The sequence below is a fragment of the Fringilla coelebs genome, assembly GCF_963513975.1.
Source record: "Fringilla coelebs genome assembly, chromosome: 17".
NCBI classification, from domain to species: domain Eukaryota; kingdom Metazoa; phylum Chordata; class Aves; order Passeriformes; family Fringillidae; genus Fringilla; species Fringilla coelebs.
The window spans coordinates 3,502,194-3,552,895 of NC_140043.1; the positions used below are offsets into that span (position 1 = coordinate 3,502,194).

Below are 50,702 nucleotides of genomic sequence, written 5' to 3' on the forward strand. Positions count from 1 at the left end.
TCCCCTCCCTCAGCATCCCTACCCGGGAAAGCCTTCTTGCAAAGGGGAGTGAAAAAGTGAGCAAAGCAGAGCCCTGCACAGGCAAAGCAGGGGTTCAAACTCATTAAAACACGGCTGTGAGCTACTCCCCACGGGGACTGGAGTGGTCTCGACGGGCACTAGGAGGATGGGTTTTAGTGCTTGGTGCCCTTAGGCAGGAGAGGTGAGAGACACCTTTAAAGGGGCCCGTTTAAAGGCACCCCAAGGCAGGCAGGACCCGGAGGCCGGGGGCCGGTGCCGGGCAGGCGTGGGAGGGGGGTCCCGCCCCGCTCCGCCCCCGGGGGGTGGCGGGGCGGAGCAGGCGGGACGGGCGGGACCCCCCTCCCGCGATGCCGCCGGGCCGTGTCCCCCCGGCCCGTGCAGCCGCGGCTCGGGGAGAACAAAAGGCAGGAGCGGGAGGAGGCGCGAGGAGGAGGGCAGGCGGCCACAGTGGGGGGATAAAAGGCTCAGCGAGGACCCCCCCCTCCTCCTCTGCCCCATGTCCGAGCCCGCTCCGCCGCCCGGCATGGCCCGCCCGCCGCTGCCCGCCGCCGCCGCCTTGCTGGCCGCCGCTCTGCTGCACTGCGCGCCCGCCGCGCCCGCCCGCCGACACAAGCCGGTGAGTCGGGACCGCCCGGTGCCTCCCTCCGTGTCCCCCGCCGCTCTCCGATGCTGTCCCGAGGGCGGTATCTCCCCGGCAGATCCTCCGATGAACGGGATGAGCCGTCTTCCCCCCGCCGCTCCATCCATCCCCGAGCCGCGCTCGGGATGCCGGCACGGGCAGCGCTGCCGGGAGTCACCGGCCGCGGGACGGTGCCCCTGCCCCGGCCGTGCCTCCCGCTCCGCGGGCTCCTCCTGGCTTTTGGGGGAGTTTTCGCAGCCGTGTTCCCGAGGGAAACGGGGACCGGGACAAGGAGAGCTTAGGAGAGGACGCGGCATCCCCCGTGCTTCGCAGGAAGGCAGAGCCCCCGCTGCTGCTCGAACGTCCCCTGCGAGCTGCGCTGGCAGCTCCGAGAAGTTACGGGGAGACGAGGCTGAAGGGGTGAATCAAAGGCAGGCAGGAGAGGAGCAGCAAGGCTCTTTCTTCCTGCAGATGCCTGCCCGATCCCAGCACCTGGGACGGAGCTGCGAGCAGCAGGGACTGCGGCTGCCGGAGGGGAGCAGCGGCGTGCGAGGGATTCGGGGCACGGCAGAGGACAGAGAGCTCCTTGTGCTGGGAATGCGTGCGTGTGTGATCGCGTTGTCATAGACATGCGCTTCGCTGCTGTGCCGTGAAATAATAACAGAGCAAATGCCCGGTAGCAGCCCAAGGGGATTAGTTCAGGTTCTGTCGATGGTTTTATTATCAGCTCTGTCATCTGAGCACTTTCTAACTTGGCTGCTAAATCTGCTGTGGGCTGGGACTTGGCACGGAGCAGCCTTGGCCCCCAAAGTGCTCGCATTCCTCCGAACGAAATGTCACCGCGCTCGGCCCCGCTCTGCCTCTGGGGAAGGTGAGGCCGAGCGCTCGCTGGTGGCACCCTGCACTCCAGGAATGACGCTGCTCTGCGCTTCAGGCCGGTCCGAGAGCAGCAGGGGGAGGGCTGGGAGGGCAGAGCTCCACCCGCATAGAGCTGGAGGCTGCTGGTTCCCGTGGGACACGGGCTGGGCTGGCAGGTGCCTGGTGCTCTGCCCTCTGCAAGCTGGGAAGATGCTGCTCCTGGAGGAACCTGCACAGCCCCTGGTCCTGGTCTGGCTGCCAGCAAGGGCCTGTGTGGGATCCTGGAGAAGGGAGAGCCAGCCTGGGTTTCACCCTCTGAGCTCGAGGCGCCCATGTCACCGTTCATGTCCTTGTGCCAGCACCCCCAGCTGCTGACTGCCTGCAGAGGTTGCAGGGGCTCAGCTGACTTGGCCAGTGCCCCTTGAGGTGGTTTGTGCACCAAACTGCTGAAGAGCACAGAGTTAGTGCAGGGGTCCAGGACTGCTCAGACTCCTGGTCCATCAAATCCACTGCCACCCTCCAGAAGGTCCCCCCAGGTGGCATTCTGCCAACAGAGAGGAGATGTCTCCCTCATCCTAGGCTCATGCTCTGCTCTGTGAGTGCTAATCCTTCCCTCCTGGCTGGAGTAGCTCCAGGTGATACTCCTGCAGGTCTGTTTTGTTCAGGAATGCCTTGTGCTCATGTGTTGGACCAGCCACGTGGGGCTCGTGCTCTCAGACTGCTGTGTTGGACTCAGCCTTTGCAGAGGTGGTGGCTGCACTGGTTGGGTTGGAGACAGATCCTTTCAAACAGCAGTTCTGTCACCCCAAGCAGCTGCTCTTTTGGCTTCCTCATCTGCTGTCAAGGCTTCTGAAGGTTGTTCTGCTGCCTCTGAGGTGCAGCCAGTTTTACACAGTGCTCCCACTGCCCTCCTGGGGAGCACACGGGTGCAGGACAGCGGAGGTGGCACTGCCAGGCTGACAGAGGCCTCGGCCACTCTCTGTCCCCTCTCACTGAGAGCTGTGCCATGCCATCACGTGCTGCCTGCTCTGACTGCTCCAGCCTGCTGCACAAAGGGATGTTTCCCTCATGTCTGACAGCAGCTAATTTCCTGTCTGGGCACCTTTTGCTGTCAGGTGATGAATGAGAAAGGAGCCAAGGGGCTGAGCCGGGAAAAGAGATTCACACTCCAGTGAGACAGAGCACAGGAGTTCCTCGGGCTGTGCCAGTACCGGGGTGGGCAAGGACAGCCCGGGTGCAGGAGTGTGCTGCACCCAGCTGTTTGTGGCTGTTTGTGCTCCAATAGTGAGTCACAACGGCAGCAGCTGAGAGGGGAGGGAATCCAGGGCTAAGATTCACTTTAAAGCCAGGCTATAGGGCAAGCTGCAGAAGGACTTGTGTTTTTTGAGCAAACCCTGTAGAGCTCCTTCACTTTTATATTAATGCCTAAAGAAAGAAAGAGAAAACTGAGAGCAGAATAAAGGCTGGGTCTGGTGTCCACTGTAAAACTTGAGAACAAAAGATCTGCAGTCCTCGGGCTGTGCACGCGCAGACACCGAATTCCTGCCCTGCCTTCGGCTCCCCTGGGAAATCAAAGCCCTGCATTTGCTGGGAAGGTCTCTCTCGGTGGGGAAGCGGTGGGCACCCTCCCAGCTACCAACAAAACCCCTCAGGGGTGCTGCAGCTGTCCCCTGAGCACAGCAGGTTCCCCTCTGGAAGCAGGGCACTGCTTTCCCCACAGCCCCTGCCTGCCTCGCTCCGGGCTCAGGCGGCTCCCGCAGGAAGGGTTTGATTTGCACTCCTTGGTTTGGCTATTTAAAAACTGCAGTCAGGGCTGGGGTAATTTTAGGCATGTTTATCTTCTGCTCTGGGAGAGACTCGACACATGTAAGTAGTTATTCTCCAGCGGGTTTGTTGTGTTTGTGCTTCACAGGCAGCACACACACACACCCTGCAGTGTGGCAGGGCTTGGGGTGCAGCTGGCAGAGCACATTGGGGAGGGAGAGGAGAGGGAGAGGAGAGGAGCAGCCTGGGGAGGATCCCCCTCTCCAGGTTATGTTGCACTTGCTTCCCTCACACTTATCCTGCCCTGGCACCATAACTTGTGGGGCTCTGCAGAAGAAGGGATGCACTGTGTAGGAGTTGCTTGAAAAGGATTTTTAGTGGAAAGTTGTCCTGCAGAGATGCTGGACACCTTTTCCCCTACTTTGCTTTCCCCCTGCTTTCCCCCTGCTTTCCCCCTGCTTTCCCCCTGCTTTCCCCCTGCTTTCCCCCTGCTTTCCCCCTACTTTCCCCCTACTTTCCCCCTACTTTCCCCCTACTTTCCCCCACTTTAAGTAGCTCTCTCCTACTAATCTCAAATATGTGGACAGGTAAATAAAGGGTTTGTGGGTGTTCTTGCTCTGGGGATGGCTCAGCCAAAATCAAATGGGAGCGCAGCTGAGTCTGCCCATAGCTGCCCAGCAAAACGAAAAGCAGAGCCCTTCAGGGGTTCACTAAGGCAAATGACATGTTTTTAGATGTTCACTGAGATGCTGGTGCAGATAGAGGAGTCCCAGCAAGGACAGGCAGGTGACCAGACTTCCTCCTCTTGGCAGATTTGGGCAGGAGAGAGGCACTGGTAGCTCGTGGCTCCCCTCAGCTTGGATGTAAGTGCACAATGAACAAAACATCTCAACCTCCTTCCTCCCCTGGCAGGAGTGTGCCACATCCTAGAGCAGTTTCTTCATTTCAAGGGGAATTCTAGGTCATCAGATTAAGGGCTCTTGAAACCTTTTGCTATGTCAGCATCCTGGGGCTTGTTTGCTCTGTAAGTACTCCTGTTTCTGGCAAGCTGTTGCTTGGGTGACACCAGCAGCTTGGTTGTGGTGTTGTTGATGGAATAGTCTCACAAACTGTCACATAATTAAAATGTCTGATTATAAAAATAGTCCTGCAGTGTTTATTCCTTTGATTTCTCTTGTTACACCAAAGCCTGCTTCTTCTCATTCTGTCTGTGGCCATAAACATTTGCAGTCCATAATGTTTCGTGTTCCACGTTGCTTAGGAAAAATAAACATTTTCCTTTTTGCATTGCCAACAACAACTACCACCAAGTAATCCGGAAACAAACTGTCAGGCCCTGGGAGGTAGTGCTGGATGGTGCCAGGGTGTGGGAAGTGGGGGGAGAGGAAAATCCAACAGTGTGTGCACAGCCAGGCACTGCAGCAGCTCCTGTTTGGCCCCAGCCTTTGTGCTCTCCCAGTCTGCAGAGGGACCAGGCTGCAGCCAGCATGGAGGAGCCCTGGAGTGAAGCATTTTGTGTGAGCAAAGACTTTGTAGAGGGGTTGGGAGACCTTGTCCTGGGGAGGCAGGATCAATAAATCTGGTGGGTTTGCCTGGGCCTTGTTTCCACTAACAGTGCCTTGACCAGGAGCAGGTTTAGCTCAGGGTTAGACCAGACCACAATCACATTTCTGCCATGAAATTCCACCTGCAGCATCAGCCCCTTCCCAGCCCAGGCTGCTCCTGGAACACAACCTGACTAGAACGAAGCTGGTTCCAGTTTTGCCATTAACCATTAGCTGTAGCTGCACTTTCAAATCCAACCCCTGCAAATCCATGCTGGGCTGAGAGGCAGGCTGCACAAAAAGCTGTCTCTGCATCAGGAGAACAATGCTGATCTCAGGCAGGAGCATTGCTGTTCAGGGGGTGCAGAGCCCTTGGGAGGCATGGCCACTCCACAGTGAGCAAAAATGGGGTGAGAGAACTGCAAGAGAAAGCATCTCTGCTGTCCTTCCCTGCTGGAATAAGGGCAGGACTGTTCTGAGGTGCAGGCTTGTAGGGAGGAGGGGGATAATGCTGCCAGCCAGAGGCAGCAAACACCAGGGCCTTGGAAATGCTCTGAGTAACAAAAGGAGGAAGCAGAAACAGAAGCAATGGAAAAGCAGGAGCAGAAGGAACAGGGAAATGGAGACAAAGTCCATGAGCTCATTCCCCAAGTGAAGGGGAAGCAGCCCCAGTGAGAGGGGAAGCACCCAAGACTGAAGGATTCAGGCTGTAACTTGTCCAGTCACTCCTGTCTGACAGGGAGAGGGGTCTCCTTTCATGTCCACACCACAGGAGCAGCCAGGAGCCCAGGTGCTTAGGTACACAAAGAGGACACAAGCCTAAGTTCAGGCAGGCAGAGGAGGATGGAGCCAGGCACAGGAGAGCCGTGGGTTTGTCAGCACCAGGCACCAGCCCCACCCCTGTGCTCATTTAGGCTGGTGCTCCACTGCCCCTGTGCTGCTGCTGCTGCTCCCGGGGGCTCTGCAGGGTGAGTGCTGCCCAACACGAGGAGGTGAAAGATGCTCCTGGCTCCTGGGGGTGGCTGGAACACTTCCTGGGAAGCTTGGCTGGTGTTCATCTGGCTCCAGCAGACCCAGAGGTGATGGCTGCTGTATCACAGCTCTTGAAGGCTGATAAAGCTGTGAGGAACTGAGTGGGCAGCCTGTACCTCCTCTGTGGTTTCTGCTGTCCTGTGGGATCTGTCCTTTCCCTCCTGCTCCCCCTCAGCCTTTCAGTCACAAGGCTGCAGGGAGAGGCACTTTCTTTGTGAGGAGCTGTGACCAGCCTGCAGCAGAGGCCTCTTTGGCACAGCTTTGCTCCTCTGCTGTCCTTACTGCCTGCAACCTTTGGTTTCAGGCCTGGAATCCTCTCTGTGCTTGTGCTGTGTTCACATTTACTGACCAGCCTCTATTGCAAGGCCCTGGCCTCTTCCTTGACTGCAAGGCAGCTGTTCCCCTGCCCAGCTGTGCCTTATGCAGGCAGGGACACTGCAAGTGGCTGCACACACTCAGCCAGAGGCTCAGATCTGTTTTCCACTCTGCTGGGACAAACCCTGGGATTTTTCTTTGGTTTTGTGTTCAGGAATCCCCTCCCCTCTGCTGGTGGGATGGCACCAGTGGGGATGCCCTGCTGGGTACCCAACAGACAGTGCCCTCCTCCCCTTGCCCTCCCGGCTCTGCAGCAGCCTGGGCAGCAGCAGGGTCCTGAGGGAACCCTGAGCAATCAGCCAGGGTGTGGTAGCACAGCTCAGGGAACAAAGCAGATCTCCCCACCAGAGGGAGGGCTCAGCACTGGCTGGGAAGGATGCAACCTTAAGCAAGCGGGCACGGTATCTAATCCCTGGGAAGTGCCTGCAGCAAGGTGTGTCCAGCCAAGGAGGCCAAGATCTCCAGCCTGGGTGTCCCCTGAGCATTGTTTGGCAAGTGGTTTGTGCCTGTCACATTTCCCCTTGCCTGCAGTGGCCTTTTCCAGCCCTTTCCTGCCATGGTGCTAATGTCGGTGCAGTGACGACAGGGACAGAGTCACTGTTTGTCCAGGGGCACACAGGGCACCAGGGCAGGTCCTGCCTCCTGCCCCACCCAGAGCCACCCACAGGAGCACGCTGTGCCCCTTCCAGCACTGGGTCTGCAAAGGGCAGGAGGAACAGGGAGGGTCCTGGTGTTACAAAGTGGGGTTTGGAAAGCTGGGATTCATAACAGAGCTTTGAGCTGACCAAAGGGGGAGAGAAAAGCTGCCTCTGCTCTGCCTCTGAACATGGGATTCCTTGGGGCAAGAAGGAAACAGGCAGCTTCTCTCTGCTCCTGGTCAGAGGAGAGAGATAACCTCCAGTTCATGGCAGTGGCCCCAGCCTGTAAGGAAGCTGGCCTTCCCAGGAGGGGAATGTGCAGAGCATCCCCAGGGGTAAAACATCTGGGTCAGCCACAGCCCACCCACCCACCTGAGCACTTCTTGAGGGTTTCCCTGTGCTCCCAGGCCCTGCCCTTCCTGGCCTTGGAAAGCCAGATGCATTCATCAGCCCAGGTCCTCAGCTGCCAGGACCTGGCAGTGGGTGCACCAGGAGCAAGGGGCTGAGCAGCCCTGCAGGCTGTGACACAGAGCCATTGTGTGCTTCAGTGTCATCGGGGCTGACAGCAAGATGTTGGCCAGAACATGAACTTCATCAGCTTCTGCTGCCAGCTGTCCTTTGCAGCAGTAGCTGCCAGCCCAGGCAGGGTGCCAGGTGGCTCTCAGAGAGCTCCTCTTAGAAGACAGGTACCTCCAGCCTGGCAGGGCTCCAGTCTCAGCAGGAGCAGCCTGGTGCAGGCTCCTCGGACAGCCCAGCCCGTGCTCCTCCTCCCCTCAGCCCTGAATGGATGCTCAGTGCATGGCTGGTGGCCTGGGCAGCTGTTCAGGATGTGAAAAGGGTTTCTCTCTTTGCTGGGGCAGTTCCTGTGGGGGGTGAGAGTGCACTGGGACACCAGGGTTGTATCAATGGCTCTGAGGCACAGGCTGGCTGGTGCCCAGCCACCAAGGATGTCTGTCTGTCTGTCTGGGGAGGACCAGCCAGCACTGGAGCGGTGACAGACACACCAAAAGCCTAAAGTGATGTGTAGACACCCAAAGTGCAGCTTGTGTGCCCTGCCTGGCTCCCCTGTCCATCTGTGCCTGGCTCAGGAGCACGGGGCTGGAGCTCAGTGGCGGAATTAATGCCAAGGCCTTCACACTTCATTCCAGCCCGCGTGAATGGGCCCATTGTGGGAGCAGAGGGTGGCAGCATGTGGATTACAGGCATCATGGCAGTGCTGGCACCGTGCCATCCTGACCCCCGTGTCGCTGGCAGGGCAGCCTGGAAGAAGGCAGCTCTTTGCAGGGGAAGAAAGAGCTGCCTAAAGCTCAGGTCCTCCCTCTGGAGCCCTGGGGGACAGAGCCTGCCTGTCCAGCTAGAGTTGCACCACTGCTGCATCTCAGCTCCTCCCTGCTCAAACATCTTGCATTTGCTGCATAAAATCAGGTGAAAAAACCTGGTTTTGGCCCTCTGCAGCACAGTGATGTGGACCAAGCACCTCTCACCCCACATGCCTCACAGCAGCTTGGAGGTGACACCTGGGCAGTGTTTCATGGTGGCAACATGGGAAACTGGTGAACTCAGCTAATTAGCATTAATTAATGTTGTGAAGAGAAACCTTGCTTTTCCAACTAAGTGTGGGAGAGGCCAGGAGATGTTATCCCGAGCAGAATCAGAGGTACAGTGAGGCGAGGGGACATGGGGCAGTCCTTCCCTCAGGCAGTGATGGAGGCTGCAGGGACAGTCTCTGCTGTCACCCTACATCCTTGTGTCCTGCTCTGCTCTGTCCACTGGCCATGCTGAGACCAGCCCACGGTGCCAGGGCAGCAAGAGGACACCACGGAAGTGACAACAAGGAGCACAGCTGTGTGCTGGAGACTAAAGACTTCCTCTCATTAATGTCACCTCTACCCCGGGCCAGGAGGGAATAAAGGATGTAGGGCAAAGGGGGAGAATTTATTCCCTAGTGATTTGTTTTATACTTGAAGGGTCTGGTTCTCATCCACAGCCTGCAAAAGTATTTCCTGCCGGCCAGCTGCCAAGGAAATGTGGACCAAAAATAGCTGAGCGCTTAGTGGGTGCCATGGCATGACACAGTGCCCCCCAGGTGTGAGCCAGCCTCAGAGCAGGGAGCACGGCATGTTTGTGGGGAGCAGGCTGTGCCCTACCAGCGGCAAACAGCCCCGGCAGGGGTGGAACCCTCTGCTCGGGACTGCTGCGGGCGGCTGCCCACCCCTCTGCAACAGGCAGCATCTTCACGGACGCTGAAGTCGCGCTTTTGCTTTTGCCTTTCAGGACGTGTCTCGAAAGCATCACACCTGGAAGGAGCAGGCTCCCTGGCTGGCTGCCCTGGTGAACGCCGTGGGCACGGGCGTGCCTGCCAAGGGCTTCCCCGCGGCGGCGGCGGGGCCCGGGGCCGGCTGGAACCCGCGCCGCTGCGGCGTGCCCGACCCGCCCGCGCTGCCCGGCCGCAACCGCCAGAAGCGCTTCGTGCTCTCCGGCGGCCGCTGGGACAAGACCAACCTCACCTACAAGTAAGGGAGACCGCGATGGAGCTCGGGCTGGTGGGGCAGCCAGGCTGGTTCACTTCTCCCTGCCCAAACGCTCTGTCTGGAGCTGTGGTGTGACCGTGAGAGGTGCAGGGGCCAGGGGAGCCGCACGCTGAACCCAGCACCTCCTCATCCCCTCCTGAGCACACCCCAAACAGCTGCCCTCATGTTGGGCACAGCCTGTGCCTCAGCCACGGACAGTGCCACACCTGCACCCCTGGGCACATGGGGTCACTGTCCTCACTCTGTCACTGCCCTCTCACTGTCACTGCCCTCACTCTGTCCCTGCCCTCACAGGTCACTGTCCTCACCCTGTCCCTGTCCTCACCCTGTCCCTGCCCTCACACGTGCTGAGCTGAGCCCCCACCACCAGCGCTCTCCTGCTGTGCCTCTGCCCCCGTAGCCACCCCGCGGGGGGCTCACCTCACAGTTTATTTTACAGAGATCTTTTTGTTCAGCTGTTTTTGATGGTCCCATAAACACCACTTCAGCGTAAAGTTTTGCCCAAATCACCCCACACCTTCTCAGCTGTGAATCTGCCCACCAGAGCGGAGGGAGGGCTGGGCTGCCTCTGCAGCTGCCCTCGGGGCTGTGAGTGGAGCAGTGAGCACAGTCATATGGACCTCGACAGCATGTAAATCATCTTGTGCTTAATCCCATACAGGACACAGCTCCTCACACCATCAGGAGGCTGCAGATAACAGAAGGGCTTATTAATTTTTTTTTCTTTTTGGTCAGTAGTGTTAAAGAAAGAAACACAGCAGAGTTTTACATACAGCAACACTGTTAATGGAAGGGAAAGAGACTTCTCTCTGTGGCAGACCTTTCAGTCTGCTCTTGTTATTGGAGGAAGTGGGAGCAACTCCTCAGTGAACCCAAGTTTCCAGGGGCAAAAAATGCAGTCATTAAGGAGAAGAAATCACATCACACCAGTCTCAGGAATCTTTGTGGTGGTGGCCTTACAGGGAATACACCTGGGAGGTGCTGTGGCACTTCAGAGCAACACAGACTCTGCAAAACTCTCCAGGGAACTCACCTCCGACACACCAGCCAGAGGGTTCCAAGATTGGTGGGATTTATCTGCTGCACATGTTGCTTGGTAGAGGGTGCTGGAGCAGTGCATGTACGGGCTGGAGACGTTCTGGTGCTGGGAATGGTGGCCCTGGGGATGCTGGTTGTAGAGCTGGTGTCTTTGTGACAGCCCTGTCCATGGGACAGCAGCTGATGCTCTCCTCATCCAGTGTCTGTTGCCTTCCAGAATTATCAGGTTCCCATGGCAACTTGTAAAAGCCAAGGTGAGAAGGACCATAGAGGAAGCTTTGAAAGTCTGGAGTGATGTGACCCCGCTGACCTTCACCGAGGTGCAGGAGGGACGGGCTGACATCGTCATCGACTTCACAAGGTGGGCATGGCGGGCAGCACGCCCTGCCCCTGCCAGAGGAGCAGGGCTGGAACCAGAGCAGGGACCTGCCAGCACACAGCTCAGGACCTTACATGGAGGCTCATATTTCTGCTTTCAGACACTGGGATGGTTTTAGTTTTGTCAGTCCTGGGCTGCTCGGTGTGAGTGCAGCTGTTCCACACAGCACCATTACTGGTCATTCATTAATTTTCCTGGTACATTTACGTTTCCCTGCCCACAGGCTGTTTTCTTAAGCGTTTGTTTTGATTTTCCATCTTCAGGTCCTCCATCCTGTCCCTTGACTGAAGGATGTAACTGTCTGCCCAAAGACAAATATAGTTTCTTGGTTAAAGGAATCTTGGCTCCTGGCCTGAAATTCCCTTTTGGCAAAATACTCACTGGGGCAAAGACTTCCCTGAGTGTTTGTACAGAGCTAATGAGGGCAGTGGAGACTGTCCAAGCAGTGATGTGATTTCCATGCTGTGTATTTGTCTCCCTCAGCTCTCTCAAGTGGCCACATCTCTCATGGGTTTCCTTCATTACTCATCAGTGGCTTGGCCTGAGTGAGGACCTGAGAGTTTGGCTGGGTTTGCTGCCAGCTGCCCCTCCACAGCTCCCCACCACCCAGAAATATCAACTCAATCTTGGCTTAGGCAGCCACCTCCTTAATTCTTGAGGCTCCACAGTCAGCTCTGGGCTGGAAGCTGGAGGGGGAGGGAGAGAAACATCCCTGAGAAAACATACAAACTCTCCAGAGCTTGGTGTGACTGAGATCTGCTTCCTCGGTGCTTGGTGTGATCAAGCTGCTTCCTCAGGGCTCTGAAGCAGAATTTGGCTTGTGGCAATTGGAATAGCTCTGAGCAGTTGATCTAGACCAGTGGGATGAACTCAGGATGGGAATGAGAGCTGCTGTCCCCTCTCAGCGCCTCCCACCTTTGGCTACGTGACGCTGGGGCTCCAGGGCCCGTTGTCTGAGGTGCAATGTGTCTTCCCTCAGGTACTGGCACGGAGACAACCTGCCTTTTGATGGGCCTGGAGGGATCCTGGCACACGCCTTCTTCCCCAAGACACACCGGGAAGGAGACGTGCACTTTGACTACGACGAGACCTGGACCATTGGGAACAACCTGGGTATGGCACTGCTCCAAGGGGAGCTCTGGCTGCTCCAGGGTGCTTGTCAGGGAACTTGGAAATGATTCCCTGTGCTGTGAACGGGGTCCCTGTAAAACTGAGAGGGAATAACTATTTTGTGGTGGTGAGCATTGTCATCTCTCACCAGAAGCCAGCTGTTAGCACTCAGGTCCAGGACCCCAGCTTCCCCATGGACTCCTCCTGTGTGGGGCAGCAAGAGATGGCTCTTCTGCCCAGCCATGTGCTCTGCCACTGGGGAATTGCACCCACCATTGGCAGGAGTCATTAGAAATGAAATGAGGAAAGGATGACGGAAAACTGAGGCTGGAGCTCCCTGTGACACTGTTGTCTTCCAAAGAACAGCCTCAGTCCCAGGCCCTGCAGGCATTGTTCACCATCTGCCCTCAAACAAGTCCATAAAGGGAAACCATCCAGGCTCCAGCTCTGTCCCCATGGCCTGGGAATGCTCTGACCATAAACAACATCACATCCAGTCAAGACTCTTTTTAAAATTTTTGCTAATAATAGATCCAAGCTGGTAGCTCTCTGCTTGGGCACTCAGGGTCTGGTGTCACAGTATCTCATGAGATACTGCAGTACTGCCTGGGACCATCTGGAGCAGTGCCCGGAGCATCAGTTTCTGGAAGACTCACCAAAATTAACCCAGGTCAGCTCCTCCTCCTCCTTCCCAGCTTGTCTACATGGACAAGGAAATAATCACAAAGCCCAAGTTAACCCCAGGCCTCTCTGGGGATTCCCAGAAATGTTGGCCATGTCAGTGGGCACCCCCAAAGCCTGTGGGGTGCCACTCCCATGTCAGTGCCAGCTGCATGCCAGTTTGACTGCGTGCGGCACAGCACTGCTGTGTCTCCAGCCCTGCTCATGCTGGCCCAAAACAAGAATCATAAGCACAGGACCTCTTTGCAGAGGGGTTTCTGCTGCTGGGGCAGGGGTGGGCTCTGTTGGTTTTCACCCTCTGTTGTTGAAGAATGTCCTGTATTTTCCCATAAAACAGTGTTGGGGTCAAAACAGGAACCAAAAGTGGACAGCAGTTCCCATCAGAATCCAGCTCTATTCCATGGCATTCCCTCCTTCTCTCCCCCTCCCATAGCATCCATAGATAACTGTTGTAAAAGCTCTTTGGAGCTAATTGCCATTTAATATGCTGAAAAGAGCTTTAGGATATAAACATGGATAGATCCTTCACTCAGCTCTCAGTGAGACAGGGAAATCCTTGGCCTCATTTCACTGATGGGAGAGCACGAGTGTGCCCTGGGGGCACTCCAGGGCTGTGGAGGAAGCAGGCCCCACGTGGAGGAACATCCATGAGGGACACAGGGATGCTGTACAGCACAGCTCCTACAGCTGTGCTGCTGTGCACCTCCCCTGCAGAATCTGACAGCACAGCTCATCTGCCAACACTGGAAAGCAGCAAGTGAGGAGCCTGCCAAGCTAAACAGAAGTGTCTGAAAGTTTGTAATAAATCACTGGCATGGAAATCCCACTCTCTCAGCTGACCTAGATGTGTTGATTTAATCAGGTCAGTGCTGTGCAGATTCATGGCTTCCAGGTAAAGCTGGCCAGTGGAGGAAGGCATGGCTCACCTTCCCCTCCACCCTTCCCAGGGGTTCCTCCCCACTGTATTCTCCCTGCTCCTGGTGCTGAGAAGTGACCAGGGAAATCTCCACTGCAGCCAGCAGGGAAATCCTACTTGGAGCACCAAGGCTGGCTGACCCACATCCCTGCTGTTCTCATCACTTGGGCTGCAGCTCCAAGGATTTCTGGCTGAAGTCAAGTGAATGAGTATGCTGGGACTTAGTGAATTTACCAGCTTTTAAAAAGACCCTTTGGAAGCTAAACAAAACCTGCCAAACAATACAAGTTTGTGTACCGAAATCCCCTTTTCCCCCTCTCCTTTTGTAGATGCTCCAAGGTCATGTATTCCTAAAACATGGTCTCCCATAAATCTGTTTAAGTCTGGTGAAGAAGTCTCAGGCCTTGACATTAGATAATCTTCTATGGATTTATTTCTAAATGACACCTTCCTGACACAGTCCCCAGAGAAGCAATAAATGAGCTCCCTCTGCTGTCTGTGACAAAGGCCTTTGGCAAGTGTTATTCCCAGAGTTCTCTCACTGACACCCGTATCTTCCACAGTGGGTGTGATCTAACCGGGGACTTGCTGAACTTCAGCTCTAGCCAACAACTCTCTGCTCTAGATTTCTTTCTCTGTGCAAATTTCCCCTTTCCAAAAGTGCATGGAAAATCCTTTCCTTCCTGGTAGCTGAGGAGGTGGCAAGAGCCTCTAACGGAATTGCAGGTTACCAACGTGTCCAGTGTATGACATACCCAATTAATGCCCAAGTGTATGAATTGACTCATGGTGCTTCTGAATCAGTGAACTCCTTCATTATACCCTTAAAAAAAAAAAAACCAAAAAAACCCACAAACATGTTTTAATCTACACAGAAGATATCTGGGAACAACACAGATGGATGTAGATTTCTCTTTCCTCTTTTTGGACTCCTACAACACATGTCAGTGTCTGGTAACTGGTAGGAACAGGCCCAGGAGGCCAAAGCATGTGAGTAGACACAAGAGTATTCCATCTTTTCATTTTGTAGGCACTGACCTCCTGCAAGTGGCTGCCCATGAGTTTGGCCACGTGCTGGGCCTGCAGCACACGGCCGTCTCCAAGTCCCTGATGTCCCCTTTCTACATCTTCCGCTACCCCCTGAGCCTGAGTGAGGATGACAAGCAAGGTATCCAGTACCTGTACGGGAAACCCTCACTGGATCCCGACCCAACCCCAACCCAGCCAGCAGAGCTGCCCCAGCCAGACCTCGAAACAAACGAGATCACCAACGTGGAGGTGAGTGCAGGGCTGCTCTGTGCCCTTCCCTGACACCCTGGCTGGGGCTGCCCTGAGTGCTGTCTGCCTCTCCCACCAGCACTGCTGAGCCCAGCCCAGCCCAGCCCCCACGGCTGCACTGGGATGTGCAGGGAGGGGATCTCCGGGCAGCATGTGCCCAACCCAAACGGGACAGCTGCCTGGACAGAGTGCCTTCCCCTGGGTGAACCCAGCCAGGCTGAGGGGGCTGTGGTGGCAGCCCTGACCCGCTGTGCCTCGGCAGGCCCTGCAGCCCGACGCCTGCCTCACGGCCTTCGAGGCTGCGGCCACCATCCGCGGGGAGCTGTTCTTCTTCAGCTCGCGCTATGTGTGGCGGCTCCGCGCGGGGAAGCTGCAGGACGGGTACCCAGCCCTGGCCTCTCGCCACTGGCAGGGCATCCCCAGCTCCGTCGATGCCACCTTCGAGGACCCTCTGGGCAACATCTGGTTTTTCCAAGGTAAGAGCTGGACTGTAATCGGGTGGTTCAGAGATCTCAGTTACTTAGGGGTGGTTAGGACCCAGAAGGTTCCTGAGACAATAAATCTGGAAATCCTCCGGAGTTCAGTAATCCTTGTTATTTGTTTCCTTAACTATTTAAACTTTTTATCAGGTATTGAGGACCGAGAACAAGAGTTCACTTTTGTTTTAAACATGGCCACAATACCCTATTCTCCTTCTCTGGGACCCAAACATTTGTAATTTGCCTCTGCCCTGGCAGAGGAGAAGGAAGGAAACATTTGCTCTATCTCTCCAGCTGTCATGGAAAGCACTGTGCCAGAAGTGGACCCCAGCAGTGCCCTGGTTGTGCCTGTGTCCCCAGGGCCCTGCTCAGGGTGGGGACAGCATTTTCCCTGCTCCTCAGACACCTGGATGTGGAACTTCCCTGGCACCCCATGGCTTTATGAACCTACAGGGAGCCTGGGTGCAGAGCCAGGCAACATCCAGCAACCAGGAAGATTAGGAATGAAAACACCTCCTGACCAGCAACAAACCCTGTTTCAGCTCCATGTTTTCTTTAATGCTCTTCCCAAGTGGAGGTTTAATAGCAGGGATGCAGAATGACCTGGGAACTCATTGTGGGTGTGCACACTTCATCTGCACTCCATGAGACCGAGTACCAAAATCACACCAGTGGCTCTGCAGGCAGAGCTCCTGCATGAACACATTCCTGAGCACCTGACCTGCACACAAGGGCTTTCAGTGCTAAAATTGGCAGGCTCCTACGGTGAGTTAAAATGAGATAAGGGGAAAGTATTACATGCCGTGGGCTAATTACAGAGATTCCCATTTTAATCTAATCTGGAACTCTGCTTCCAGTCTCTATATCAACTTGGCAAATTCTTCCTGGTTTCTGCAGCTCGCTCCTTTCCATCCACATGCCCCCTTTGTGCCTGTGCATGCCCACATGATTTCCAGGTGCTGGGATTGCAGGGCAGAGGCTGGTCCCTCCAGCCAAGTCCTTAATAACTCCCACAAATAAAGAAAAATGCAGCTGAAATGGACCTTTCTGTCCCCCACCAACACCCACCATGCTGGACAGAGGTGGGATGCCAATGCATTGACAGCATTTTGGACACACAACAGTGGCAGCACCCATTACACTTGGTGGTGTTTTTGCTTCTCAGGCACAGCTTCCCTTGGGAGCTCTGCCAAGGCACCAGCTCCAGTTGCACAGTTCACTGCCAAATTATCAGAGTTTTCGACCCTTTGTTTCCCTTTTCTGTCTCCTCAATAGATTCCCAATACTGGATTTATGATGGTGAGAGACGGGTATCTGGTCCCACCCCAATCGTGGAGCTGGGCCTCCCTGCATCCCCAGTGCAGGCAGCTCTGGTGTGGGGGGCTGAGAAGAACAAGATCTACATCTTCAGTGGAGGCAACTACTGGCGCTTCAACCCGCAGAGGCGCCAGGTGGACAACATCTACCCGCGGGCCATGGCCGACTGGCGCGGCGTCCCCGCCGAGATCGACGCCGCCTTCCAGGATGAGCTGGGTCAGTGCTGCAGCAGCACTGCTCTGGCTGACAGCACTGCAGTTACACACAGGGTAGCAGTGGACATTGGCCAGCCACAACACATCCCATACAGCGTAGAGGGGCAGTTCTCTTCAATGGGGAGAGAATTGAGAAGTTGTTTCATTGCTGTTAATTGTAGCAACTGATATGTAAGGGTATGATAGAGAGAAGTCAAATACCTGAGCAAGGAATGGTCGCAGAGTCCTGCTCACCTCTCACTGCTCCTAGCAAAGGAAGTGATGAGAAGACAACAGAAACACTGCCCACCCAGGGAGCTGAACAAAGGACTTTTGGTATTGACCAGTCCTCCCCAGTGTGCCCCATGCTGAAAACAGTAGGGCAGTGCCAGAGAAACACTGGGGGACAGCCGTGGTGGTTGGGATGCCAGGTGTGGTGAGTGCCTCTTTCCTCTCTAAGGATGAAGTGAAACAACTCCCCACTGCTTCCAGAACCTAAATTCCAGGGCAGCTTGCCCACAGAACAGATGCTCTGAGCAGGTCTTCACAAGTTGCCTGTCCCTGTCCTAGAAATCCCTTGCCCTTTCAGGGCTGGGTCACTACAAGCATACAGCATATTTAAACCCACCAGGAAATTAAAATAAAATCCATCCTGTGTACTGTCCAAAAAGTAAAAAGTAAAACTAGAGTTTTTATCTAAACTAAGACAGTGTTAAAGAAAAGTGAATGCCTGGGTTCAAGTAAAATCTCCTGCCTCTTCCAGTTCTTTTTCAGTACTGCATGTGTTGCAGTGTCAGCAGAACAAAATGCTCGCAGAGAGCTCTGAGCCACACGAATGCTGCCTCTTCTAAACCTTCCTCTCTCACCCACAGGTTTTGCCTATTTCCTGAGAGGCCGAGACTATTGGAAGTTTGACCCGGTCCAGGTGAAAGTGCTGGAGGGCTACCCACGCCAGATCAGCCAGGACTTCTTCAGCTGCACGCCCTCCTCCAACTCCTTCAGATGAGGGGGATGCCTGTGTCCTCCACGCTCCCCTGTCATCTCCCTTTACCTCCAGCAGCCACACAGAGGGTTCCCTCTGCCATTCCTGGCTTCCTTCCAGGCTCAGCATCTGACACAACAGGTGTCTGTCACAAGTGACACAGTTTGCTCCTCTCCAGTTCCAGCAGCCCCAGCTTCAGTTGCTATCAATGTAAAAGCAGCTGCCATGTTCTTTACAGGCAAGGGAGGCCACTCTCTTCTAGCAATAGCATCCCAAAAGCCGCCAGGCCAGCCTGGAATGGGATCATACTCTCATAATTAATCTGAACCCACCCTGTAGAACTGATCCAATGGCATTTCCTATGTTTACATAACTCACCACGGCAGCCCTTCGCTGCTGCAGACGCTGGCCAAGGAGGAACGACCGACCCCCGAGCCCGGGGCATTGAATGACACCGGCCCTACCTGCAGAGGAGGAGGACAGCGACGTGCGGCTGCTGCCAGAGCCACTCCGCCGGGGCAGCCGTGCTGACTGCCAGGGCCCTGCCGCAGCCCTAGCCCGGCTTGGCGTTTATCCCTAGCATGCGTTAGGATTTTGTACCGATCTGTATATAGACAAGGGGCCCCTTCCCTCGCTCCCTCCCCGGCGCTGGGTGCCAGTGCTGGACACTGCCCCGCGCTCCTCCCGCCGCGGTTCCCATCCATCCCGGGATGCTCAGATGCACTGATCGCTCTCGAACCGCCGTTCCCGGCCCGGGCTGGCACCGCACACCCGCCGTGCCCGCCCAGCCTCAGGCCAAGCACCCCGGGCCGCGAACAGCCTCTTCCCCTTCCCCCTCCCCGTGAGTCCGGGTGCGCGGCTGGCGGCACGGCGCGGAGCATGTGCCGTGTCGCGGCGGGCCCAGCGCAGCCCGCTCCCTGTGTATTTATGTTCCGCCCCGCCACAATAAAATCCGCCTCTTTTCTACATCCTGCCGTGCCGGCCGTGCCTCCTTCGCCCCGCCCGCCGCATGCGCGCAGCGGGCCCGCACTAGGCCGCGCTCCGCCCGCCGCCGCCGCCGGGCCGCGCTCCGCTCTCCGGGCGCCGCCGCCCCCCGCCCGCCGCCGCGATGATGATGATGGCGCTGAGCAAGACCTTCGGGCAGAAGCCCGTCAAGTTCCAGCTGGAGGAGGACGGCGAGTTCTACATGATCGGCTCTGAGGTGCGGCCCGGGCGAGAGCCGGGCCCGGGCCGGGCCGGGGGATGCGGGGGCCGGGCTGGGCCGGGCCGGGGGATGCGGGGCCCGGGCCGGGGGATGCGGGAGGCTGCGCTCAGGGCGGGCGAGGGGCGGAGGAGAACCGGGGGTGGGGTGGGAGCGGTCTTCCGGCCCCGCGGGTCCTCTCTGCCCCGGTGGGCGCTGCCCCAGGGCCTCAGCCGGGCTGGGGGGTCGGGAGGGACCGGGGCTCCCATAAGGGCGGCCCCTGGGACCCGCACGGGTACGTGGGGAGCGGATCCTCCCTGATCGCAGCCTGAGGCCCCGCTCCCGATCACCGAGGAGAATTTCTGTGCACAGTTGTTGAGGGGTTCGGGTTATTTCACATGCGGCGAGGCAGCGAATCCCACACCTGGGCCTTTGGGCTCAGGAACAGCACCCAAATCGGGCAGTGCAGCTCGCTTTGTGTACAGCCTGGTCAGCAAACACCGGCGGGCAGGGTTTCAGCACCCCAGAGTCTGTGCTGGCACTGTGTTGTCCCGTGCTGAGAGGGCGTTGAGCCTCCCTGACAAAGAGCCTTATTCAAGCAAGAAACACTGGGCCTCTAGCACCAGGGAAACAGCTGAAAACAGGAAAAAATGTTATAGTCCCCAGCTTGATGCAGAAAAGGGACTATTGGCTAAGTTTAACTGCCAGCTCTGTAGGTTGAGCAGGGACTGAAGACCCCTCACTCTCTCATGTGAAATGTAGAGTTTGAAAGCAAACCGTACCTGCAGTCAGCTGAGCTGTGAGATTGCCATACCAGATACATGGCGAAGGAAAAGCGTTGTCTTTTTTATCTACCATTAATTTCTGTAGAGTGAAAGATATAGCTAAATCTAAGATCATAAAAGAGTCTTTTCAAACAAGGAATAAAAACCTTCTTGTGTGGCAGTCTGCCAGTGTCCTGGCAGTCTAAAAATTTGATTTCAGAGTCTAGGAATAGTTGTGTTGTTCAGCAAGGCCTGCTGTAGCTTTCAGCACAGGTGAGGATCTTATGCCAGGAGGAACAGAACTGCTTTACAGATGGTAAGTAAATCTGAAAGAGGACTATTGGCAGCAATTACATTTTTGATGTTCAAAGGGTTTAAAACAAAATACAAGTCTCTGGGTATTTGCTGTAGTCAAATAATGTCTAGATGATGGGGAGGTTCAAAGTAAAAATAATGTGTCAGAGAGCTGGGTATCTGGTTTAGTTTAATTCCCACTGAGCCTTGCACATTGATGTGGAAACTGAAGTAAAGAAGAGGTGGGTTGTTCAAAAATACATGCAAATGAATGGAGTGTTTTCCTATTAAATTTCCTATTATCAGTGGATGGGAGGTTTTTTGGATCTAGTGAAGTAAGATAGCACCAGTGAAATAAGTGCTGATAAAAATTTCGTTTTCTGTGTTGCCAGAAAAATCGCCGTGCTATTTGATGCCAAACACAGCACAAAAACCCAACAAAAACACCCAATTGAGAGGTCCTTCTTATCATTAAAAAGGGCTGAATTTCTTCCAGCTTCTGCTAAAACTCTCCTAAATGGAATAAAGGCCACATCTGCACTTCTCTTCTTGCAGGTGGGGAACTACTTGCGCATGTTTCGGGGCTCCCTGTACAAGAGGTACCCCTCGCTCTGGAGGCGCCTGGCCACCGTGGAAGAAAGGAAGAAGATTGTGGCCTCTTCACATGGTGAGAAGATGAGAAAACATTCCCAGTAATCTTTATTGAAATTTTTTGCCTTGAAAAACTGTTCCTGGCGATTTAGAAGCTTGTGCACCTTGAGGGCTGTGTGAATCACTTGAGATTGCCCCAGTGATGGAGCACCCTGCAATGGTGGCACTGGTGGCTCCTTGGCTCAGTCTGGCAACAAATGGCAGCTGATCAAAAATGTTCTGAAATGGAAACATCCATCATGGAATTTCTGGGGTTGGCTACATTCATCCCAAAGCAAAAGCCCCATCTCCAAATCAGTACCATATTTCAGGAGAGATTTCTTGTAGACTAAGAGGGGCATCTTTGTCTCTCTCATCAAATAGGCAGGAGTGTTGCAAGGATGCCCCATTGAAGATGTGCATCTTTGCTTAACTTTGCTTCTTGCAAAGTTAACTTGTAAAGGGACTGGATGTTTGTGCCTGCCAGAATTTGTGGTATGTTGCTACTGATGTGACTGCTACAGGGAGAATATTGGTATTTTTTTTTTGTTGAGGGACTAATAGCAAGCAGTTAAATTCCTTAGCAGTATGACTTCTTGTATGTTCTGTAGACCAAAGCATAATAAAAAGAATAATTTACTCTGGGCTTATGTCTCTTTCCTCCAAATATCCTGCTGACCTCTTGCTTTCTTTTTTCCCCCAACAGAAAATCAGCGGTCTCACAGTCCCCGAAGATGTAAGTCTCATCTGTGTGTTATTCTTAGCTGTGCTGGAGGAAGAATGTCCACTGTGACCTTTGGTGCTATTGCAATAATATTAATGTCTAATCCTCTTCCTCTGATCTCTGTCTGTGGTCGCCCTAATTGTGCCTCCCAATCCCATGCCTAACTCTCCTCTCTCAGAACATTAGCAGGACTCTCCAATGCAGATGGTCTCTGTCATTCAGCAAGAGCTGTCCTGAGCTCTCTCCTCCTTCCCCAAGTCTTGAACAGCTTTTCTATCAATCCTTGCATCACTATTTCCGACCTTTAAGGCCACTGAGTGTTGATTGTTTTCCGGGCCTTGTAAATATCCACAGGAAGATGAAGCCCAAAGGACACTTGTATCTCTGTGCTAGTCCCTCCTGCAGTGACAGGGAGGGTTTGTCACTATGTAGCCTGTTAATGCTACAGTGCTATGTCGCCCTTTTCCCTGTTAATTATTGCATCTTTCCTGGTGATAGATCATGGCTACACAACATTAGCCACCAGCGTGACGCTGCTGAAGGCCTCTGAAGTGGAAGAGATCTTGGATGGAAATGATGAGAAGTACAAGGCAGTGTCTATCAGCACAGAACCTCCTACCTACCTCAGGTAACCGGTGTTGGTGAGGCCAGGCTCAGCATGGAGCTGCCTGGGAGGTGTCAGCTGGGGCAGGAAGCACGAGGAGTTCCATAAGCCCAGGCTGTTGTGCCGGGCTTGTTTGCCAGTCTGCATTCAGTATTTGCAGTGCTGGGCAAATGGGGATCTCCAGAGTGTAAGGATTGGGTTACTGCCCACATAAAACAGGAAGAAAAATCTAAGTGTTTGTTGATCCAACTTCTTTTGCAATTACTGCATTCCATCTGTAACAGATGTTTTACAAGACGCTCTCTGCACATACTGCCTTTTGGAGACCTTGCATTTTTCAGCAGTCCTTTTGTAAAGTATAGACAGAAAATCTAAATATGAATCTAGTATTTATGAAGGTGCACCTGGATTCATATCTGATGGATATTTGTGAGCTGGAGAATGGCCTTCCGAGAGGCTGGTGTGGAACATTCCTGGTGGAACAGTCATGTTGGTGGTCCCAGAATAAAATAGCAGGAGCTCGTAATAGCACTTCAAGTTTAAAATGACACCATTCCTTAAATAGCAGCAGTGGTGCTGAGGGCCTGCAGGTTAACATCCAGTCTCCTTCAGAGAACAGAAGGCAAAGAGGAACAACCAGTGGGTGCCAACCCTGCCCAACAGCTCTCATCACCTGGACGCCGTGCCGTGCTCAACAACCATCAACAGGAACCGCATGGGCAGGGATAAGAAGAGAACATTCCCTCTGTGGTAAGACAGCTTCCTGCTTCTGGAAAGTGGGGATAGCTCCCAACATGACATGCTGCCAGGGTAGTGCTGATGAGTTCATGTAATGTTGTGATTCATCCCCAGCTGACAAAAGACCTACAGGTCATTAACTTGGAGGTTCTTAGTTAAATTGTGTGTCCTGAGGCTCTGTGTTACAGTAGCCATCCATGGCTCAGAGTGGAGGCTTTCCTTTTGTCAGGAAAATGGTTCATTTTTTCCTGATGAGTTCCTTCTACTTCCTGCTGATTTGCTGAGCAGTTGTCATTTGAGAAGCCTGCAGACCCTCTTTGTGAAGGATGGGCTGCTTCTCACTGACATGTACCAGTAACTTTGATCTAGTTTGTTTAGTGGAAAATGCTGCTGAAGCTCATGACTAATGTTTTTTCCATTATAACACTTAAGGCAACTAAGATAAATCTAATCCTAGAAAACTTCCTTGTTTTATTTGCAGGAGTGTGTTATGATAGATGTAATAAAAGGTGTTAAACTGGTATTAGTTGCCACAGTCCTGTAGGCTTGCCTTGAGGAGTCTGTCTACAGACAGATCAGGGAGTTGGAGTGTGGGGATTGCTTCCAACAAATGTTGCCTTCCTTCTATGGATGCCAGATGTGTCATGTGCTCATTGCATATACCCTGTTGTTGCTCTCCACTTTAGCTTTGATGACCATGACCCAGCAGTGATCCATGAGAATGCATCCCAGCCAGAGGTTCTGGTTCCAATCAGGCTCGATATGGAAATTGATGGGCAGAAACTCCGAGATGCATTTACGTGGAACATGAATGGTATGTAGCAAGGAGAGTTTCCTGAGGCTGGAGAGGTAAAGCTGTGTCCATCACCAAATGTCCTTGCCCCATACAAAGCTTTAAAGCTCTCCCACTCTGGACTGTATTCAGTGCTTGCATCTCTTAGCAAATGCTCTGCCACTTCCATGGGTTGCAGTCATTCCTGGAGACATGTAGTCTGAAGAGTTTAACTGGCAGATTTTCCTGAGCCAGTTCATCAGCTCAGTGGTCTGAGAGTACTCTTAGGTCAGGTTAATGGCTGTGGCTTCTGTGGCCACACTGTCTGGATACCATGGAGCAGGTAAAGAAGGCTGTAAGCCCCTGTGTCAGTGTGTCTCTCCTTACAGACCTGGCACAAAACACCCTTTTAAAAGTAAAAGTTGTCATGCATTTGGGATTCCCTTTGTCACCTCGCCCTGTGGATTTTGTGTGTTCTGTAAGTGGCAGACATTAATTTCTAAGGAAGTTTACAGTGTTCATTCTTGTTCTGTAACAGAAAAACTGATGACCCCAGAAATGTTCTCAGAGATTCTTTGTGATGACCTGGATTTGAATCCTCTGACCTTTGTCCCTGCCATTGCATCTGCCATCCGGCAGCAGATCGAGTCGTACCCGACTGACAGCATCCTGGAGGATCAGTCAGACCAACGAGTTATCATTAAGGTAACACAGGAAGGCAGTAGAAGGAGAGCTGAACCATTTGGGTTTCTCCAGTTATGTGTTGGGGGACTAAGAGTACAAAAGTTTCCCTCAGAGCAAGGAAGCTTTTCATTCCAGTCCTCCAACCAGATTGTCCTTTGTATTGGGAACAGAACTAAGGTGATAGATGATTAAACATCCATGTGCCCAGCCTCTGAGGTGGTGAAATAGTTCAGTTAAAGCATTGCCATCTTCCTTTGGAAGAGCTTGGCGAGCAGTGCTGAGTTGTCTTCGTGCTACTGAAATGAAGAATTCAGTTAAGGAACTCTCAGATGAACTAGGTGTTACTGCTCTGTTCTCTTCAGCCTCTGCCTCATCAGTTCAATCACCTTGGACAAACCTTTGTGAAAGTGGAAACAAATAACCTGTGTCTTCCCTTATCTCCAGCTGAACATCCACGTAGGAAACATCTCCCTCGTAGACCAGTTTGAGTGGGACATGTCAGAGAAGGAGAACTCACCAGAGAAGTTTGCCTTGAAGCTGTGCTCAGAGCTTGGCCTGGGTGGGGAGTTTGTCACAACTATTGCCTACAGCATCCGGGGACAGCTGAGCTGGCACCAGAAGACCTATGCCTTCAGGTACTGAACTGCCACCTCCTTGTCTGGCTCTGGGGGTCTTTGTACTTCATGGGCATTTGCATCAGTGCATCTTCAAACAGCTGACCTGATTAGGAAGGTTTTGTTTGAAATTAGTCCTTATGGCTTGCATCCGTTCTGTCCATCTTAACAATTTTTTGTGCTTGTGTCTAAGTATCTTCTCCTGATGGGTCTAATACATTTCAGGACCAAATATTGATTAAATGTCAGCCTCTGTTGACAGAATTAATTAACAGGGATAGTCCCTCTTCTAATGTAAGGTCATGATGAGCCCAAGATACATTTTTTTGTTGTTGTTTTGTTGGCTTTGCCTAACTTGGGCCATCCATTGTTTGAAGCTTTGGTTGTTTGACCTTGGACTGATGAAAACTGTACCTCTCTACCCAGACTGATGTCCGAGGTGGGTTGATTACAGGCCCCTCTCACAGCTGGAATGCAGCATTGTCAGGTTTCATTAGTCAGCCTTGTAATTTGTCCCCTAAATGGCTTCCAGTTGTGCTGTGCAGCGTTCTGTGGTGAGTTCCTGCACTGATGTTATCCACAGCACAGTGCTGAGTCTGCAGCTGTAACAGTCCTTTAATGTACACTCTGAGGTTTGGTGACCTCGGGTCATGGTGACAGTCAGGGAAGTTTAAGAGTTCAGCAAATGCTGTATTTGCAGAGGAGGGAATGGTACTGTTGACACCAGTTTTGTAGGGGTTGATTCAAGGAAGCAGCCCAGGGAAATGTGCCCAGCCCTGCCCTACCTCAGGCAGAGGACAGGGAGTAGTTGGAGGGGAGTAAGCAAAGAGAAGCTGGAGACTGTGGGGAAGCTGGCTGCTGCCTTGAGCTCTGCTCCTTCCTGCTCCATCCAAGGGCTTGCTGTCTGGTCAGCCTTCAGCCCTGATCTGCTCTGGCCTAGTTGCTCTTGCACTGGTCTCACTCTGCAGGAATTCCTCTGGGTGTAGTTTTTATCCTGCCAGTCTTTCACAGCAACTGCCTGGTTCTAAAGTGATCCCTAGAGTGATTCATATTAGAAAATGGAAAGGGACCCTTTAGCACATGTGAATTAAACTCTGAATTAAATCATTAGAGTGTGTGTCCATCCTGCTGATGTCCCTTGGAAGGTGGGAGTTGCCTTCTACCTTTCCCTCCACAACCTTGGACTCATACTTGCAGTTTTGGCTTGGGACTACATCCAGCAACAGCCACAAAGCAGTGGGGTGGGCATTCCTGAGGAGTGATGGGAACTTGCAGGGTGGTAGATGAGAACCTGACACGTGTGCTGCAGCACTGTCTGTATGGTGAAGTGTCTGTCCCTCCTGCCTGTGCTTCTCCATGTATGCAGATATCCAAGAAGGTAATCTGTGTATGTGTAGACTCCTGGGAGTGGGGTTCATTTCTCCCTTTGCTTCTGCTCAGTCACTGGAACATGCAGCAAGTGAAGTTTTAGTACTGCCCGGGCTTATGTTAATGCCAGTTTCACTGTTGTCTCTAAATACATATGTTGGGCCATGGTACCAAAGGCTGTTTCCTTTTAGGGGTAGTTCTGCAGTCAGGTTTCAGGTCTTCACACTGTGGCAGTATTGCAAGAGGGAGAACTAAAAAAGGAACCCCACCAGAACAAAGTACATAGACATGAGCTGTTCAGAGAGAAAAAACCACCTAATTGAAACCTCCTTTATTTTTGTCATAGTACAAACATGTCCTCCTCTTCCCTTTTTTCTTCTAGCAAAGGAGTACTTTTGAAGCCTTACAGTGATTAATAATATTTGGGTTCTGTGGTTGGTTAGTTCCTGAATTTCCAAACCACAGGAGTGGTGGTTGCTCCAAAATCATTCCATTGATGTAAGGAAAAGGGTCTGCTTTAGATGTATCAAAAGAACTTTAATATCTCAAGGGATTGGGGATTTTGAGAAGTCATGTGCCTCTTAATCATCTGAGGGAGAGGTGAAACTGTCTTTTAGTTGATGAAAGCCAGGGCACTTTTTTCAGCTGGGCTGCTCTGTGCAAAACAAGGAGAGCCTGAAGTGCAGTGGCAGGGCAGGACTGGAGGCACACAGGTGGGTGGCTGCTGCCTGTGGGATTTTCAGGGGCAGTGTGTGCTGTGATGTTTTCTCCTGTGTGTGCTGAGTGTTTCTGGTGGCAGCACACAGCATCTCACAGCCAGTTTTGCCTTTGAGACCTGAGTTATAGCACAGGTTCTCCCACTCACCAAACCCTTCTGCCTGAGGAGTCACCTTTCCAAAAATGACATCTCCCTGCTTCCTTGGTGTGCCTCTGACACTGCCTGAGGCCAGGAGCCTGAGCAGAGGCAGTGCCTTGCTCTTCTGGGATCCCTGCAGCTGACAGTGCCTTTCAGCCATTCTTGGCAGCAGCACTTTGCTCCTCATCAGGAAAAACAATGGAGGAGGAGCTGTCTTAGTGTAGAGGTTGGGAGATGAGGAAGGATTTTACAGTTTCTCTCTGATTCTTTGCTAAAGAAATGTGGTATCTGAGTTGTCTTGCAGTCAGGTTGTGCATGAGTCCAGCTTTCCATCCCCTGTTTAGTTCAGTGAATGCTCAGTGTTAGGCATAGTGAGGCAGAGATCATGCTATCACTAACAAAACCCCAGTTAGTATCTAATTTTGCCTGGAATGTGTGACATTCTAGGACTAAGATGAAATTCCTGGGTTTAAGTGTTGTTTAGTGGATGGCAGCAGTACTGGAAGTAGATTTGATTAAAGCTTCCTCCCTGGATCAGATACCAAAGGCCCTGGATTAATTTTTCATGGTAGAATTACTTTGAAGACTTGTTATTTTAGATTATTAGCTTTGATGCAGATGTTGTGTGTTCCCATGATGATTAGCATTTGAGTCCTTTCCTGAGGGAGTGAGAGGGCTGAAATCCTGTGTAGGGGTGCACGTCCCTGGGGAGGGGGGCGGATGTGTGTGCACACCTGTCCCAGGGCTCCTCTCTCACCCACACTTCTGCAGCTCTGGCTGAGCCACTTTGGAGAATTCAAAGCAAACATTTACATTCCGAGGCTCCTCTATATTTATGCTGGGCTTCCGGCTCCACTGTCAATATTTGGGAAGCTACTCTTGGTCAATTCCTGTTGACTTTTACTGAAAAGCAGCTAGTGAAGCAGTAAATATTTTGTGCATGTGATAATACAGCTGGTCAGGGCAGAGGAGTCTCTGAGGAGCAGATCTTGTGATTTCAGGCACAGCCTGGTGTTTTGTTGCTTGTTAGCCACAGCAGGTCCTAAAGGACTGCTCTTTGCAGTGTCAGGCTCCTAAAAAAGGCAGACTTTTGCCAGGGAAGAGCTGTCAGAGGTGTTGTAGGCAAACTACAGCTAGGAAGTGAGAGCTGCAGAACAGCCAGGCTGGACAGGGAGTCCTGGGAACAGTCCCAGCTCCTGGGCTGTGCTGGGAGAAGCACTCCCAGGACTGATGGACTGGGAGGAGCTGTGCCTTTTGGGGCTGAACCCTGCCAGCCAGGAATGTGACAGCCTGGGTGGGAAAATATTGCAGGTCCAGCACAAATCTCTCTCCAGTGGTGGCTGGAGATGGATGTAGCTGCTTTCCCAGGAACTTCAGGTTCTACAAGGGTGTAACCAGGAGCCTGTGGTGAACTTCAGAGAACCAGACTGTACTATGCAAAGGGGAATGCTGAAGTCTGAGATGCTGTAAATGATGCTCTGATGTCCCTGTGCCTGTCCCTGGGCTGGTGACCCAGGGGGGCTCTGGGCCCACTGATGGGTGTTGCTCTGTTGCCTGTGCCCTGCCCTGCAGCGAGAACCCTTTGCCCACTGTGGAGATTGCAATTCGCAACACGGGGGATGCTGACCAGTGGTGCCCTCTCCTGGAAACCCTCACAGACGCTGAGATGGAGAAGAAGATCAGAGACCAGGACAGAAACACAAGGTACTGCCACTACTTTGGACACTTCTCTTGGCCTGTCCCTTGGACAGGAGCTCCAGGCTTTGATGTTTGTCTTTCCCTACTGAGAGCTAACTGGCAGGACGTCAGCCTTGCTCACAACAGAAGCTTTAGCTTCAGGGTATTCAGCTGTCATCACCTTCCTCCACAAACACTGAAATGTCTGCTCTGCCATCTCCTGCTTGCAGGAAGTTTCCTTTTTTTTTTTTTTTTTTTCTTTTAACCCATTTATTTCTTTTCCTTGGGCTCTTTGCTTGTCCAGGGGAGTTGTTTGTATAGGAAGGCATGAATCAAACATACTGGAATGTCATGCACTGTCATGCTCCCTAGAATCCTGCCACAAAGCTTCCTTTTATGTAGTGTAAAGTTCAATTTGATGTAGCAATGGGCAAGCTCCCAGCTCTAGCCTGAGTGATGCCAGCACGGGGAGCACTGTGTGGTTCCAGGAGAAGCTCTGCCCACCAGAGATCTGCAAAGTGATGTTAGACAAGCAGTTGAGAGCTTGCACCTACTTGAAGAAGTTCTTCCTGGCAGATATGAAGGAATGGCTAGTATCTCTCCAAAAGATACATTGTGGAAACAGTAAATATACTGGCTCAGCTCTTTCCCAGGATGTTTTTTTAACTGCTGATTAACAGTAGCACAGTCATTTTGTGTATCAGCTGTGGCTGACTGAAGAGTTTACAGTAGCAGTCGGTTCAATGCAAGTTAATGAGAAAAAGTGCCCTGGCAGCTGTTAGTGCAAATAGTGTCCTTGCCTTATCACCGGGGCACTCTCAGGTGCCTGGGGAGTTCTGTCTAGGAATAAACCTGTCTGCAAAGCTGTGCAGCCTCCCCAGAAGCACTGGTTTTGGTCAGACCTCCCATGTCTGTAACATGCACTTACTGTACCTCTCTCTCTCTCTCTCCCTCAGGCGCATGAGACGTTTGGCCAATACTGCTCCAGCCTGGTAACCTTCCTGTTGTGACACTGGTGCTCTTCCTACAGACTTTATCCCTATTCCTCTCCCCAGATGGATCTAGAATTGGCAGGGGTCTTTCTGTCTCTGAAGGGGACACACATTCCACTTGCCACGAGTTCCCAGTACTGCTGACTCCTGCCCTCCCCCTCCACCCCAGTGCCACGTCCCCAGAGCGCTGAGTGAGCAGCGTGACCCAGCTGGGAGCCGTGGCAGGTGTGGGAGCCCTTCTATACCTGTGTGTGGACAGTGGAAAGATTCTTTTGTATAGGTGCAATGTGCACTCCTAGGACAACTTTTTAAATAAAAGGAATGCATCCAACGCAGGTTGGGTTCAGTCAGTTTGCATGAACAGTGAGTGCCACCATGTTTTGTGCTGTTCTGGTAACTGAGGGTAACAGGGCCTAATGTTAATGCTTTTGGGTACAGTGCTGAACACTCACATGCATTCACTTTTCCTGGGTGCTTTACTTCAAAGGGTACAGCAGCACAAAACCTCTTGGTGCAGGGGAAAGTGAGGAGGAGATTTAGAACTAGAGGCAGCAGACAATTCTCTAAGGATGGGTCTGTTACCTAACTTGGCACAGTCTGTAATGACCTCGGGGAGGTGTTCAGCTGGTTTACTCAACAAGGTAAAACAATTTAAATGAAATCACAGACTTAAGAGTTATTTCTGTCAGATGTCAGCCTGGTGTGTGGGCAACCCTGTTTTTTGTGAAGACTGCATCTGGAAAACAGCACAGTCTCTGCCCTGGTACAGCAGGTAAAGCCTCCAGTCACTGAGACTGAAGCTTCTCTGCAGCCAGTGCCTTTGCTGTGGTCACTGTCAGCACACAACACTGCACAGAGCACTCAAAGCAAGGTCTGTGTCATGAATGCCCTTAGCACTGCAGTGTCAGGGTTTTGCAACCCAAGAAACAACCTGTCTTTCTTTCTCTAGGGAGTTTAAAAACAAAATCCATTGAAGTGAGATTTAAAGAAAAATCCAGGCTTGCTTACAAACTAATTAGAATCTATCTTGCTGTTGAGGTACCCCATCCCTTTGATAGAGTTCCTACCATTCACTGCCAGAACTGAGGAGTCTTGCAAGCAAGGCAGCTTTTGCTGGCAGCCTGACAGTTATGTTCAGGCCTTTATCATAAAGCCATAGGTTTTATGATCCTTGCTGATCCACCCACCCTGCTAGCACAGTCAAAAAACACTTTCTGGTCTTAATTTATCATGTTTAGACTTGAGTAATAACAGAGACAGTTCTGATTCCTGGGTGGGAGGGAACTTTTTCCAGATGTTAGTCTGCAGAAACTGAAAACTTGCAATTTAGTAATAATATTATTCAGTCTTATCCTAGGCTCCTGTGCCAGAGTGGTACTCCATGCATTACTTTGTATTAGAGAGGTTGAAAGGTTATTTGAGCAGATGACAAATGCTGGGATTGCTGCTGCATCTTAGCCTCCCATTAAAACATGTTTTGGCTCATGGACATAAAAACTCTGAGCCTTCTTGAGAACACTTGAGCCTTCCTTTGTTATATGACTGGGGACTTCTGCCAGCAGCCTCTTCAGGGAATTTGACTAAAATACATGTGGAACTGCTGTAGCCTTAACAGCTTTCTTAATTGCTGTGGAGTTTGTGATTACTAATCCCCAAGTTCACCATGGGGTGCAGGCACACAAGGACTGCAGCACTCTCTGCTTCTCAAGGCCAGAGAGGTTGTACAAATTGCTCCTCAAAGCAGCAGGGACAAAGCAGGACAGTGAAGGGACCAAGTCCAGAAAGATGGGAACTTCACCCAGCTTTCTTTATATAGGATTAGGACTACTGGGGACCAGCCAGGAGCAGCTTTCCTGCTCTACAATCACAATTCCTTGGGTTAATCTGGTGCCCCACCTAAAAGCATAGCCCAACTGTTACATTTCAAAGCTCCATCTCAGGCAATTTAAACCAGATCATCTGAAGACTTCAAAGACAAACTCCTCCTAGTGCCTGAACTCCAGCTCTGTTATCATTACCCTTAGTGCCACTGTATCTTCAGAACAAATTACCACCTGTACAGGCCTCTCAGCCTCTTTGCAGAGGGAAGCATAAGTGCACCAAGAGTTTGTTCAAATCAGGTCTGATTTTTGATGAAGTGTTTTAGTGGAAGGCCACAGGGGAGGGGGAGTTGGTATGTGTGGGGGTTTGTGTGTGTGCTCAGTCAGATGCTGTTACTCCCATTTCATAGTTTGTGGTGGTTTGCAGGTCTGAGCAGCCAGCACTGTTAGGAGTGAGCTGCTGTAAGATACAATGTGTGCAGACTCCTTTGAGGTTGGGTACAAGCAGTGGGGACTGTGTTAGCAAGAGTGATCAGATCCATTTCATACAGGTGTCAGGGTAGGGATGAGCTTGTTTCATTTTCCCTTGAAATTCAGATGTTTAAGTTTCAGAACTAAAAAAATCCAACAAGAGTGGAATTACACTGCAGGTGCAGACACTTTTTATTGCCAGTGTGAAGTGCTGCTTCCAGCCACTGCCTGGATCAAGTGTCCAGCTCAGTCCCTTTGTCCTTTCCCAGGCACCCCTTTATCCACTTAGACATCACCCCCACTCCTTCTCATGCTCTGCAGCCCTGCTGAGAGAAGAGGGAAAGGACATCTTCCAGCCTTGCCCACCAGAAAGGAAAACCCCAAACCTGGCAGTTTTGAGCAAATTCCCGATGAATTGCTGCCTCTGTCCCTGGCAGAAATGGACACACAACTGAAAAATAAAGACTTTAATGTAAAGACTCTTTGGAAACAACCACCAGAAAAGGAGTGGGGGACATAAAGGAAAGAAAGAGGCTGAGCTGCATTCTACCATGGTACAGAACTACTTCATTGAAAGCCCACAAAGAGGTCTCACAAGAGTGAGGGCCAGGTGCACCTTTATACAGAGGGCAAGAGTGACCTGGCACACAGCAAGTCATTGACAGCACAAGGAGGAACTGGTTTAACACCCCATTTGATACTTATTCCACACCAGGGAGCTGAGGAGCCATCACAGCTTCAGCCCTGTCCCTAGAACACCTCTGTAAGCTTTCAGGAGTTCTTGTGTGCAAAGCTCTGTGGATCCACTTTGTACAAGGGGAAGATGGGTTACCCACACAAACAGCGACACGCTACACATTGGAATGGCAACTGGTGTTATTCCAGTAGGATCTCTGGGACACAACCAAAGTCCAGCCAGGAGGGAGGAATCTGGCCACATGAAGAAGTCCCCCATGCTACTGTGGATGCTGCTGCTCGTTCTGGTCTTGGTCTCTAGGCAGGTGTTCTGGACGATCCTCAGGCAGAGGGTTGTAATTGGGATCCTCTTCAGGTGTGTCAAAAACCATCTTCCTGGCAAGGGACATGCCCATCCAGCAGGCAGACAGGTTAGGAGACTGAGCTGAGGATGCCAAACCCCCAGCCCTCCTAGGAACACCCTGGCCCTCCGTGGGGCTTGGCTGTCAGCCACAGCCACCGGCCCATTGCACCATCACGAACCATTCTTTTGCTCAACTCAACACACAGTGATGGCAGTGCCTCCTTCCTCAATCACCAGGTCAGAGCTGATTGTCAGTGCACAAAGCAGAACATATTCTGCTTTCTTAAACTATGAAAATACATCAGAAAAAATCCTTCCTCCATCCAGCATTTCCACAAGCAGTAAGCAGAATCTAGTTCTACTAGCAAACCTGAAGGTAGCAGCAGCTGCTGCGTGGGCCCTGTACAGGTGTACATAATGTGCAAATACTGCAGCAATCCATGACCTGTGGAGCTGAGGTGCTGGCAGCAGGCAGCTGCCTCTTATGGTCACAGTTTGCTCTGGAAGTGATCAGGTTGGGAAAGCCCAAAGTAAAACCCAGAAAGAATCAACTTTACTTACAGGAAGCTCGGGGTTAACAGCAACTTCTTTCCTCCAGGCTGATTGGGGAAAACATCTTCCAAGAAATAATAGATATGACCCACTGCAATCCCTGGGGAGAGATGCCACCAAGGTCAGGCCAAACAGCAACTCCTTTGCCAGCTGAACCAGAGCTGCTGGGCCAAACTCTTAAGAATCCCCCAGCTGTGTGCCCACATCCAGCTCCCTCCAGAGCCAGGGATGCTGCAGGCTGCTGTGATCAGCACGCAGGGAGCCCATTAGCCTGAGGGCAGCATCACACACCCAGGAGACCAGACACAGCAGAGTGTCAGAGCTCACCATACCCAGCTTCCACCACCACAGACACACACACCAAAAAGCAGGTCACAAGCAAAAGCCCAGGCCAGAGCCCAGCCACCCAGAAACCCAGGCAGCTCACTTAGGAAAGCCAGCATCTCAGGTCAGGTGGAACCAAGAGAAGGTGCCAGTGTCCCAGTAGCACCTCTGAGGACTGACCACTGAGGCTGCAAGGTGTCCTTGTTGCCATCACCCACCAGCTCTGACTTACCCAGCAGATCAATGATGATGGAGTTGCCCAGGAGCAGAGAGAACCCCATCAGGACCCAGGGCAGGAAGGGGGCTTGAAAGTTAAGAAGCCCAAAAAAGTTCATGCGGATGTAAGGGTTCCTGCGACTCCACACGTACACCAGCATGATGGTGAAAGCCTGGCCCAGGAAAAACAGGCTGGCAAAGAGTCCAAACAGCTGGGAACTACCGAGTCAAGGAAAAACCTCCCCACCCTGTGCACACCTCCAGGCAGCACAGCGTGCTTTGGGACAGGAAAGCCAAACCAGAGACAGCTGATCACAGCGTTCCCAGACATTGGCCATGTCACCAAGCCTTTCCTGGCTGAGATACACTGACCACCACTGTCCCCACACACATCTCCCTCCATGCCACCCCAGAACAAGACACTCTGGAGTGCACATGCAGGTTGCTCACTCCTTAAGCTGATGTGTACAACCACCAGAGACCAGAGAGCTCTACAGTCATCTTTGTAAAATGAACCTCAATATGACCCTCAAAGAAGGGCTTTCATATTCTTACAGCACTTGGGACAGTGGCATATCTTAACAGCTGGCTCACATCCAGTATCTGCCTTCTACAGAAGTTCAGCAGTGAAATGGCTCTTGGAATTCACAGTCCTCTTCTTCAGAGCATGAGGAGACAGAGAAAGGCAAAATTTTCCACTGCCCTTGTGTAGTTGGACTCGGAATCCACGTCTGGCCAAGCGCGTGGCTGCTGCAGCCACCTGGATTCTAAAGGCTCACACAGCTTCATGCAGAGCTCCGTGGGGACAGCAGCCATCTGCATAAGACAGCAGAAGATATTCAGAGAAGGTTTATGCTTGGGAGGGAAATAAATTTCACCATCAGATTACTGTGTTGTGAAAAGAACTTAATGGTGTGATGGTATCTCCAGCTACTGACAGGCTGCAAGCTCTGGGCTCACACACGCTGAGTGTGTGGGAACCCACTCCTTGACCTCATGGCTCCATGTTCTTGCCTCTGTCCTGAGCCAGCCTCAGGCAGTCCCAGCCATGCTGCACTCACCAGAGCCCAGTCAGTGGCCCTGGCACAGCTGGACAGTTCTTGCAGCAGAACACGTGGCCTCCTTTCGGGCTGAGCCTCCCGAGCGCTCTGCCACGTGTCCTTCAGGGATGAGGCAGCCCAGCCCCTTGCCAGGGACCTCAGCACTTCTGCACAAGCAGCACAACCAGAGGCAGCTTTCTCTCCTCCAAGCACACTGGGTGAGGCACTGGCCAAGCCAGGGGTGGCAAAGATGAGGAGCACAAGCTGTGCCATACAGCCAGAAGCTGCCCCTGCAGCACCTGCTCAGCAGAGCTCTCCCAGCTCTCAGAGCACCAGCCGGGCAGGCCTGGGGCACCAAGAAGGTTCATGAAGCAGCTGTGCTGCTCAGCAGGCAGGCACCTGCTCCACAGCACACCTGGACACAGAGGGAGCAGGCAAGCCCTACACTATCCACAGCATCTCAGAGACACCAAGGAGCCTGAGCCAGCTCAAAAGGATACTGTCATGAGAAACCCTCCAAAGAGGAACATGAAGACAAAGTCAGCCGTCCTTCCACGGAAGGAGCCTTCTTCCAGCATGCGGCAGTACCTGTACCTGAGGGCAGGAGAGAAGGGAGGGTTGCAGTATAGGAAATTAACAGCTGGCCACCCTGTGCCCACTGCAGGGCTGCCCAGGAACAAGCTGCTGCAAGCTCAGCCCAGGGCAGAACAGTGCAAACTTCACCTCACCCCACTGACCCCAGGGATAGAGAGAGGCACCTGCTGTGCTTCAGGCAGAGCTCACCCCAGGAATGGGCACTGCTCTCCAGTGAGAGCCACAGCAGCAGCACTGCCAGCTTCCCTTTAGGCAGGGTCTGTTCTGCAGCAAGCACAGATGGAGGGGCAGGAGGGGCTTCAATTCATAAGAGCCAAGGGAAGAACCCACAGCCCTAGAGTGCTGCCAAGGCAGGCCATGCTGGGGAGGAAGATGGACTGGGGGGGGAGCTGCATCTAAGCCAAAATGGGAGCAGAGAACTTCACTGAGACCAAAGGATACAGAAATATCATGTTGAAAAAGAAACTGAATCCCAGGGGCCCAAAAAAGAGGAAGTTGGTGATCAGCCTCCATATCTGAAAGAGAAGAGAGAGGAGAGAGAAAAGGAGGTGGACAGATGTCTCTCCTCATCACGTGTAGAGCAGCCCATCACACTGTCCACAGGGAGTGAATGCTCAGACATGTACCTGTCCCTTCAGAACTACCCCAGGACACCAAACAGCTGCTCCACCCTCTAGTGGGACCTCCTCACATGGTACCCTGATACATCACAGTGTCTCGCCTTTACAGGTACAGAAAAGAAGATTTCTCTACTTTTCTAGAGAAGACAAACAGCCACAATTCAGCACCCAATCAATTACTTTTCATGCCTCTCCACAATAAAGCCCTCTCCAACCAGCCCAACAGCAGCAGCCACACACGGTGTAACAGAGGGGGAAGAGGTGGGGTTTGAGTGAAGGAAAAGCCAAGGTGGTGTGTGGCAGGGACAGGCTGGAAGGAGTTCTCCCCGCACAGGTGCCCGTGACAAGAAGGGACGCTGTGTGGCTGACCCGGCTCGCAGCGCTCAGGGAAGGCTGGAGCAGTGGGACAGGAGCCCCTCGGGATGACACAGCATCCCCTGGGATGCCCGGCCACCCAGGGCCCCCGCGGTGACAGCCCCCCCTCGCTGGAAGGGGCACAGCGGGCCCCGAAGCCCGAGCGAGGCCTCACCTGGAACTTCCTGAAGATGAGGTCGGGGTTGAAGTACAGCTGGAAGGGGGTGATGAACTCCAGCTGCTGTGGGAGACAGGCAGAGCGGCTGCCATCACCCGCTGCCCTCGGCCAGCCCCGGCTCCCGCCCCGCGGCCCCCCGCCCCCCGGCGCGGCCCCCGCTCACCACGGCGGCGGTGGTGAGCACGCAGGCGGTGGTGTAGGCGCGGGTCACGGCCGGCATGCCCAGGTACTCCTGCGCGAAGCCCTGGTACGCCATGGCCGCGCCGCTCCGCCCGCCCGACGCGGCGCCTTTAACGCCCCCCCCCCGCGCCGCCGCACGCCCCGCCCCCGCGGGGAGCGCCCGGCCAATCCCCGCGCGACAGGCGGCGGGCGTCAGCCAATGGGAGCGCGCCTCATGGCCCCGGCCCGCGGCCGCCGCCAACCCGGAGCGGCCCCGCCCCGCGGCCGCGGCAGCGCCGGGGGCGGGCGGGGCACGGGCGGGGCACGGGCGGGGCACGGGCGGGGCACGGGCGGGTGAGGGGCGGGGCGCGGGCGGGGAGCGGGCGGCTGAGGGGCGGAGCACGGCGGAGCGCCCGGGTACGCCAGGCGCGGGGTTGTGCCCAGGGTCCTGGGACACTGACACTGACCTGCCCGGCTGGGGAAGCGTCCGCCCCGTTCCTGCCGCGGCCGAGGGAGCCGCGGTGCGCTCAGCGGCGGCCCCGCAGTGTCCCCGAGAGCCAGGGGCTCTCGGCGCAGTGTTCCCTCGCTGGCTCGGAGGGAGAGGAGCCCACTGGGAGAAGGGCGGCGGTGCCGCTATACCAGCCCGGGTGTGTTGCCGCTTGCTTGGCTGATCAGAAGGGTCTTGTATTCACTAAGGGCTTGGGGTTTTCAGTAATTCCTGCTGGAACCTCTCCTGCAGTGAGAGGATGCTCCTGATGGAGCAGTGAGGCCCTTCTCCAAGCTGCGTGAGATCGCACCGGGCTGTCAAGGTCGCTGGAAGAAACCAAGAGATGTGTGGTGCCACCGGCTGCTGAGGGGACGCGGGGAACGGCAGCAGCGCTGCACGCAGCCCTCGGGAGGAGCAGGGCCTGTGCTGGGCCCTCAGGAGAGAGCAGGGCCTGTGCTGGGCCCTCGGGAGGAGCAGGGTCTGTGCTGGGCCCTCAGGAGAAAGAGCAGGGTCTGTGCTGGGCCCTCGGGAGAGAGCAGGGCCTGTGCTGGGCCCTCGGGAGGAGCAGGGCCTGTGCTGGGCCCTCGGGAGGAGCAGGGTCTGTGCTGGGCCCTCGGGGGGAGCAGGGTCTGTGCTGGGCCCTCGGGAGGAGCAGGGCCTGTGCTGGGCCCTCGGGGGGAGCAGGGTCTGTGCTGGGCCCTCGGGGGGAGCAGGGTCTGTGCTGGGCCCTCGGGAGAGAGCAGGGCCTGTCTCAGCCCTCAGAAGAAAGCAGAGCCTGTCTCAGTTCCACACAGAGCCTGTCTCAGTCCCACACAGACAGGGCTCCTGAGGACCAGAGCTGATACACATCTCCAGAAACTCGGCATCCTTCCCTCTCCTGCTGATTGTGCTTCCCAGACCTGACTGCCCTGCGCAGCACTTGGGTGTAATGTTACAGCAACCCTGGATTCAGATGAGGAATGGGCCTGGTGTTGGGTTTGTGCTGGAGAAGGTTAAGCTGTCATCAGAGCCTTAATGAGCCCTGAGATTTCCTTTTAAACCCTCAGTTAATGGAAAATGAATTTACTGAGGGGGAAGGGAGTTTTTGTGTCCTCCACCACCTCCATCCTGACTGCCCTTTGATGAAATACAAAACCCAGATGGAAGATGATGGGACGTGAGGTTAAAGCAACATAATGGGGCAGAGAGGGGAGAAGACAAGAGACCAGTGGGGTCTGTCAGACCAGAGAATGGGCTCCTGAGTGCCCTGGGCACTGCGGGGCTGAGAGCAGCTCTGCTGGGGCTGGGGGAGAAGGAGGAGCTGCATTAGGGATGCTGGGGATGGAGCTGAGCGAGGAACTTGCACCCCAAACTGCAGCAATGCCAGTAGGCTTGGCTGTGTGGGCACAGGGCTTTTGGTGGGAGCTCTGGCAGTTGAGAAGAGCTGAGCTTGCAGGGAAATTCATCGGGCCAGGAGCTCTGCAAAGGCCTGCCCTGTTTCAGCCCAAATGCTGCACTGCTGCAGCTCAGCCCTCCAGCATGCCACAGAGCTCCCAACCCAGCAGAATGGGCAACTGAGTTGAAGAACTGGGAGTCAGTAAATGAATAATAAATGAAATAAATGAATAAGTATCCTGTTCCTTTGGGTGGGGAATTAGAGGTTTCCTATCTGCTCTTGTTGCTTGTGGACACCAAACAGAAGCAGAATTCCAGCACATGATTCCTGCCCCTTCCTTTTTCAAACCAAGGCTGGGAGGTGAATATTGGGAGCCTCTCTGCTGCAAGGAGCTCCTCACTAGCTCCACAGAGATGGGAATCCAAATAATCAATCCCACTCACTCTCTGTGAAAGACTATGTGCAAATTAGACCTTGCATAAAATAAAAAAAAAGAGTAATAATCAGTTTCTCAATTTTTTTCTCTTCCCTTCTTTTCTAGCCAAAACTGGAGAACTCCACTTGTCCAGACTTCTACTTAAGGCCTGTTTTCAAAGGTTTATGGGGGAAGGGGGAGAAGTGATGAAATGCATTGGGAAGCTCAGCAGCTCCCACTGGGAGAGGCCAAACAAATCTCAGTGTCACCCTGAGTTCCCAGGCTGCTTTCTGCCCGTGATGTCAGTCCCTTCGGAGCTCAGCCAAGCTGACTTCAGGCACTACAGTGCACCCAGGGCAGCTTTAGTCTTTATTACAACCCCTGTCACATTCTGTGGGTTTTTGGAGTTATGGCCTTCCACAAGTTCCCATCAGTGCACATGTTGGGTTCACACACAGTGATGCTGACATGTGGCCTTTTATAAAATCATGAAATCTAACTAAAGACTGAAAAAAACCAACAAAGCCAAACTCTTTGTCTTAGCTGCAAGAAGGTAAGAGGAACTGCAAGAAAAACAATGTCCAGGAGATTTTTCCCTGATTTCCTCCTGCCTTGTCCTGCCCTGCCTGGGGACTCCAAGCAGATGTAGCGCAGTGATGTGCCATTGCTTCCTGCCATCTGCTGGACTCCCCTTCCTTTTGGGATCAGCTCAATACTGCTGTCAACGTGCAGCATCACCTTCTAAACCCAAGATGTCAGAAACTCAAAGTTTCCACACAAATATGTGTGATGCCCAGACTTCAGTCCATTTTGGACAGGCTTTGAAACAGGTTTCTGTCTGCATGCTCTTGGACCTAATTAGAAGGATTCCCAGCTGTAACCTTTGCACAAGTCCTTCAAAGGAAGAACTGAAACACGATGGTATCTCTTTGCCAGACAATATTTAGCCATTGTGCATTTGCAGGCCCAGTAATAATAACCTGCAGCATAAAGTCAACAGCTTCCCGTCTCAGTTTCTGCAGAGTTAGAAAACAGAGAAAATGCTATTAACTCTCCCCACGAGTTAAACGGCACATAAACCTCAGGAAGGCACATGAGCAAAGATAAATGGGCTGTTGCAGCGGTCATCTCTTTTGTTTGTAGTAAATTATTGTGTGTAATTCATGTTTCCTGTCCATAAATACCAGAGGAACTTGAAGACATGGAATCCATTCTAATTCAGTAAAGACAAAAACAACTCCTTTTGAGCCCATCTGGAACTTGTTTTTATCATAATTGTTTTGGGCTTAGTAACGAGTTCAAGATCTGACTGCCGTCTCTAATTGTTTCAAGGATAAACAGCTGCTTTGTTTAAAGGCAGCAGCTCCCATTTTGCCCAGCACAGCAGTCCCGGGCTCGCAGGATGAAAGGAGCAGTGCCGTGTCAGCACAGGCCCTAACGAGCACTGGCGCCCTTGGCAGGGCTCTCACCCCGCCCGCAGCTGATAGGGCAGGAAAACAGCCCCAGGCACGCACTTGTGAGCGTCCAGCCGCTGCCATGTGCCCTCTGCTCTTCCACGTCATTGGCATTTTGTTTGTAACTTCATCTGATGATGTTTTGTAACGTGTCCTGCTGTGACGAGTCATGCCTGGTGACGCGCAGGCATCTCCTCCAGCTGGGCTGTTGGCTACTCAGGGACAGCATTCACTCCCTGGCCACATAACCCCAAGCCCCTTGCTTGGGTAATGCTCCATCCCCTGCACCCTGTCCCAAACCTTTCCTTCATCTGAAAACAGAGACTCCCCCTAGCAGGGTATGGGACCATGGTGTGTCTCAGACCTGTTGTGTTCCAGGTCTCACCCGCGGTGCTCCCCAGGACGTGCCATGCCTGAGAGCCCCGGTAGCCTTGGTGTAGAAGAGTCCCTGGCACTAGGAACAAGTGAGGCACACCAGCCAGGAGGACCTTTCAGGGAGGTTATTTCAGCCCCCAAACTCAGTCCTTGGGGGCAGGGACCAGAAGTGTGAGAGCTCCATGAACCCGCTGTGCGTAGATAAGCTGTGTAATCATAACTGTTGAGGCACTTGAAATGTTTGCTTTTCCATGTGTAATAGCCATATATAAATTTTTCCTCCTTCATTAAAGGATTTCTTGTTCCAAATCAGCTAACTCTGGAGTGTGATGGGTGAAGTCAGGAGAAAGTGAATCATACAGAATTGGATGGATTTTTAAGTTTGTTTGTTTGTTAGAAAGAAACTAAAGATAGCAGCACTTAGACATCAGCCCTCCGAGGACATGTGGTTCACACAGGGTTTGCTGTAAATCACAGTTAATATTATTTTTATTTCCTATGGTTTTTAGTTCAAAAATACAGCTTTGTGTCTGGCATGAGAAAGATCTCAGATCTCATTTAAATCCCCTTGAGCAGAGCCTCATCACATATCCAAATAAAGCACCTCTTCCAAAACAGCCTGTGATCATGAGTTGAAGACATCAGACAAGAAAATGTCTGTCTCTTTGCACAGTTATTTTTCTCCAGTGTTTAATAATTCTTGTTAAATTCTTCTGCCTTGTGATCTGTCCCCTACACCACAGGTCACCTCCCACAGCTGTCAGTAGGGCATATCCTTCAGGGCCCTTTATTTTGTAACATCCATTTCCTAAGCACTGTGGCCAAATCAACAAATCAAAAAAATAATGCTTGTGTCTTATAAAAAGAGGTCTGTGCTCAGCTCACAATAGCAGCACAACTGAGTGTGCTGTCAACTGCTGGAGACCCCCACAAGGAGTCAGAAAAGGTATTTGCACTTGGGTTTTCACCAGAGGCAGGACCATGTGTCTCAGTCCAGCTGCCTCTCAATGAGCCAGGGCACAGCTCTGATGAAAAGCTCTGTCTGAAGGGACAGTTAAATAAGAAAGCAGGATGAGTCTGGCACTCTGACACTGCTGCACTCATTTTCCTCTCTTCTGACAGGAGCATTCAGCAACATTTGATGCCTTTTGGTAGAGTCTAAATGCTCTTCTCTGACTCACAGGAACAGAGATTTTGTTCAGGCAAGGACTTTGTTCCTTCTGGCCTTGAGGTCACTTAATTTCAACTAACTGCCTGTATCAGTGTCTGATACGGAGATGGAAGGAAAAGAAATAGTTCAGCCACAGCATGACCTACAGTTCACAATGGACTGGAAAAAAGGTATTCCCATTATTTTTAGTATTTTGGGTTTTCTCAGTTTTCCAAGAGAAGACCTAGTGCTTATCAGGTGGAGGAACAGGCAGACTGCTGATCCAACACATGGAACATCCAGCTGTTCTTCTGACATCCAAAAGTCCCAGCTAGCAAGGCAAAGCAGCAAGTTCCCTTGGCTGTCTCAGCCCTTGTGTCCTCAAAGGACTCAGCTCCCATGGATCTCCACTGCTCTGGAAAGGGTCCCAGTGACTCTGTGTGGTAGCAGAAGCTCTGTCAGCACTGGGTTCCTGCCCTGAGAAGCCTCTGTGATGAAGCTCATTTCCTGAAGTTCTTATACAGTACCTTGAACTTCCATAAACTGTGGGGTTTTATAAAGAACATTAGCGAACTGCTGGAACTGAGAATAGTGGTGTCACAGCAGGGCACTCATTTCCTACAAAGAAAAATCCATTTCAACAACTAAATAAACTTAAACATTGCTTTCACCATGAAAACAGCAATCCTGCTGCGTGTTTCTTGAGAAAGCTGCTTGTTTGCAGATCTTATTATTTGTCTTTGTATTGTGAGTGAGTTCTGCAAGAGTCAGGAGAAGGCAGTTTGTATCTTACAGTGATGGTCCTTACAGAAAAGTGAGAAGGGATTGCCAGGCTAGAGCTTGGGAAATCAGCAACCAGCCAGGGAGCCACTCCAGATCTCTTCTGCAATTTACAGGGTAGCGTTTTTAGGGAGAATTCATCCTGTAGATCCAAGCCTCACAGATGGAAATGAGGCCCCTTTTCTCCCCTTGAAGTTGGTCCAGATGATTCTGGTGTAAAAGCACACTAAAACATTGGAGCCTCTCAGTTCGTGACAGATCAAAGAGCATGTGTTGATGGCCTTTCCTAATGGCAGGATTAGCACTTATTCTTGCAGTCAGATAACTGCAGGCAGACCCTGCCATCACATCCTCCACATAACTCCTCTCCCATGCACATGGCATCATATTTCACCCTGGTTATGACAGCTTTGAGTTCAATGAGAGAGTATTTGAAGGAAGAGGGTGGAGGGTCCCCCAGTACTGCTGGAAAGCTGCCGGGTTTATGTGAAGGCTTCCAGCACCAGGAGTTTGAGTAACTGCAGAGCAGTGGTTGTACCCTGGTGACAGACCCTGACCCCGGAGATTCCTCAACTCCAACTGCAACTCTGAAGCTCTGACAACAAGGATGAAACATTGGGAAAGCTGGTGCAGCAAAAAGCCAGTTAGAAACACAACCAGTGTGATCTCTCAGCACCACAGCACGAGTAATACAGATGCTGTGCAGATGAAAAAAATCTATCCCTTCACTCCCCATCAAGGCAGCTATTGCTAGAAAAGATAGAGGACAACTTCCTGGAGCTCCCAGCTAGCCAGCTGCACTTAGATCTTGCCACAGCAACATCCAGTTTGTGCCCCCTCTGGAACAGGGAGGAACAGCCTGTGCCACAATCCCCAGCATCTCACTGCCCACCCACAGGACTTCCCTCACCTCTGGCAGCTGGCACAAGCTCAGAGCAGACAGCAGGAGGGAACCAGAGCTTTTCTTTCTGAATGAATTACTGTTCTTGATATATGCTGCCTAAACTCTCCATCAGTGCCTGTTGAGTGGTACAGCCATGTCTGTTTCCCAGTTATTGTTTGGGAAGCTGCTGGAAGCATTGATCCAACCCCTACCACAGGCCACAGGCAGCACAGTGCTGGCATGTTGCATTCAGAGCCTAATACAGCAAATTCTGTGCTTCTCCTGCCACTTAGTGGCTGCAGCTGATGCAGCACCACGTCCCTGGCTACACATTCACCAGAGAATACCTCTGTGATGTGGAACAGGCTCATATTTCTGTTCAAGTGCACTAAAGCCTGAATAGGGACAAAGAGGCATTTAAAAACATTTCATTTATTTCAAACTCTCTGAAACCTGTCAGGGCCCTAAGAAATCTCACACTGCAGGATGAAAGGATGTTAGAAGGATGATTACTCCTGATGACCAGATATTTTGTGAAGCAGCAGCTTTAATGTTACTGTTGGCAGTGCAATGTGCCTCCATCTCTAATTCATAAGGATTCACCATTTCCCACTATCGAATGCAGAGCACCCCCGAGGTCTGGGAATGATTGGCATCTGACTCCATGATTCAGAAGGCTGAACAATTGCTTTATTAAACTATACTATATTACATTATACTGTACTATATTAAAGAGATAGTATACTACATAGAATACTAAAGAATACTAAAGAAAATCCATGACTGTCTCCAAACAGCCAGGACACAGCTTTGAGTGACTGGCCAAGGAAACAAAAGAATCCTCAGCAGAATCCAAATCACTTCAGGGAAACAATCTTCCTAACATATTCCACATGTGCAAAACAACAGGAGCAGCAGGTAGAGAGAAGAATCGTTTTCTCTCCTTCTCTCTGTGCTTCTCCAGGAAAAATCCTGTGAGAGAGAATTATGTCTCTGGAATGCCACACCCTGCTGCCAGGGAGTGCCTTTCTGTTCTGTAGAAAGAAGCAAGGCTGTCACTGCTGTCTGCTGCAGCTGACAGGAGCTCCAAGGGTGGCTGTGTGCTCTGTGCCAGGCTATGCAGAGGGAGCAGGAGCACAGCCTGCTGTGCCTTGGTGCACAGCCTTTGCAGCAGCAGCTGCACTGCCTATCTGTCACCAGGAGACAGACAGGGAAAGCCTTGCATAACCAGGGCTGCAAGGCTCAGGCTTCATCCATTCCTGTCACTGATGGCACCAAGGGAAATAGTCTGGTTTGTCTTTCAGGAAAAAAAAATTGTAGCTTTGATCACACTCAATCAGAGAAGTGATAGTGGTAGCTGTGCCAGATGCTCTGAGGAGGAATTGAGGTTGTAACCCACGCTGACCTTCAAGAGGGTTTTGATAGATCTGGATCCTGGAGAATCATTTCCCTGGACTGGCATGGACTTTCAACAAAAAGAATTGAATCCACATGCTAATGAACATGCAGAGTTTTGGGAATGTAAATCAGCTGGCAAAACACCTGCCAAATCAAGTGTCTTATCCTAACGTAATGGGTGACTAAACACACATTCCTATGCTGGAGATTTACATAATCCTTCAGAGCACCGTGAGAGTACCAGAGCATTTGGCAGACAGAGGAAAACCTACGAAAGAGGATGAACAAGCTGCAGAGACTGGTAAAACATCTATTTTACTATTCTTATTGACAGTTGTTTTTTTTTTTAATTTCAATTTTTATAAGGCTGTGTAAGTACTGTCAGGTTTGCATAGAATTATTTTTCCAGTTTGTGACAGTCCTTGGGATAAAGCTGACAGAGTAAAGGCTCTCCTGGCAGCTGCAGTGGCTGGGAAAACCCTGCAGGAGCCGGGCGTTACAGAAGGCTTGGGAAGGTCACTCTGTGAATACAGCTCAGCTCTGAGCACACAGCTGGCCCCTGAAGGGAGAAACAAACCATTCTGCTTTAGCTCATGGTCACTAAAGAGCTCTGTGACACACCACTTGATGGTATATTCCTAGACATTGTAAATGAAAAAGAAATGTGCTGTTGTAGGGAGAGGAAACTCACCTGGAGAATGAGGATAATGAGGAATAGCAGAGATATGAGGTGCCCAATCCTTAGCTCAGGTCTCAGTAACAGGACAGGGAAGTGGTGTAGCCATGGAAAGTGCAAGAGAAATGTATCTGCTGCTAGCTGGGGCAGGAGAGCTCAGTCTCCTCTTGCTGCAGGCTTGGAATAGTCTGGCTTTATTTCTGTCCTGGAGGACATTCTGTCTCGGGCTGGTATGGAAGTTATTTAGAAGAGAACACTTTGAGGAAAGGGAAAAAAAAATACAAGATTATTTGAATTAGTGGTTTTAGAGCTATTGTGAGACTAAAGCAAAATTTCCTTTTTTTCTTTGGTGGATGGCTCTGTAAGAAGAAACTGAGCAGGTAAAGCAGAAAGAGGTCCTCAGCTTTGGGTTATTTAAGTTCTCAGGGTCACTGGGGTCATATTCATGTAGCAAAACACAATCTGGCCTGAGGTGCCCTGCACTGACTGGCACACAGCCAGGCCTGAGCATGGGCTCTTTATGTGACACTAGAGCTTTCCCAGTGGGAGGGGTTTTAAGCAGGCCATCCTGGCCTTGGTGCAGAACACTGTGCAGGAGGTGTCAGGCTGAAGACCAGGGACCCCCAGCATGCTCACAGTGGTCTTGAGATGTGGAACAGAGCTCCCAGTCCCAAAACTCCCTCAGGGCACGTCTTGCCTGCCACAGGATTTCACTTACAGATGGGGAAACCAAAGGCACAGGCACAAAACAGTGGAAAAAAGCTGTCTGGTTCTGCTGTCAGCCTGCCAGTGAGCTGTCAGCTGCACAGCTGGGCCAGCCAGGACAGCTTGTTCTGCACCCTTCAAAAAGAAGAGCCCTGACTTTTATACCAGCACTGATCCTGTGATGCCCCACGAGGCATCCCCTTCCCCTGCCCTGCTTCCCAAGGCTCAGCTGGGCTGTCCCTGGGCAATGTGAGCCAGTGGCAGAACTCGTGCAGGAATGTCCCCAAGATGACCTGAACATGGCACAGGAACCCACTGGCTGCCACATTTCACCTGTCACAGACTGCTAAACACTGTCTGCTCTGTGCAACAAGTGCAGCATCACAGGAAAGACACTCTCATCTAAAATATCTGTTATTATCATGAAGGGATAGCAATAACAGCACACCAAGGAATCCCAAATGCACTGGGTATCCATGGCCATGGGAAAATCCCCCAGCCTCAATGTATTTTGAGTCAGTTTATTCTGTACAAGGAAAGCCATCCATTGTCTGCCCCTTTTCTTCAGCTTCAGAACAAGATCCTGATCCTGACAATATGTGCTGCTGGGATTGGAGGCACCTTCCAGTATGGTTACAACATCTCCATCATCAATGCCCCGGCCTCAGTAAGTGCTGCTGCTCTGAGTGCCAGCCCCTGGCACACCCTGGGAGCAGTGGGGTGCCCCTGGACATCTGCAGGCTGAGGGACAGAAAGCAAGGATGTGTCGTTCCCTCTGTGTAATTCACATCCAGAGCACAGAACTTGGTTGTCAAAAGCCACCCTTGAGCAGGACCTAGTGTCACAAGTGTTTATTTAAAAGCTTTGTGTCAACTGCTTGAGCAAAATCGAATTCTAGAATACTCCAACCTGCATACTTTAAAGTTGGTTTTTGCCCTTAGATTGAAAGTGAGACCCATGAAACCAATTTTTAAATTATCAAAAATAACCACATAGAGATATAAACCAACTGCAACTTTCCAACAGCAACAGTTTTACACCCTAAACTCTTTGCTAAAACCACATCTAAGAACTGGAGGCAATTGGAAGCATAAACACAGGATAAATAGATACATTAATAAGAGAGCATTTCTCTGTGTCCTTCCCCTCCCTGGTGGCTCTGCAGCTCTGTCCTCTCTCTCAGTACATCCAGGTGTTCATGAACACGACCTGGCTGGAGCGCATGGGTGTTCCCCTGGAGAGCAACACGGTGCTGCTGCTCTGGTCCTTCACTGTCTCTGCCTACCCTCTGGGAGGCCTCACTGGGGCCATGGCTGCTGGGCCCATGGCCATCATGCTGGGCAGGTAAGAGGTGCTGGAGTTTCATTTAAATTTTGCAGCTTCCCTTAGTCCAAGAGGAATTAGGATCCCTACAGCAAAATACCCACTGTGATTAAAAATAATGAACATCTCAACACTCAGTGGGGAACTGTTTTTTCCCCACATTACCTTCTCATCACATTCCAGCCCAGCTGAGGGGCTACAAGGATTTCAGTTCAATTCCTTACCACAGTACTCACCTACATAATCTCTATCATTTTTGTGCCCAGTTTTCTGCCATGTTTTTAAATGGGAAGTCATAATGGACAATATAATAATGATATGATATCATAATGGATGATATAATAACGATATGATATCATAATGAATGATATCATAATGTTTATCATAATGCTAATGGATCAGACTAAGGATTTGTCTTCAAAATAAACTGGGGGAATGACACTAGAAAAACAGGGTGCTTACAAAGAGCAATGGGGGCATCCAGCTCCTCATGTCTCACAGGTTGTGTATCCAAATATTTCAGGAAGTATTCATTGAATCTCCACAGTGGGATTTTTTTCCTCTGTGCTTGAGTTTCTGAAAAGTATCTGTCTTACCTCATGCATCTTTCATACACAGCTCTATCCCCAGCTCTCTTCAGGAAAAAAAAAAAAAACCAACAAACAAATCAACCAGTGTTACCTACATAAACTAATGGGAAATTAGATTTTGCCTCCCTGTCTCTTGACCCCAAGATTTTCATTTATCTGCTATCACTTTGGTTTGCTCCTCTTATATGATGAAGGAGACCCCATTATGGTTTGAGATCCCATGACTTACTAGTTTCATGGTTATGAAGGCCTGGAAGGATATGGCTTCCTTAATCCATTAAATTTTTGAGATTTCACCTTGTACTACTTTAGACTAAAACCATATTCCACCATAAATAGGAGAAACAAAGACTGACTGGTAAGGCAGTGAGCAGGGACTAGAAGAATTTCTGGCAATAATGACAGTAAGGGTCAGTAGAGCTCTCTTTTTTCCCCTGGTTTTCAGCAGAAATTTCTCCAGGGACACATGAAAACTTTCTGACAAAGTTTCACAACAATTACACTATTACATGAGAAAAGCCTTTCTTAACAAATTAGCACTTTCAGACCAAAATGCACATGGCTTGCTGAGGGAATATTCCTCTCCATTCAAATGGGAACTGTGTGTGAGCACAGGAGCCCTGGGGCTGGGGGAGAACCTGGTGGTGGCCTCAGAGAGCCTGAAGGCAGCACTGCAGGGACACCCTGGGGTGGCCCAGGGACACCTCCTGCAGGGCTGAATTCACCAGGAGCTTCTGTGGTGGGGCTACAGCCCCTCTGCAGCTGCCAGCCCTGGCAGGTGGCACCTGCCACGGGATGGGTGTCACTAGAGGACATGAAATAACAGAGCACAGCACACACACTGCTGTTCTCAAGGTGGAAAAGCAAGTTTATTATCTGACTCTAACATTTATAGATTTCCAAAAGTGGATTGGAGGGTGACAGTGCTGCCTCTCCAATGACACTGGACAAACCAACAGTCCATCAAATTTCTCTTCTTCCATAAAAGAATGCAAAACAATGAGTTATTTATAGAAAGTGTGTGAGAAAGTTCATCACAAGAATATAAACATCAGAAGGCTTAGAAAATCTTTAAAAAATCGGGGTGACAAAGGGTTTTATGGCAGAGCTGATCCTGCCACACATGTGCTCACAGCTGTCTTTTCTCTTGGAAGGAAGATGTCCCTGCTGCTGAACAATGGCTTTGTGATCATTGCTGCAGCCTTGTCTGGGTGCAGCAGAATGGCCAAGTCCTTTGAAATGATCATGCTCAGCAGATTTTTTACTGGTGTGAATGCAGGTATGGAACAGGAGAAATGTAGAAGGATGAAGGTGGTAACAATCAGAAGAAATTTAAATAGGAATGATCCAGGATATTAAAGCAATCAATCCTTTAAACTGACTAGACAGATGTAAGTGAATTAAGAAGTTGTGTATACAGATTTTGTACTTGGCTTCTAAGGGCTTTCTTTTGAAGCATACACAGGCAGGGGGGTTTTGTGTACTACACATAAGCATCTCTGTGCACAGGGAAGATTTGAGCTGAAAATGGATCCCTGTCTGCTGGTTAGAATGTCAGTCAGTCACCAGCATGAGCACCAACACAAAAGCTTTTGTAGAAGTTCATCCCAGGAAATGATCAATACAAGGGACCTAAAATATGATATTCCCCTCAAAATGGGGAAGTCGAGGCAAACATTGAATATAACCTTGGATTTGTGCTGAAAAGGCCGCAGGGCTGAGGCCCTGACAGGTTTCAGTTTCATTGTCTGCTGCTACTGAGGAATATTGAAATGTGTGTTTAGTTACACAAGGACAGGGGTGAAATTGAAGGTTTGGGTGAATAACAAGCGCTGGTAGATTAGTTATCACATGGTCTGCAACAGAATACTGCAGCTGGCAACCTCGAGAGGTGCCTGCCTGCATTTATTCTTGTCTCCTCTGCCCACAAGCTGGGGTCAGCATTTGTCTGCCTTGCCCAGGTGTGAGCATGAACATTCAGCCCATGTACCTGGCAGAGAGTGCCCCAAAGAAGCTCAGAGGAGCTGTGGCCTTGACCTCTGCATCGTTCACAGCCCTGGGGCTGGTGCTG

The 50,702-nt window shown here is 51.7% G+C and overlaps 4 protein-coding genes across 6 annotated transcripts in view; 3 read left to right on the forward strand and 1 right to left on the reverse strand.

Moving 5' to 3' along the window:
* Positions 1 to 359: 359 nt before the first annotated feature.
* On the forward strand, positions 360 to 18,668 carry MMP11 (matrix metallopeptidase 11). Of its 2 annotated transcripts, XM_084217355.1 has the most exons (9): positions 360 to 637; positions 9,126 to 9,364; positions 10,638 to 10,781; positions 11,779 to 11,912; positions 14,537 to 14,784; positions 15,047 to 15,260; positions 16,539 to 16,562; positions 16,706 to 16,796; positions 17,647 to 17,785. In XM_084217355.1, exons 1-8 carry the CDS (start codon positions 518 to 520, stop codon positions 16,789 to 16,791), a joined length of 1,209 nt encoding a protein of 402 aa, XP_084073481.1. In that variant the 5' UTR covers positions 360 to 517; the 3' UTR covers positions 16,792 to 16,796; positions 17,647 to 17,785. The 2 variants fall into 2 exon arrangements, with proteins under 2 accessions (XP_084073481.1, XP_084073480.1); XM_084217354.1 differs by having other exon boundaries at positions 16,539 to 16,796; positions 17,647 to 18,668.
* An 87-nt stretch (positions 18,669 to 18,755) lies between these two features.
* Positions 18,756 to 29,979, forward strand: SMARCB1 (SWI/SNF related BAF chromatin remodeling complex subunit B1). The gene is made up of 10 exons (XM_084217228.1): positions 18,756 to 18,957; positions 20,550 to 20,661; positions 21,331 to 21,360; positions 21,847 to 21,976; positions 22,565 to 22,702; positions 23,377 to 23,504; positions 24,001 to 24,167; positions 24,591 to 24,781; positions 28,557 to 28,688; positions 29,618 to 29,979. The coding sequence occupies exons 1-10, from the start codon at positions 18,865 to 18,867 to the stop codon at positions 29,655 to 29,657; spliced, it is 1,161 nt and encodes a 386-aa protein (XP_084073354.1). The 5' UTR covers positions 18,756 to 18,864; the 3' UTR covers positions 29,658 to 29,979.
* A 2,245-nt stretch (positions 29,980 to 32,224) lies between these two features.
* DERL3 (derlin 3) lies at positions 32,225 to 37,151 on the reverse strand. Of its 2 annotated transcripts, none has more exons than XM_084217531.1 (7): positions 37,025 to 37,151; positions 36,859 to 36,921; positions 36,151 to 36,224; positions 35,616 to 35,709; positions 34,092 to 34,287; positions 33,545 to 33,635; positions 32,225 to 33,015 (listed from the first exon to the last, which is right to left on the reverse strand). In XM_084217531.1, the coding sequence occupies exons 1-7, from the start codon at positions 37,115 to 37,117 to the stop codon at positions 32,901 to 32,903; spliced, it is 726 nt and encodes a 241-aa protein (XP_084073657.1). In that variant the 5' UTR covers positions 37,118 to 37,151; the 3' UTR covers positions 32,225 to 32,900. The 2 variants fall into 2 exon arrangements, with proteins under 2 accessions (XP_084073657.1, XP_084073656.1); XM_084217530.1 differs by having other exon boundaries at positions 36,859 to 36,924; positions 37,025 to 37,139.
* Positions 37,152 to 45,617: 8,466 nt separating this feature from the next.
* The window catches only part of SLC2A11 (solute carrier family 2 member 11), a gene marked incomplete at both ends in the record, with an annotated part of 9,220 nt that continues 4,135 nt past the window's right edge, over positions 45,618 to 50,702 (forward strand). Inside the window, 5 exons of the mRNA XM_084217184.1 lie at positions 45,618 to 45,638; positions 47,287 to 47,385; positions 47,902 to 48,062; positions 49,786 to 49,910; positions 50,593 to 50,702. The exon at positions 50,593 to 50,702 is cut by the window's right edge and continues 20 nt beyond it. Of these exons, the coding sequence (XP_084073310.1) occupies positions 45,618 to 45,638; positions 47,287 to 47,385; positions 47,902 to 48,062; positions 49,786 to 49,910; positions 50,593 to 50,702 (516 nt within the window). The remainder of the gene's footprint in view (positions 45,639 to 47,286; positions 47,386 to 47,901; positions 48,063 to 49,785; positions 49,911 to 50,592) is intronic.

Bases quoted from the DNA above. Each gene is read 5' to 3' on its own strand.
- MMP11 (XM_084217354.1), top strand. From the start codon at position 518: ATGTCCGAGCCCGCTCCGCCGCCCGGCATGGCCCGCCCGCCGCTGCCC. The intron at 11,913-14,536 runs GTATGGCACTGC...TTCATTTTGTAG, and splicing joins GACCATTGGGAACAACCTGG to GCACTGACCTCCTGCAAGTG. The intron at 16,797-17,646 runs GTCAGTGCTGCA...TCTCACCCACAG, and splicing joins CGCCTTCCAGGATGAGCTGG to GTTTTGCCTATTTCCTGAGA.
- SMARCB1 (XM_084217228.1), top strand. From the start codon at position 18,865: ATGATGATGATGGCGCTGAGCAAGACCTTCGGGCAGAAGCCCGTCAAG. The intron at 21,361-21,846 runs GTAAGTCTCATC...TCCTGGTGATAG, and splicing joins GTCTCACAGTCCCCGAAGAT to ATCATGGCTACACAACATTA. The intron at 22,703-23,376 runs GTAAGACAGCTT...TCTCCACTTTAG, and splicing joins AAGAGAACATTCCCTCTGTG to CTTTGATGACCATGACCCAG.
- DERL3 (XM_084217530.1), bottom strand. From the start codon at position 37,117: ATGGCGTACCAGGGCTTCGCGCAGGAGTACCTGGGCATGCCGGCCGTG. The intron at 34,288-35,615 runs GTATCCTTTTGA...GGTAGTTCCCAG, and splicing joins TTGGAGGGTTTCTCATGACA to CTGTTTGGACTCTTTGCCAG. The intron at 33,016-33,544 runs GTAAGTAAAGTT...GTCCCTTGCCAG, and splicing joins CTGTTAACCCCGAGCTTCCT to GAAGATGGTTTTTGACACAC.